Raw genomic sequence first — 72,089 nt, 5'->3', positions numbered from 1 at the left:
ACTATAACACATCCACACAAGACGATAGTACATAAATTGTGATTTAAAGTAGGCTTTTAATACTATTTTCTTTTTTGAAGGTCGAGATACTTTGCTAATCTTCTAAGAATGCTAAGTTTTTGATTCGTTTTTGCTCAGACTTGAGCAAGATGTTTATTAAAATTTAAATTGTTGTCTATAGTTAATCTAAGTAGTTTAACATCATTTTCTTCCCAAATTTGATTACTATCAATGAGCCCAAGTTGTAACATGCTTATGTTCCGCAACTATTAAATGAGATTTTTTAGGATTAAGTTTTAGACAGTTACATTTGAACCACTTTACAATCAGCTTAGCATTATTCTTAAGTTTATTGACTAGATCATGCACGTTCTTATCTATTACATAAGGTGTAGTGTCATCTGCAAAATTACAAAATTCGAAATTTTCATTAGAAACAACATATCATTAATATATATTAAAAAGTTGGGGTCCTAACACCGAGCTTTGCGGGACACCGTGTAATACTTTTGACCAAGAGTTATATAATACGTGTGTTTTGTTTTTTGGTATCAATAATCTAAATAGCTTTTAATAAGTTTTAAAGCAATTAAGTCAAAACCGTAAGCATTAAAAGGTTTTCAAACAAATCCTGTAAGATCGTTTGACTGTCTTGAAAACACCTACATCTAAAGGCTGTAAAATACTACTTGTATTGTACAAAGCTTCTAATATTTGTACTACAAATATTAGAAGCTTTGATCCTTTTTATTGGTTTTTTTCGGCGATAAATATCTTTTCAAACCATTTAATAAATTGGGGGAATTCCATCCGACCTGAAGGAGAACAGTTGTAACGTGTATTTTCCAGACCGCCATAGCACTAAGTGCTGTAAAGGTGAAAACCTTTATGAACAAAGTATGGTGATAAAAATTGACCGGTTCCAAAACAGCATACCTGAACTGTGAACATTGTTTTAGTTGAAGTACTGACTATTTTATGTGGATTCTTTAATCCGTGTTTGCAGAGAATTTTCTGCTTGCCTATGTCGGTTTGAAATGCTGATTTATCTACATTATACATATTTTGTGGCTTAATAGATGAATTTTCTCAATAACAACTGCTAGTTTTTGAAAAAAGTCATCAACTACGTTAACATTGCATCCATAAGTACGGTTAGCAGAAGAAGGTTGTCCAATCCGATGGGTAAGTTTGTTTTTCAATCTCTCCTCAAAACCACGCATCCAATCAATTCCAGGCTTGCCATTCTTAAATGTATTGGCTCTACTTATCAATCAATATCAACCAATATTTTTCGATAAAAGATCTAACAATTGAGGTCATTTACAAATAGTTAAAAACTAATTTTAAGTAAATAACATGAATTAGTATTGGTAATACAAATAATAATTATAGTTATAGATATGATAAATTAACAGTTATAAGAATTAGGGTTAGGGCTATTGTAATGAAAACAATAACAGTAACAATAATTGTTGTTATTGTATTAAATTAATTTAGAAACAATAATAATACTTGTGATTTATATAACTATTGTAATTCTGAAAAACAATAAAAATAAATATTGCATTGCAATTCATCTTTATAAAACAATAACAATATCTGAAAAAAGATGTATTGTAATAAACCCACTACAATAACAATAAATATTGTATTGTAGTTCGTCTTTGTAATACAATAACAATATACTGTTATTGTAATAAAAGACATTAACATTTTTATTTAAGAAGAATTATTTTGTTTAACTGTTTGTGTTACTAAAGTTAATTTTCATATATATTTTAAGTTCCTTTGCAGCATTAAGATCAAGAGGAAAAAATAAAAGGGCTGAATAAAATAATTTATGAATGCTATTTTTTTATAATAGTAAGGCTATCATCAGACAGGCAATATTTTGCAGCCATTTAGAGCTTAGAAATACATAACAAGATAGGTGATGCGAAATCTAAATATGCAAAAAATAAAATTTGCAATATATTGCAAATCCGGAAATAAAAAATAGCAAAAATAATAGTAAGTTCGTCAGAGATGAATATAAGTACCTTAAAATACGTTAGCCTTTCTACTTTATTGTAAAGTAATACACTGCAATAATTATTGTAATTGTTTTCATCAAAACCATACAATAGTTATTGCAATTTTATTTCATATATATAATTTTATTTCATATATGTAATTTTATTTCATATAGTTATTGTAATTTTATTTCAATACAATACAATAGTTCTCGAATTTTATTGTATTGTTAGAAGAAAAACAATACAATACTTATTGTAAATGTTTTTCATCACAGCAATACAATACCAAAATAATTTTTTTTTATTGTTTCTGTAATATTACAATACAATATTATTGCATTGTAATGTGTAAATCGTGTAATTTTTACAATTACAATTGCAATAGTCCTAACCCTACGTGAACCAACATGACAGCCGTAAATTGTTTTGCATAATTATCGTAAGTTAATGATGTAACTCGGAACAAATTTCGTTGAAGATTAATGAATGACAAAAACGTTGACATAAAAAAAAATTAAAATGTTATTTACGCAACATTTTCTTTTTATATTAATAAAAAGATTGACCTTTAATCAAATTAAAAAAAATTAGTTTATATCAAAAAATGTTTTTATAGTGTTTTTATGCAAACACCAATATACTATACTTAAAATTTTTAAGCGCAGGGTTAGGGTTAGGGTTAGGATTATACCTCTAGCTAAATGCTCTCCCGCGGTGCTCCGTGATAAGACCGTAAGGACTTCTGGGAGCATCTAAATAACCTAAAAAAAGTAAAAAATAAAAAAAAATCAAAAGTGCTCAAAACTGCAATTATTTTTAATTTTTTTGATTTAGTGGCTTATGTCAAAAACTATAAAACTTTGCGATTGCTTTACGAGAATAAAAACCTCGGCAAATTTGCTCAATTTTTGATTCACGTAAAGCTGAACAATTACTCCAAAAACGCCGAGAAAAAGCAATTGCTTTTTCTTCTTTACCCGAGTAAATAAAAAAAAAAAGTTCAGCAACAATAATAATAAAAATAATATAACAGGCTGGGTACCAAGCCTTATATATTTATATTTTGTTTTTTTTAAAGGGCTAAGCGATAAGACTGAGTTTGTTATTTTCTTTCTCCTAACGATGTATTATAATATTATAAATATAAATGGCTATATTATTTACTATATAAGTATAATGTTTATTGTTTTTGGTGACGTCATAAAACGATTTTTTTTGATTATCAGCTCCTTAAAGACTTGTCCACTCTGTAAAAAACGTATTTTTTAGGACAAATTAAGCTAAATTAACAAAACTAATTCAAAACAAAAATCTATGGCGTTGTCAAGCACTAAAAATCACAATCACTAAAAAACAGCAACAATAAAAATAATAATTAAGGATAATCTTAACATCGCCATAACAATTTTTATTGTTAAGGCAATACAAAAAGTTCTGTAGCACACCTATCCAAAAATGGTTCCAACCTAAACTTTGAGGATAAAAAAAAGGACCAATGGGGCATTATTCTGCAAGGTCTCAGGTATCACCAGATGTAAAATTTAAAATCTGATCTTTATAGCCTTTGTGTACAGGAAACTAAAGTATAGGGTATGGCACTAAAAGTCTCTTTAAAACGAGACAACGGATGCTTTACATTTTTATTCTAACCTTATTATCAACTATGGAAGTTTCAAAATTTAATAGAATGAAGCTTTGGCATGTTTCTTTCAGGAAAAAAAAAAGAAGCAAGATATCTTTTATCTGTGCAAAGGTTTAGCTCTTAAAGTAGGAATCTTGCCTTTGAAAAAACAGTCAAAATATGGCAGCTTTTTGTGGTTTTTATGCTTTTTAAAGATTCAAAGTTACATCAAATAACTAATTTAGTAATAATATCTTGTGACTAGCGGATATGGGATTCTATGGTTGCTAGACATCACATTTGTGTGTACTTTGTCTGCAAAACGAGTGCTTTTTTTTGTCTAAGTTTGTATAAAATATGGGGTAGAAAACACATAGTGTTTGAGGCATTTCTTCTAATTGTTCTGAATGTAAAACACATAAAAACCTCTTTATATTTTAGTTGTTAAACTCACAGGTTTGTTTTGTTGTTTTTGTTTATGATGATTGACCAAATATTGGATATAATAAAAACTTTTTATCATTTTGTAAAAAATACTTTAGAATTGTAAATTCAAAATTAATTGGCAATTTATAAAATAATTTTGAAATTAATGTTAGATTAAAGTATTTTTATATAAATCAAATATGCATAACCTGGTTGCGCTTTTTTTCTTGTATTGAAGTATCTCCTAAAATCTTTTATTGTTTTGACCAAGTTTTTCTACTATTTAAAAAAGTGAAAACAAATGTTTCTTTTTTTCCGGGAAAAGCTACAACATCAAAGTAATTACATTTTAGCAGTCAAAAGCCCAAACAACTCAAAAGATTTTTTACCAACACAAGCTTGTACAAAAGCTATTTTTCAAAGATCAGTTTTTTAACCACTGAAATGCCATATAAAAGAAAAACTCATCAAGATTGTTGGCAATCTGTATGCTTCTTTTGTTTTTCAAAATGTGACAGACATATTTCCCATTTCATCAAGGAAAGAATACTAGGTATTTTTTCTGGAAATTTCATTGATTTTAAGGATGATAGAGTTTCATTGGGCATATGCAATTCCTGCAGAGCAATGGTACAAAAGCATGGCAAAGGAGATAGAAACTTGCTTCTTCCCAAGGTATATGACTTAATCAAAGTGATTATTAGACCACAGACCAGAGGATTTGATTGTAATTGTTTAATTTGACAAGTTGGTCAACTAAAAGGACATTCTACAAAGCTCACTTTTTTAACCGATCAAGATTTAAAAGAACCATCAAGTAACTTTGATAAAATATGCTCAAACTGTCTCAGTTTAGTCAAAAGAGGAATAACACATGATTGTTAACAAGCCTCCAAGTTTGAAAATTTAAAAAAAATGATAGCAACTGATTCCGGAACTGCTGAAAATAATGCGTCCTCTGTAATAACTCAAAAGGTATCTTCTCCACAGGGTACAATTAGGTTGAGCTGAGAAAGTGGTAAAGCTTTAACTATTACTCCAAGTCCCTACAGAGCTCAGTGCATATCAAGAACTTCTCTAACTACTTTGAACATGGTTCAAGTTCAAATCAATACAGGTCTTTTGAATAAAAAGATGCAAGAACTGGCTATTACATTAAACAAGACTACAAATTCAAAAATTGTTGAAACAAAATATAGGGAAAATATTATAACGGCTAGTCGAAAGGTTGAAAGTTTGTTAAAAGTTTCCAAAATCTCACTTACAAGGCCATCAACAAAAACTGATTATTTGGTGAAGGTTCACTGCAAGAGTTTAAGGGACTTTTATAACTCAATTCTCAGAGTTAGAGCAATCACTTTACCGCCTCTCATAAAACTAGGTATTGATGGTGAAGGATCTTTCCTTAAGTTCAGCTTGAGTGTTATCTTTAATGGTGGATATCAAAGTGTAAAAACAAGTTCAGCCTCAAGTGACAAAAGCTTACTGACTGTATAACACGGCAAAGAAACAAGTGCCAAGCGTCAGCAACTTGTTGCTGTTGCTGAAAATGTTTCAGAAACTTATGAAAATGTCAAAAATATTTTAGGTTTTTTTGTGAAAATTGATGTGCCTTTCTTTATTGCATATGACATTAAGTTAGCGAATATCATCTGTGGCATTCAGTCTCACTCAAACAAACACCCTTGTTGTTGGTATGATGTTAAATCTAGTGACCTCAAAGAATAGGGAATTCAAAGAAACTTCAGATACATTAGGATGCAATTCAAAGCATTCAATGAGAAAGAAAATGGAAAAATATGCGCAAAAGATTTTCATAATGTTGTTCATAACCCATTTTGTTGACCAAGAAAGTGTCAAACAAGTTATTGAGTTTAGTCCCCCAATGGAACTTCATTTTCTCCTTGGAATTGTAAATCATCTTTACAAATCAATGCTTAAGATATGGCCTAAAGGCAAAGATTAATCATTATTTCTCAAGTTGAAATTACAACCTTATTAGGATGGAGAGTTTGTTGGGAATAATTGTCATAAACTTTTGAAGAATATGGATGATTTGCAAAGAGTCGTTGAAAGAGAAAAGGCAGACCTTATTCTTGGTTTTATAAAAGCATTCCAACATTTTAAGAGTGTTGTTAGCTCCTGTTTTATAAAAACATTAAATTCTGCATATGTTCAACATATCAAAGACTTTCAGAACTCATATCTTTAACTCCCAATTTCAGTTACCCCAAAAGTCCATGCAGTGTTCTACCATGTTCCTGAATTTATTGCTCTAAAAGGTACAGCATTGGGCATTTTTAGTGAGCAATCAACAGAAGCCTTGCACTCAATCTTCAGTACTCAATGGGCTAGGTACAAAAGAAATCCTGATCACCCTAGATATGGAGGCCATTTACTGAAATGTGTTATTGACTGTAACAGCAAGCATATTTGAATTTGTTTTTTCAAATAATTTTTTTTTTAAAACAGTTCAACAGTGATATCTAGAATTTCATTCTAGAAATACTTGATATAACATTTGTTGATAAAAAATATTCTTGTCTGAAATTTTCGTTTATATTATAAACTATGACAATTTATTTATAGTTTCATAAAATATCATAAGTTTATAAAAAACTAATCAGAAGTATTTATCTTATTTTGCAAGTGGTAAATAAAAAAATCTTAACAGCATTTTGAAGAAAAAGTAATAAACATGATAACACCACCATAAAACAATTTTTTTTTAAAGAAAATCATTTCATGTCTGTATGTATAAGTTTTTTCAATAAAAGATTAAGATTAAATGGGATTTTCTTTTGTTTGATATCTTGTTAAGACCTTTTTTAGTAAAGATGTATTGATTATTTAATTTTAAAAAAGTTATTATTATTGCGTGTATTTACAATATTTGGTCAATCATTTTAAACAAAAACAACAAAGCAAACCTGTGAGTTTAACAACTAAAATATAAAGAGGTTTTTATGTGTTTTACATTCAGAACAATTAGAAGAAATGCCTCAAACACTATGTGTTTTCTACCCCATATTTTATACAAACTTAGACAAGAAAAAGCACTCGTTTTGCAGACAAAGTACACACAAATGTGATGTCTAGCAACCATAGAATCCCATATCCACTAGTCACAAGATATTATTACTAAATTAGTTATTTGATGTAACTTTGAATCTTTAAAAAGCATAAAAACCACAAAAAGCTGCCATATTTTGACTGTTTTTCAAAGGCAAGAATCCTACTTTAGGAGCTAAACCTTTGCACAGATAAAAGATATCTTGCTTCTATTTTTTTTTCTTGAAAGATACATGCCAAAGCTTCATTCTATTAAATTTTGAAACTTCCATAGTTAATAATAAGTTTAGAATAAAAATGTAAAGCATCCGTTGTCTCGTTTTAAAGAGACTTTTAGTGCCATACACTATACTTTAGTTTCCTGTACACAAACCACAAGTGTTCAAGAGCTGGTTTTTTGTCAGGTTATAGCCAACACATATATGTAAAGAATTTTTGATATTTTTTAAAAACTCCATAGCCCAAAAGTGAAAAAAAACAACAAAATAGATTTTGAACGGGGCTCCAAGTGCGATCAGTAGCGCAAAGTGCTAAAACACTTTAAATGTGTTTTCTCCTTTGGCTATAAAGATCAGATTTTAATTTTTACATCTGGTGATACCTGAGACCTTGCAGAATAATGCCCCATTGGTCCTTTTTTTGGTCCTCAAAGTTGATTTTTAACCAAACATAATAATAAAAATATTCTTCCTTCACATTTATTTAGATTATTTTCTCAAAAAATTAGGTGATGTCAGTAAAGAACTAATTTGAGGTTGGGACTTTTTTTGGATAGGTGTGGTAGATTTTATCACCGAGTAGCGCAAACAAGCATTTGACCAGAAAGTTTTCACTTAGACCCATTTTTCTAGGTCACATAAGACTTAGAATAATTGTTTTGCTGTATTTGTTTTTTGCCGAGTAAGCTTACTCGGCCCAGGGCCCTCGAGCCAGCTTGAAGCGGTCCTGTTATGAAAATTAAAAACATCAAGTAAACAGAAAAAAATAAATAATGAAATACATTAGCGATTGTTAAATTAAGTATAATTAAACAATCTTTTTTTATTTAGTTTTCTTTTTTTATGTAGTTATTAAGGTGCTTCCAGAAGTCCTAACGGTCTTATTACAAAGCATTGTCAAGAGCCTAAATAATGCTAATATGCTATAAATTAAATAAAACTTTATAAGAGTAAACAAAAAGTTAGTAATAGTTATAATTAGAGATGTTATACTTCCTAAAATAGCTATACACTATATACACTGCCACCGGCAAATAATAAACTTTTTTTAGCAAGTTCTGTTAGGATAATGTTTTGCGTTTGCTGACCAACACTTGTAAGGGCTTGCTGTCCAATTTGACCTAACGTTTTCATATAAAAACATATCATTTGCAATTAGAATTGTTTTTTCTTACATCTTCACGAGTGGAAAATTTCCTAGAGATTAGTTAAATCTTTTTCATTTACATTTCTTTTTGTGATAAAGTAGAGCTAAATCATCACTAAAGCTACTAGTCACCGGTGAAGGTACATCGGTGTCAAGCAGCCTTTCACAGAAGGATTTAACAAATTGATTTGTCGCAACCGTATGATTAACATTCCCATTATAGTTCAACAATGTTTTAAATTCAGGTTGAAGTGAAAATCAATTTATATCAACTTCTGAAATTACCTCTGAAATGCAAATAACTGAGCAGGTTTTATTTTGTAATCTTTTTGAGTGGTTTGAAGAGTATGATACGTTTATACATAACTATAGTTAAATCAATTTGATGTAAAAGTCAACAAATAATGTGTGCTGTTACACAACCAAGTCAATAATTAACAAAAACGCCCAGAGCAGAGAGGTTTTTGGCCAGAATACCCACAACATATTGTGGGTATTCTGGCAAAAAACGTTAACTTAAAAATCCTTGTTAAAGAGATATCAATCGTTTAAGTTTTCTTCTAATTTGAAACTTTTATAATCTTAATAAATTGCATTTGGTGTTGGTATTTAAATACACCATGTTAAGTGTTTATTTAAGAAAGTATATATAGCTTTTATTTTTTTTAAATTAAAATTTTTGAGCCTAGATAAAGCATCCGTTTTATGACTTAACGTTAAATGGAATTTTATAACCGGAGAAATGCTTTTCTCTAGTTAAAAAATACATTTAAAAGTCTTTAAAGATGTTTCATTCGACTTGTATTTTGTCAGTTTGTAGAGTGTTGTAAACTTTACAATTCTGCGTCATTAAGTAAAAAGTGCCAATTTTTGACTTAACGTCCTTTGCCAGTATACCCACGATATACAATTCAATGAACCAGGTTGGAACACACAAAGTAGGAAAGTGTCACCGAATACTCAACAGCCGAATATTTAGTGCCTCGGCCGAGCGTCAAGCCGAATATTCGGTATTCGGCAAAACCACTATTGCTCTAATTATAATAGTACATATTTTTTTTAAACGAACAAACGAAAACAAAAGATTAGAAAGTTAAATCGAATGAAAAGATAAACGGATTTTAAGTAAGTTTACGCCTCCTTACTTACCAAAATTATAAAATTTGCCTAGAGTGGAGTTGAACAACGGATCTCTAATTTCTGAGACAAGCGCGCCAACCACTGCGCTACGGCAACTCAGGTAGATATTGACTTCAGCTATTTTGTCCAATTCGAGTAAGTTTTATTTGTAGCAAATAAAACTTACTTGAGTTATCTTATTATCTCAACAACTTTGTTGTTGAGATAATGAGATAATAAATAGAAAAAATCCATCAGCATTTGGGGGTAAAATTGTAACAGAACAGAGCTTAGACAATAAGTTGATAATTTAAATTTCAAAGACTATAGATAACATATGTGTGGTTATATATATTAGCGTGCAATGTGTATGTAACTTTATCTTGTCAGACTTTACCAACCATTAATTTAAAATCTTTATAATCTCCATCGGACTTTAAAAACTTATTTAGGAATCTAAATTCTAAGCTAACCTAAATGTTTAGAAAGCGAAACCTCCATCAAAATTCTTAACTGTAAATATTCATTCTTAAACTTAATTAAATATTAAATAATATTTGCGATCTGTACCTACATCAAAATATTACATCGCTATCCTATCATGTTAATCATCGTGATAGGATATTATAGGATTATTATATAAGACCATCTTCACAGTCTTATTATAGTAGGTATTTCTGAATCAAAGCTAAATAAAAAAGATTCCAATATACCTGATGTTAATATAAATGGTTTTACTATTGAGCATTGTTCTACTGAGGTCAAAAAAGAAAGTGCATTTCTATTTCTAAGCGATCTCATAATATATTCTCCTAAATACCTGGAAATATCTTTGGTGAATTTGTTCATTAATAGCCATTTTAATCTCTTACTTAAAAGGCTAGTTTCTGAAAATAAACACGTTGTCCTAATGGGTGATTTCAATATAGACTTCTATATAAATTATGATTCGAAAGCTATTTCAAGTTATCTTGATACATTATGCTCTTTTCTTTTCTCCTTCTTTAATTTAACCGATACTCATAGCTACTACATCTAAGACTCATTGATAATATCTTTTCAATCAGTTTAGGAGTTTCCAAACTCCTAATCTGATTTCAGGCAACTATTTCTTAGAATATCGATTTCTAATCATAAGCACATCTGCATTAATTATTCTATTCCTCTCATAATAACCAAAGTAATAGCTTTCAAACAAACCTTCCAAAATATTGATAAATAAAAATTCATTTCAATGCAGACTGGGAAAAAAAAATTAAAAGTTCAACTTCATAGAAAAGGCTCTTTAATGAACTATACAAGTTATCACTAAAAATTTCCTCTTTCAAACATAGATAAAATATTTGAAAAAGCTATGCATAATTGACTATATAACTTTCTACATAAATACCAATGTCTTTATAAACACCAATATGAGTTTCGCAGAAAGCATTCCACAACTCATGTACTTATTGTAATCATTAAGTTTATTAGAACAGCTATAACAGTTGTAACAATATGCACACTTTCATTGTAGAATCTTTAATTGTTATAATAATTCTTGCATTTGTTAGACTTCCTGCATTCTGTTAGAGTAAGAAAAAATTTCACATTTTTTAATAGCAGTAGAAACTTTTATATTTCTTTTTTTTGTCAAATTTATAATTTATAATTAATTTGTCAAATTAATAAATATAAATAAATAAAGTTAATACTATCAAATAAATAAAGTTGTTAATGAATAAATGAATAGCATGTGTGAAAACCCAAAGAAAACTACCATTTAATGTTTTATAACTAAATAACCAACTATACTTACAAACCTAAATAAAATTATTTTGCTTAAGAAAAAAAAAATTATTCAGGTTTGTAAATATATATTGTTTTATTTCCTATATTCTTTATATCCTATATATCAAATAATACTATTATATTCTATAAAAGTATTATACTATAATATAGTAAAATATTCGCTCCCATAGTGATTAAAAATTATTACTTTCTGTATGTTCATTAATTGTTTAAAATACAAAATGTTGCTACCCTGAATCTTTTGCTCCGCTATATATACATATACATATACAGTATATAGTTACAAACTTAAATAACTTTTTTTTTTCCTTAAGCAAAATAATTTTATTTAAGTTTGCAAATATATTAAGTCGGCTGTATAGTTATGACACTTAATGGCTACCTTAAAGCATATGGCGTGGAGATTCTTGCCAGGTGGCTTAAGCCAATCTTGATGTTTTTATGGTCTAGTTTTAATTTAAAATAATATTTGTAAAGATTTTATAACTATTTTACAATATATCTATAAATCAAAAAATAATTTTTACCAGATCTATTTCTTATTAATAATAGTTACAAATATTTTTCTTTTCATAGAAACGTAAAAAAAAAAAAGTATATGGTAATATGATTAACACAAACAATTCACGAGTGAAATTATTTACATTTTTGAGATAAAGAGATATATATTATTATTTTAAAAACTGAACACTTTTTATTTTCACAAATACAAAAAGGAACCAATATATCTAACCAATATATCGTTGAAGATGTTAATGTTTCCACGATTGTATCGTATAAATATTCTGAAAAAACAAAAAATTCTGGGTAGCGTCTGGTGTACCTTACACATTAGTGACACAAAGTGGCAAGGATTCTAAGGATGTTACTTTTGTCTTGAGATCAGGTTAATAGCAACCTGCAGTCACTGCTACAGTACCCACCTGATCAAACATTAACAATAACAACAAAAATCAAATGACATAGCATTACCTTTTAAACCATTTGTTCGCTAGAGTGAAGGGCAAAACCTTTCAACCTTAATTACCAATAGAAAACAAGAATAAAAAAATTAAAAAAATACAATTGTAATAATAATAACTTTCATAATACTAGCTATAATAATTACAAACATAACAATTTAATGACCGATAAAAATGGTGTAACTCATACAAATGTCTAAGCAAAGGGTCGGTCCTTTTTTTATTGAAACCATCTGGTTGTCTCAGACCTAGTTCAAAATCACATGCTGAAACAAAAAATGAACTACCTGAGTTGTCCGCTTTTATTTTAAATTTTTTATACTATGGTCTAATGCTTTGAAAATAAACATTGGAAACTACAACTTAAATGGTGTTGATATATTGTTTAATACTAAAATACAGAATCAAACATGGGGTCAGTTGTTTGAGTTTTTCTGAAACATAATTGTGCAAATGTTTGTTCTGAAATTGAATAATCATTTACAATATGAATCATTTGACTGTGGAGTCAAATGTATAATAAAAAACGCTTTTACAGAACAGAATTACAATAACGAATAAATATTTACACAATAATGTAGCATTTCAGATTTTAAATATTTCAAAAATAATCAAAAGAAAAAAATTTTGTTTCTCACTTTATAAATTTATAAACTTTTTTTTCAATGGGTGATAAACTTGTTAGCAATAAAAGTATTTTTTTGAAACAATGATAAGTGGATTTGAGTACTTTGCAATAACAACTGCTACATATAACAGCCTCAAAGAAAAAATTATAAACTTTCTAGTTTTACAATAATGAGCAGCCACGGAACAAAGCGGTTGCTTTAGAATTAAAAGGTTCGAGGTTAAAAGTCTGTTCTAGCCATATTTGTGATACCGTTAAGAAAGGCAGGTTGAACTATTAAGAAAAATACTCTACCATGATACTTTATGATAAAACTGTAATGTCTTGGGGCACTTAAATAACCAAAAAAAACGCATTAAAAAAACAAATATTATAAGTGAAATTTATTCATAAACATATCTACAAAAAGTTTTTTTAAACTCATCAGAGAAAAGGCATAAAAATTGCGTTCAATCTTAGACATTCATGCTAAACAAAGTTTATTAAAGATCATACTGCAGTAGCGTTCAGGAACAGTTTGTTGAAAACTAGAAAAACGCCACAAGGTTTATTTTATTATTGTACAATAAATACGAGAGAAAGTTAGTAAAAACAAAACTACATTTGCAATTAGACAAATATGGTGTTAGACTTTTTTATACTATATCAGAACATTATTTGTAAAGATTTGAGAATAATTTTTTTGTAAATTATAAAATATCATATTTTATAACTTACAAAAAAAAAAAAAAAAAATGATATTTTATAATTTACAAAAATAAGAATTATATAGAAGTTGCATGAGAATTATAGAGTTCTATCTATTTTAAATGTTAAGACAATTTAACTTTCGATATTTCATTATTAAAATATTTTACTGCAGTTATTCTTAACAATTATAAGCTATACGTCGTTCATGTTATGTTATATGGATTTTCCAGGTCAACTTTGGTAACTTTCCAGGGCATTTGCTTCATCATTAGTAAATTTATTAAAACAAATTTAAATGAATTTACTCATTATAACTAAATCATGTAAAAATAAGTTATGCCTTTAAAATTAAACAGCTCAGAGTTCAACATTGTTCCACCTTTTTCTTTTCTACTTTACACAAACTATTTTGTATAATATCCTTTTGTTTAATACGATCAAAGTTTGTTTTTTTAAGACTCTTTCAAAAAAGCTTCTTTGCTTTTCAGCATTTATGGTTCCCAAATCTGACTTGTCAATTCAAGACGTCATTTCAATTTGCATGATTGCACTTTGCTTTAACTGCTTTTTTCTCTTATCATCTAAGATTTTTTGTTCTGAATTCATACTATGACACTTTTTTTTTGTCTCCATGTGATTCTAAATATTCTTTATATCAATTCTAATATTCTTTATATCTTTATATAGAACATTACTTTGTTAGTATCAATATTTCTTGTTACTATCAAAGAGATTTAAAGGCAATTGTTCTTTAATAAAAGGGAGCACAATAAAAGGTTGTTTTTTTTTTAATTTTCTACAAGAAGTTGTTTATTAAGGCTAAAGTCACAATTAATGGAAGATTGCCCATGTAAAGATCAAAGTCATAGTGTAAAATATGAAAGTAAATCAGTGTAATATGAAGGTTAATCAGTGTAATATGAAAGATTAAATAGCGTAGATAATTCAAAAAAAAAGCAATTCAAAATATTGCAATATAGTCTTAGTGGGTTTACATAGAAACAAATTAGCAATGTCTCTATCTGGAAATATTTCAAAAATAATTTTCCAGATTCAGTTAAAGAATTCATTGAATATTTAGAAGAAACAAAATTAAGCACCCAACGAATTTCAGCTTCAAGTGTGGATGTGTTTATCAGCATTTTATCTATTGTTTTTTGGTGTCCTGCTTGATTTTAGCATTCTGACACATGCTCCAAAACAAAAACAGAGTAAGTGGGATCATCAATTTGATACTCTTGCTAAAAAGAGTCTTCTGTGTGTATTTTACCTATCATAAGTGATGTTAAAGCAGCTTCTCCCATAATAGCATTATTAATATTTTTAGAAAAATAAATGCAAGTCAAAATAGAGTCTGTATTTTTCTTAACCAATGTTAAAAGTGTTTTTTATGAAGCCATTTTACTTTAAAAAGTATAAACAGTTTAGAAGCCAAAATTTCTCTAATTTTTTATTATATATATGTAAAGTAAAATAAATATGCAAGAAATATAAAAAAACTTGATATAGAATTAATATAATAAGATGAGAAATATTAAAAACAGCAATAATAATAATCTGATTTAAACAAAAATAGTATAAAAAGAAATACAAAGCTATAAACAAAAAATAGTAAACATATAATAATTAAATATTTAAAAAAAAAAAGTTTTTAAAAAAGGTGGGAGATACTAAAAACAAACAATAATAAACTGACATATATCAAATTTAATTTTATTTATTTTTTTATTTTCCTTTTTTATATTATCAAAATGCTCCAAGAAGACATATTGGTCTTACCACAGAGCTCCACACAGGAGCATTTAAACAGGAAGTTCACACCTAATTCCTTACCAATGTTGCTTTATTGGGCTAGAACCGGCTTCAAACCATGAACCTTTTGGTTCTGAGCCAAAACTTTAACCACTGCGTCATGGCTGCTCTTTTTCAGGACTTTTCCAGGATTTTTCAAAATAAAGACAAAAATTTAGAACTTCCAAAGTCCTTTTAGGATTTCTTTCAAATTCAAGGATTTTCCAGGACTTGTAGGAACCTGAGTATAGTTGCTATTGATTGGATAAACATAACAACTGATGAGATAAAGCAATGCAAAGAACACAATAACTCAAGATATTTACTTTTGTAATATTAATTTTGATTTAAAATTTTTTTTTTCCCTTATAAGATGAATAAAAAATTAGATTTTAATTTTGGTCAAGATGAATTAAGCTAAAATAAAAGCAAAACCAGTCACAACACTACAGATTTATAATTTAAAAGTTAAAATCTTATAATCACAAGCTTTTTATAAATGGATAATGATGTATCAAATGTTTAGTATAAAAATCTTGTTTGATTTTTTCAATACTTATTATTAATAAATTTTTATAAACAGTTAAAACAGTTCAGAAAAGAGAGTACTCACAAAAACCTTACTAATTTATGACTTACTATGAACTTATTAATGTAAATAGAAATACTAAAATTAAATTACTAATGTTAGACAAAATTGAAATGAGTTTATAACTAGTGCATTCAACTTTGAAGTCATTTTAAGTGTTGGAACAATGTGAGATAATTTCGAATAGTTAGATAATGTTTCATTTATGAATGAAGTAATAAATCAGTAGTTGTCAACATAGGATGTATGCCCAACAGGGGGCATTTTGACTGTTTAGGGGGGGGGGAGGCAGTAATATGATTGTTTAGAGGCAATAAAAAAAATTCAGTTACTAAAAAAAAAACTTATTTAAATGAATTAACAAAAAATCTGAAAGAGTTAATATATTTTCAACGTAACTTTTGAAACAGTTTCCCAGTACATTTTTAAGTATTATCTTTTTTTTCAGCCAAGTAGTGCAAGCAAGAAAGAAATGCAGCAGTACTCGAAGTATGTAAAGCTTAGCTTCATGACTGCTGTCCATGATGAATGGTTACTGTTTTACCTACTTTGCCAATCTATCAATTTACCTCATATTTCAGTATGCAGTACAAAAAAGAAAAAGCAGAAATGCAAAATGACGAGTCAGTGAAAAAATTATTTAGTATAGAAAAATTCATGGCAGGGTTTTTTGAAGAAACTAAAATGAAATATCCAAGTAAAACAGAATGAGTAAAAAAACTATTATTGTTTCTGTCTTCATAATTAGCTAAATGCAGATTTAGTTTGATAACTGATTTATTGCTTTAAAAAAGAAATTGGTTAGATATTACAGAACAGAGAGATCTGAAACTGAAATTGGAACCTTACATAAAATCTCTTTGAAAATAGCATCATACTACATTTTATTTATTTTGTAATTGTAATAAACTTAAATACATTTTGTTTGTTTGAATTATTATTTCTAATGAATAACTTGATTGTGGTTTTTTCCTACTGTTTATTATTTAAACTAATTAGTGAATAATTAAAAATTATGCATTTGCTAATAAGAAGACATTTTGAATTTTTAGAAGCTGTGGTGGGGCATGTCATTAAAAAAGTTTATAAACAAATTGAATGGTTTAGAAAAAATACCAGTAGTAATAGAAAAATCAGAACTGAATTTTTAAATAATTTTATTTTTCAGATTTATCCAAAAGCGTTCAAGTATTTGAAAGGGAAGTGAGTGTTATAGAGAGCTAGTACATATGTAGGTTGAACCTCTTTTGTTGTTAATTTTTCCAAATACTTTATTTATTTTTTCTAAACTACTTTTCTTCTCTGATGATTAAAAATAAAAAAACATCAGATTATTAAAATGTTTTTGAAGGTTAATTTTGTGATGAATAATGTGTATGCATGCAAAGGGAGAGGGAGTTAATAGAAACATGCAGATGGTTATACCCATGGAGAGGGAGTGTAAAATAAACAGTTTTACTGCATACATATTTTATGGATTCCTCTTGTTGAAAAGACCTAATGATTTTCTTGGCTTAAACTTGCATATATAAAGTAAAACTGCACACAGTGTGCCTGAACAAGATCAAGACTTTTTAAATAGTATTTTTACTTAGTAGGTCTGAAAACCGTTAATTTTTTTTTATGTAGTCATAAATGTTTGGATATAATGGATCATTTTAAATATTAATAAAAAGAGCAATAAAAACATAAAAACTTCATAATAAATTTATTCATATGTTGAAAAAAAAGGAAAGATTACATAATGAAAACAATTTAAAAAAGTATTTTTCTTTACACTTTTTTTTATTTGTTTACCTTTCAGTTTATATGATTTACATTTTTTATGTTTACATGATTTTCATCTTTTCTGTAAAAAAAATATATAACATACAATTGTTGCATACAATTGTTATTGTTTCAACAATTACTGTAATAATTTGAGAATGTTTTGACACCATCTTTGCAAGTTTACAAAAGTTACAAAGTTTTGAAAAAACATCCTTCTGTAACTTTTTAAAAGATATTAGGAACTTGATTTATTTGGCACCATAAACAACCATGTGTCGAAAAAAAATCAATTTAAAAGATTAACATTTTTTTAAAAGTGAATTTGAACCATTGCTTTTAACTTGTGTTAATGTGCTTTCAATCCAAAAATTCTCTGTTAAGATTAATGAACTTTAAATAAGATGACATAAAAGTTAAACTTTTTTTTCTCAAACAACATTTCAAAGAGAACTTTTTCAATAATAACAAGTTAATTATATAGTTCTTAATGATTTTTCATAAGCATCTCCAATAAAAGAAGATGGAATAAAATTTGAAATCTTTGACTAAGTTTACATTTACCATCTATTTTTGTTGTTATTGATGCAAAGAACTGATTTTTAGTGCTATTGATGCAAAGAACTAATTTTATTTTATTTTCTTTTGGCAATAAAATCTCAGTTTCAAAGAGTGGTATTTAAACTTTATGACCATGAATAGTCTGAAAAACCTATAAAAAGTTTTCTAAGAAGTCACTTTATGCTTACATAAAGTTCATATATATGAGGTAAAATAGATAAAAAAAGAGTTTTTCTGCAACCCTTAATCATATTTGGTATCTTGTGGTTTATAGCCATAGATATAAGCTTATCTTATATCTAATTCACTGCAAATTAACTCAGGAACCTAGGTTAATTTGCAGTGAATCCTAGAAATCTTTTTTTTATAATATGAAAGAAAAGGTAAAAAAAAAAAGAAAAGAGAAATCTTTGTTTGTTAGATAAAAACTAATTAATGCAAATTAGAAAAGAATTAAAAAAACAAAACAGATTTAGCAATTAGTGACTCTTGCTGTTCTATAGTTTGTTGTAACAAAAGTTCACTAGGCCTAAGAAAACTTTTACCTACCTAAGAAACATAACTAACATCTTTTTATCACTAAATTAATTTTTTGAACGATTGAAATTGGTATACAAATTAATTAATTTAACCTTATGAATATTTTAAATTGTATACTAAATTTTTAACTAATATGAAGATAACTTTGCAGCATTTTTAACTAACTAACTAATTTCCTTATTTTAATCTTGATAAAATAGATCAAATACTTATTCAGTCAGCAAGTTAGGTTTAGTTAGTTTGACCATATGTTTAGTCTCATGTATAAGAGTAAAAGATACAAATATTTTTGAATAAAATATTTTTTATATGACATTTTATTTTTGATCAAAGTACAATTTATTTTCTAAATAGTCTATCATTAAACTAATTTAGTTTATTTTACAAACTTTTTTAAGTATGAATTTTTTTAATTAATTTATTTTACAAACTTTTTTACATATGAACTTCATCATCATCAAACATAATCATCAAGTATCAACTTTTTTAGGTATAAAATAATCAAATTTATAAGTTTAGGTGAGACAACCTGTAGTAATTTTAAAACATTTTTCTGTATGCTTTACTTCAGGGATACTACTGACCTTTTCCTTTAAAACAGTACATACTGCTGCTTTAAAGCAGTACATTCAGGTTGGTCTGATTTTCTGATGGTTTTTTACCAAATTTATTTTTAATTCTCTGCTAAATGGCATAAAAAATGACACTAAGACCAACCACTTTTTATTATCTTTACTGTTGATAGTTTTGTAACTAATAAAAAAAAAAATTGTATTTAGCTTTGGTGTTCAAATCTAAAAATTAAATCTTTATAAATAACTTAAATAACAGTATTTTATATGTTTGCCTACAAGGTTGTAAAAATGTGACATCCATACTATATGTTATAATTTGAGATCTTTCCTCTCTAGTCCTTTTCTGCATTAAAGGCACAATATTTAAGACAGATTGGTATTTTCCCAGATTATAATCTTTTCAGCAATCATTTTTTTTTTACAAAATTTTTATAATTTTTACTCAAATCAGGCTTGGTGGATAAAGGTTTTGTATGTATAGTACAAAAAGATAGAGCATAGTACAGATAATCTGAAGATGTGAAGTTCAAATCCTACAAAAGTTTGTCAATCACACTCAGAACTTCTTGCTTATGAGGCAAGCGCTCTACCACTACACCACTACAGCATTTGATGTAGACTTAAATAGAAAATAATACATCTAAACTTTGTTCTATTTGTGTTAATAAGCTAACTAAAAAGTAAATTTAAATATTTTGTCTCAGAGGTAATCCACTGCTGCAGGGAGTTAGCTTTTGAATTGGTGAAACAATCATTATGACAATTATGACAGTTACAATAAAAATACAAAATAAAAATAAAATTTGTTTAAAGAAAACCAAAAAAAAAAGAATTAAAGAGAAGATAAAATTAGAGTAAAGTCTTTAGAAATTGAAAATCTAGCATTGAAAGCAAAAGTTTGAAAGTTGAGACAGCTAAACCATCACATGAAAGTTAATCAACCTCATAAATCCATCACCTTAATAAATTTTGAAGTAAGTTGCTGCAAATAAAACCAAAATGAAATATGCCTGATTTGAATGCTAGAGAATCACCCAATGTAGAAACACTTAAAATAAAAAGTAAAGAAAAAAATGTGATTTTAAGAATAGACAAACAGTTCAAAAATGTTTTTATTAATCTTGATTTAATCTTGAAATAAATTATATGATCAATTAAAAAAAAAGGCATCAGTGATTATATAAATTATGAGATTCAGGACAATAAAATTGTTAGAATCTCAATTAAGCATGTACAGTAATATCAATTCAAACAGTGATTACTAGACATTAATATAATGCTTTGTCAATCAGAAATGATATCAAAAGGGTTACAGAACCTGTATATGGTTTTGATAGCCATAATATAGAACTATACACTTTAAATATATAAATTATGGTCACGTTAAACAAGATTATTATTAATAGATAAACAACACACTAGCACTCCTAGTCTTAAAGTGTTGTCAACTAATCTGTCGTCACTTATTACCAAAATCAATGAAGTCAGAGCACAACTTGCAACATATAAGCCAAACATTTTTTTTCTTTCTGAGACTTGGTTTAAACAAATGCCAGATTTAAATATAACAAAATATCATTTTTATAGGCATGATTGTGATAAAAAAGTGGGAGATGAAGTTTTTATTTATATTAAAAACTCAATTGATATTTCTGAAGTTAGTATTGACCAAATCAATTCTAAGAATATTGAATTAGTATGGGTACGCTTCTAAATTGGAGAAGAAGAATTGGTAAAAAATATTATTATTTTAGAACATTTATAATCCTTCAGACGAAACCAAGAAACTTAATTATAGCTTCAATGTATAGTATAGCTTCAATGTATAGCTTCAATGTATAGCTTCAATGTATAGCTTCAATGTATAGTATAGCTTCAATGTATAGCTTCAATGTATAGCTTCAATGTATAGCTTCAATGTATAGCTTCAATGTATAGCTTCAATGTATAGTGCAAAAAATGTATACTAAGTAGTATATTTAAGTGCCAAAAATTGAGAATTATTTTTTGGCTTTCAGGCAAATTAAATTTTGACAAGATTATAAGGAGTAATGAAAATGCATACTCGTTTGGTGATAATGAATATCAATCTAATAAGTTTTTAAATTGTTCAGAAAACTACTTTTTTAAACAAATGGTGCAAGAACCAAATTTTCAAAAATCTTTGAACAAAATGACTAAAATTCTAGATTTAGTAATTGACAATGATAACAACAGAGTTTCAGACATGACTCATTTACCACCACTTGAGTAGGTGTGACCACCACTTAGAGTTATAAAGAATGCTCACCATCTGTTAAGATGGTGAGCATTCTATTTAATTTCAGTTTAGCAAACAAAATAATTTTTAAACAATTATATGATAGGTGACTATTTAAAAATTAATCCATAAATGCTAAACATTGATTAGAATGAATCTTTTGCTGAAAAACCTATCAACAGTTGTTATAAAATCTTTTTAAGTTGTTAGTTTGTAAGTCATAAATATTAAAAGCTTATGGACAAAAAAATCCCTGGTTAAACTGTGAGTTGAAGCAAGCAATAAAAAGCAAAAATAATATTTATTTATGAGTTAAGAAGCTTAACTTGTATAATAATGACTTGAAGAATGAGAGTAATAATAATAAAAAAAAAGTATGCAAATAAAAAGTAATTTAAAGTCAATGATAAAAACAAAAAGAAATATAAAAAGCATTGTATAAATATATAAGCAGTAAATCAACACTTATATAGTTAGACATTAAAGTAGTTGAAAATAAAGATGGTATTGTTGTCATTAATAAAGCACAAACAGTATGCACCTTGAATGACTATTTTAATTGTATATACATACCAATGTCGAAGTTTGTTCAAACCAAAAATAAATGTAAAAACACAGCCGCAACCAACAGTTATAGTTGAATTTGAAAATAACAAGCACGCAACCAAGTAATTGCAGCTGCCAAATACCTTTGTTAAGGTATATATAAAAACATCCATATTTGATCTGAAAGAACTATGGCTGAGTTTGTTAAGTTATTCAAAGAAAGATAGGAGGCTAACCAAGATTTACGTAAAAATGATATTCTTGATCAGCCCTTTAGATTTGTCATCTGCAGTGATTGGGTCTGCTGCGTTGATGTCACAGATGTCACAGACTGCATTGATGTCACAGACCCATTTATTTAATGGAAAAGAAAAATACCCATTCATCAATACCAAAAAGCAGCTGGTGCTCAAAAACCTCAACAAATAAAAAGCTTTTGGCATCAATAGCAAAACATCAATAGCAAACAATAAAAAAAAGCATTTTATAAATTTTATAAATATAAACAATAACTTTTCAAATGGGTATCACTATCTCAAGCTTAAATGTCTTTATACATCTTTAAACAAAGAAAAATTCCTTGAACTATTTGATATTGCTCTTTTCACATCTATAGACATATTTATACCAAAAACATGGTTTTGTGAACTATCATCTCCAAATATAAAAAATTATGATTTTTTCAGACATGAAATGGTCATGGTCATGGAGGAGTTGCTGTTTATTCAAGTTCAATAGGAGAATGGTCAAATTCAATAATGGTAATTCAGTAGGAATATGAATATGAATAATGAAGGATATATGGAGTGATGAAGTAATGTAGTAATGAAGTAACGTAAGAAAGTAATGAAGTAATGTAATGTAATGAATAAAGAGGAATGTAATGAGTATGAGGAATGTAATGAGTATGAGGAATGTAATGAGTATGAGGAATGAGGAATAATGAGGAATGGATGAGGAATGGATGGATGAGGAATGGAATGGATGAGGAATGAATGAGGAATGGATGAGGAATGAGGAATAATGAGGAATGTAATGAGTATGAGGAATGTAATGAGGAATGTAATGAGGAATGTAATGAGGAATGTAATGAGTAATGAGTAATGAGGAAGTAATGTAATGAGTAATGAGTAATGAGGAAGTAATGTAATGAGTAATGAGTAATGAAGTAATGTAAGAAAGTAATGAGTAATGAAGTAATGAAGTAATGAAGTATGGAGTAATGGATATATGGAATAACGAAGGATATATGAAGGATAATGAATAGGAATAATTCAATAGGAAATGGTAAATCAATAGGAGAATGGTCAAATTCAATAGGAGAATGGTCATGGAGGAGTTGCTATTTATTCAAGAACTTGCCTAAATGTAATTGAATTAAGTTTTTCTCAAATTCATTCTTGTTTTACTTTTAAACATTCTGAACAACTGTGGCTTTCATTTCCAATCAGTAACAAGTTGCTGATTGGTTGTATATACCGGCAACCAAAAATGATGGAAAAAACTGCCAATGAAATTTAAAATTGTATAACTTTGGCTAAGAAATCTATCAATAGTAACCATTTTTCAGGACTATTACTCACAGGCAATTTTAACTATCCTAACATTATTTGGAATGATGACTATTTAACAAACTTCAAAGGACCAAGCAAACCAATAGAAGCAAATTTTATTGGCACACTCAATAACTCGTTTTTGTATCAATGTATACATTCATCAACATTTTTACATATTTAAAAAAGATAATTGCATTAACAAATAAGATATTTTATAACAGATTCTCCAGAAAAAATAAGTAAAACAACCTTTAATCTGCCTCTTGAATGTGCAACACAAGGTCATTTACTAATTAAATTAAATCTCACCATTGAAAAATCAAATTCAAAGAAAGAAACATTTTATTAAGCTAAATCTGATTAAAATTTGTCAAATCTTTAAACATTTTTAAATATTAAATTTCAAAAGTTTTGATTTATTTAGATTAAGAGGACGATTGATGGATACACTAGGCACAAAGAGCTGAGGAAGAAAGTTGAAACAGATCGGTTGGTTCTTATTGATCCAGGATGAACAAACAATAAAGTTCAGGACTATATTAGTAAAGAAGATAAACCACCTTTTAAAAAATGTAAAAGAAAAATTTTAGATATAATGTTTTTTAAGATCTTTTAAAAGTATTCCAATATTTTTTAATTAACACCCCTCTCTCTCTCTCTCTCTCTTAGCAATAAACCAACTTTGGCTGATAAACCTGATAGATCTAAATTAAAATACAGATCTGGTCCCTCAGCCTTAGAAGTAAACAAGGAGATCACTAGAGAGGTTTGAATGCTGCAACCACACCAACATGTATGAGAACTGGTATCAGTTTAAGAGATCAAACTCTCTTCGTCTTTAGCATTGTAAATTATTTTGAAGGAGATCACAGAATTAAGGATAAGTAGAGAGTTGATCAGAGGAGGCAGGTACAAACTAATTCATTCTGAAGATAAAATGATACTGTTTTAATATTTTAGTTTTTATACTGAAATAATAAAATAATCTGTTTTAGACTGCTTATTAATGAAGTTATTAAATTTAAAGATAAAAATCTGTTCAGGCTATAAAATCATAATGAGTAAATGGAAACAATGAAGAACAAGTCATTTGTACTTCAATTTAATAGAAAAATTCTAAAGCACATAGAAGAATCGAGGAAAAGAGTTCTTATTGATAGACTAGCAGTATCAGTTACAAGTCCTGAATTTTCATCAAACAATGATTTTCTTTTTGGGTTTGTTTCCTGTGGACAGTAGAAAAACAAATGGTATGGCTATTGTACTCCAGAATCTGGTATAATACAGGAAAAAAATCATGAGCAATTGTAACTCTAGTCAGAGTTTTGGGACAACAAGTTCTCTGACTCTTGTGTTAGCAACATATTGCAGAGATCCATATTAAATGGAACATCAAAGCTATTTTTAAAGAACAAACTGTGGGACCTTCTAAACAGATGTATAGAAATTTAAATCACACTTGGATGAATAGTTATTACCCAATAGTTAGTTAAGAAGGAGTTGAGAAGAAATCATAAAGTTTCCTGAAAGTGAGCTGGTTATTGAAAGTGATCTTCATGGTTTATATCTCAAGTCTAGGAAATTCATTGCTTATTCCCTTGAGCAAAATGTTTTTCCTAGAAAATTACAATCACTTGGTGGAACACCTTGCATTCTATGTCAATTCTCTCAAGCTTGAAAATTTTCGTTTGTACTAACCAGGTGCTAACCATAAGGCCATCTTTATGTGTGACAGCATCTAATTGGGTCTTCTGGATATTACGTCTCCTTTTATTAACATCCTGAGTGATGATCAGAAGATTATAGTCTTTAAGGCTAACTTTATTGTTGTCCCATATTCGCTTCTTCATTTTTCAAATCTAGCAAAACTGAACATGCAGTAGTAAAAGACCTGGAGGCATACAAAGCTGCTAAAATCATCCAAAAGGAGTGGGATGATGATGATGATGATGGTAGTGCTTTATTAAAAAGTCTTTGAAACCATATTTGGTATTTTTCCCCAAAGTGTGCTACTATTGCATTGGCTGATCTGGATCTTGACAGGTCTACCAAAATGTCTGTCATAGGGAAGCTGCATTTCCTGTACCTGACAGGAAAGACTTAAGCTTAGAGGATCCTGGGAGGATACCCATTTTAGAATCTACTAAACTTGAAGACTTAATTTCGGAGGAGAGTTGGCTTCTGTTTATTATTACCAATACCACTAGTGTTATCAGGGAGTGATATCAGACTGAGGTAGACACCTCAGGAACTTGCATCTTATAAAGACTTTTGTAGCTTTGCAAGTGGGTTATGAGTCACTAATGATTGTGCAGAAAGAAAAATCGATCTTATCCAAGAATATGTTGATACATACCACAATGAATATCAACACCAGAATATATTGTTGGTTGACAAGAGCACAGAAAGATTGTCTCTAAAAAAATGCCACAGTCTAAAAAAATCGAAATAAATTGCAATGATTTTCTTTTAAACCAGTTTATTAACCAGTTTAGTTCTTTAAGAACTTTGTTAAAGATAATAAACTGATTTTTTAAAAAAATCATTACATTTATTTTTTTAAAAAACTATTAGTTTTATTTCTATTTTGTTAAGACTGGCATTTTTTAAGTTTTTTTTTTAAAAAATAATAAATTTTTTTTAGAAAATTAATTTTCATGAAAATTTATTTTTGGATTTAAAACTCCACTATGGCGTGTAATAGATAGGAAACTTTAAAACTATGTTTAAAGTAAAAAATTTTATTTTATCTTTCATTTTTACCCCTATTAAATAAGGATGATTATAAATCATTTTAAAGAAATGTTTAGCAACAATTCCTAACTATTCAAATAGCTATTTCATGAAATATTTAGGGAAGTTTACACTTTTGTATCTGCAAATTTAAAAGTATTTCATTTGAATAACCATTTAATTAAATTGTTATGATTTAACTATCATATTCTTTTTTCAATACTAAAAACGAAATCTTGGTGAACAAGATTGAAAGCAGAAAGCTCAATACTACAAGAGACAAAATTTAACTATTTTACTTTCAATGTTTTATTCATTTATACATTTGTCTGTTATTTTGTTAAATGTTAAGTGTTTAGGTTACCTTGCTGAGCCATGTAAGAATAGAACATATGCTGCCATTATATCCTTTCTTTACATAGTTATCTGTTTTCCAATTATCATCTTGTACCATCCACTGTAAAACATACAAAAAAATTTATCTCAATGTGTTTTTTATACAAAACATAGAGAATCAATTTAAATTTAAACATTTTAAAATCACTAAAACATAAACAGATAAGATTAAAAACAATATATAAACTATACCTAAATACAAATTATTCAAACTTTAATAAATAAAACTCCTAATGGCTTACATCCAATTTTTCTTGGCATTTTGGGTAGTTATTATTGATAGGTATAGAACATGGACAAACTCTTTCAACCTAGACACAAAAAAAAGTATAATAAATCTTATAACTCAGCAATGTCAAATGAAAAAGAAAACTCTTACTTTACTAAGATAATTCAATATTGAACATTTGCTACCATCAACTCCTTTTAACTTGTAAAATGGGTTAGTTTTCCAATATGCTTGCATCCACTTTTTAAAGTAAAATAAATAGTAAAGCTTAGATAAAGTTTATATAATAAAACTAATAATTCTTGAAATTTTTACTACATAACTAAAAAGTTATTATTCAATAATTTTGTTGATTCCACAAATTATGATCTTTACTTATTTATTAAAATAAAAATAAATGTTTAAACACAATTTTATTGCTATATAATGCATATTCAATGTAACCATTATGTAATTTTTGCATGACCTCCCTGGTAGTACTGCCCTCAACTTGTTTCTCCATGCAGTGGCCTTGTTCGTAGAGGTTTGTGTTTTGGAGTTATAGAGTTGAGAGAGGGTTATAACCACAAAAAGTAGCCTTTGCGACTGCAGTGGCCTTGTCAGCCTTGCCAAGGTGAGTAATTAAGAAAAAAAAGAAGAACAAAACAGGTGTTCTTTGTACCTGTAATTTATTTGATCATACATTAGTTGATCAAATAAATTACAGGTACGTTTGACTTTATCATGTTTAAGCCTGGTTGAAAAAATGTCAAAATCTGTAGTTTGATAAGAAAAGAAATATACCCTTTAGATATATTTTAAGAGTATACCTTTTACAAAGAGTTTCTACGAATAATTTTTTTTTTAAATGCATTTTTCTTAAAATATATAATAAGCATCTTTAAGAGTTTTGAAAAACAGCTGCAGTTCTGTTTGGGTCATGAAAATATTTTCTGTTATGCCATTTCTTCAATTTATTTAAACTATGCACATCATATTCCTTTTTTACAATTACTTGGTGGATTGTAACGAGGTAATACCATATTTAAACCCTGGTCAAGGATCATTTAGCAGTGTTGCTGAGATTAAGTGATTTTTGATGGGTTGACCACTATTACAAAACTGTATCATTGTAATTAAATTGATTCATAAGGCATCATCTGGAAATATACTATTGCCAAAACTTTGCTCTCTTTGCATAGCAATTGTTAAACCCTTGCAAAAAAAAGCTGTTATTTCTACTTAACAAATTACTTACAGCTTTAGTCTTCTGTCACTTAAGTGATCAGAACTTGGCTAGTTTTTTACATACTAAGTTAGGCTTGCTCCAATGAATGTGTTTACAAACACTGTGCATCCCTTGTAACTTGCATTTACAAAGTAAGTAGGTTTTAAAGAAAAGTAATGGCCACTGAATAAAGGAATGATGTTTAATATGTCACTCTTATAATTTCATCACAACAACAGCAAAGCTAAAACAAGAAGAATGGTTATAACTTCATTCTTATATTCATTCTTATAACTTCATCACAATTCATATTTTTATAATTTTGTGAAAATGATTAGCTTTGTAATCACTGATACACCATTGAAACAACGCCATTAGCTCTGACCACTTTATTTCTTTTGTAAAGCATGTTAGATATGCATGTAAAAAAATGTGTTGATCTTAAAAAGAGACTTCTCATGAATTATCTCTTCTAAATCTCTAAATCATATTCAGTAATAGAAAATTCAAAATTTATCTCTTAACTTTGCCTGGTGTTTTTTTGAATGCTCTAAATGACAAGAGACAATGTTACAAAGAGCAATACTTTTTAATAAAAGAATAAAAGCAGTAAAATTCCTAATAACAATACTCTAATTAATAACTATGTTATCAAAAACTCTGCTCTCAATAGTTTCATATCTCTGATAACTATGATTATTAATAGTTTAAAAGATAACTCAGTTATCAATAGTCTAATATCTGACTTACTAACTAATGTGACTTCCTAACTATGGCTGACTTGCTAACTAATGTGACTGAAACATTCTATTGTGCATTAGATGGAGGCTGCAAGGCAAGAGTTATTGTTTTTGACATATATAAAGTTTCTATAAAGTTTAGCATGCTGGTCTTCTCCACAAACTTGCTTGATATGATGTATCTATGAAAGTTTTGAGATTATCAAATCATTTCTTTCTAACAGATTTACTAAAGTCATCTTGGAAGACCAGCATTCTTTTCCATTTCCAGTAACTTCTGGGGTACCTCAAGGTTCTAGCTTCAGCCCTGCTATGTTTTTTACATAAACTAATGATTTTCCTGAATACCTTACACCTAAAGTGGCTCTATTTGCTGACAACTCAACCTTATATTAGAACAGGTAGCCTGAATACTCAAATTTGATCTCGCTTTTGTAACAGAATGAGGCTTGCAGTAACTTGTTAGTTTTAACTCCAACAAATTTCAGCTATTTACTGCAAACAACTATCATAATATTGTGGACATTCCTATATTAATAAACATTAGCCCTCTCACTGATTCCTCTACTTTATGTTTTCTTGGATTATTGTTCACTACTGACCTCTCATGGAAACCATACATTCAAAGTATGTATGGTTTGCATATAATTTCAAAGTTGTTGTTTTGTAAGGTTGCTTCTCTTCAAAACCCCTACAAATCTTTCCTCTAAACCCCTACAAATCATCCCTCTAAACCCCTACAAATCTTTAATTTTTTTCATGTATGGAGTATTTTCATATTTGAGATGATTCTTCAAATGCTCTTTCTCATTTAGACAGGTCCAAAAATGCATTGTAAACATAGTTGGACTTCATCTCCCAAGCTTGCGCTTCTCTCTATCTTTCTTACTTTTTTTACAAATAAATATCTATTTCTTAATTTTTTTTACAAATACTACCACGATCACTGCTCAAACAAACTCCCTCTGGTTCTATCAACTATATATATACATATATATATATATATATATATATATATATATATATATATATATATATATATATATATATATATATATATATATATATATATATATATATATATATATATATATATATATATATATACATACAGTATTCAAAAAAAGAAATCGTACACTTAAAAAAGAAATCATAATTTTAAAGATTGCATCAAAAAAATGAGTTGTCTGTTATATATTTAAAAGTTTTTTTTAAATATCTTATCAAGTATTGTTTTAAGAATTTATTTGTGTATTGGTGAATTAATTGCTTTTCAAACCTTTTGCATTTTACACAATGGATGCATAAAATTGACTGCAAAAAAAATATTCGTACAGTTTAAAAATAATGTCAAATTGATCAAACTCCATGAAAATTAGTATCAAGTGGGGCCTTTTTTAGCATTGATGGGCTCATCTAGATGATTTGGCATTGAATTTATCAAATTTTGGGTCTCTTCTGTTGTTTTATTATCCCATGCCGTTATTATAGCTTCTTTCAAGTTGTCTTTGCATCAAAATGCTCAGTCACAAATTTCTCTATCCAAAATATACCACCAATTTTAATCCCAAATGAGATTTCATTCACAGTAAAAATGAGATTACAAATGAGATTTCATTCACAGTAAGGGATAACTTTTTTTTATCCATCACAAGTTCACTATAAAAAAAACAACATTAACAGACTAAAAGTAAAAAACTTCTTTAAAAAAAAAAAATTATTATTATTATTATTATTATTATTATTATTATTATTATTATGTTATAATATATATTATTCAAATCAAAATAAAATTTCAATAGCCATGATATAAGCAGATTAAAGCGGAACATATTCTAAAATCTAAATACTTATTTTAAAATAACCTTCCAAAACAACCCTTAATCGTAATATATACATAATATATATAATAATAACAACCCTTAATCGTAATATGTAATATAACCCTTAACCGTAATATAATAAAAACATATATACATATATTCTTATAGTTTGATATTTAAACAAATCAACTAGATGAGGCCATCAATGCTAAGAAAGACCCCACTCAATACTAATTTCCATGGAATTTGATCAATTTGACATTATTTTTAAACTGTACGATTATTTTTTTTTGCAGTCAATTTTATGCATCCATTGTGTAAAATGCAAAAGGTTTGAAAAGCAATTAATTCACCAATACACAAATAAATTCTTAAAACAATACTTGATAAGATATCTAAAAAAAACTTTTAAATATTTTAACGGACAACTTATTTTTTTGATGCAATCTTTAAAATTATGATTTCTTTTTTAAGTGTACGATTATTTTTTTTGCATTCTGTATGTATATATATATATATATATATATATATATATATATATATATATATATATATATATATATATATATATATATATATATATATATATTATTTGTATTTGTATTTAGTCAATTATTTTTACTTTTGTAGTAACAAATATATACTACTATATATATATATATATATATATATATATATATATATATATATATATATATATATATATATATATATATATATATATTATATATATATATATATATATATATATATATATATATATCACCATAATATAAGCATAATGGTTCCACAAATGCAAGTTTTTAAAAATAGTTTTTGCATACAGTGAAATAGAAAATGAAGGAAAATAACAATATGGGGAGCTTTAATAAGTTACAAACCTTATTAGTTTTAGGTAGGAAAAAAAACAACAAATTTTTAAACATTTTAAAATACAAACTGCACTGAATTGTACATTTGATACTAATATCGGTTGTGAATCCTGAGAATTTAGCTCCTTATAAAACTTTTGAATCAAAAATTTTATAAATTTTTCATTTTTTTTTTTAGGTTATTTAAAAAGTCCTTACAGACTTATAACAGAGCACCACATAAGAGCATTTAAAAGGAAGTTCGCACTTCCTTATTGTTGATATAAAACTTGCCCAGAGGTGGCGCTGAACCACGGATCTCTAGCTTCTGAGGCAAGCGCCCTAACCACTGTGATACGACTGCTAATTAAAGTTACTAAAAACGTTTAAATGATATTTAAAAGAAATTACTTAAAAATAACTAGAAATATTTAATGTTTCAAACATTTTACAAAATTGAAATAAAAAAGTAAATGATTGTTTTTTATAGCACATGAATCAACTTACATTACTTTTGCTAATTATGTATTAATTATTATGTTTATTATTTGCCCAATATAAAATCATTACAAAAATAAAATTTTATACCAAAAACCTGTTTTTGCATTGTGGAAAGACGCTGCTGTTTGGAATCTTACAGTTTTCTTTCGGGCATTTGTTTTCTACCTAGTTATTAAGATAATTATAATCATTATTGAAAAAAAGTTAAAAAAAACTATTGTTAACACTTAATGTAATAGAAACAGAGGTTACAACCTGACTTAGATAATAAAGAACTGAACAAATAGACCCTTCAACTCCATATTCTTTATACACTGAGTACTTTGCCAGCCCTTCATCAATCATCCACTACGCAAGAAGAGAACTTTATACAATATGACATAACTTTTACATTAATTCTACATATATAAACCAAACACTAAAATAACAATAATAAAAATTGAAAGTGTTATTTCATTTTTTATTAACAAAAAATATAAATATATTAAAATTTAAAAAAATGCAAATATGGTGTTCAAGATTACTGTTAAATAAAAAACAGTGACCTATTTTAACTCATTATTAAACTTTTTGAATATTGAATAATACTTGATTTAATATTAATTTTTATACTAATGAAATGAGAAAAGTGTAATTCTACTTTTAACTTATAATCTCAAGTCGAAGTAAAAGCTGACTCATCAAAATACATATGGTGAACAACTTTATTGTTGACAGAACCAAGATGCATTAAGACATCAAATATATTTTGCAGCGTACAATAACATTAAAAAAAATTTTAAACCACATGTTTTAACATTGTATCCCTATGTTAAACTTTTTAACAAGGTAATACATATATTTACACACATTAAAATTGTTTAATGCAAACACTTTGATTGATTTTTTGTTTTTGTTTCTTAACAGAATCAAGCTATTAAAGAAAATGAACATGCTGGCCTACACGCTACTAATGTGACTCAAAAGGCCGTTTATATTTGGGTTTTTAAGGGTTTTTTGTCAAATTTTTTTATTGTTTTTGAAGGTTTATTGTTTTTGAAGGTTTTTAGATTAAGCTTACTTTAGGAAAAATAATTAAGATATAAAGTTCAACTGAATTAAATGTTTTGTATGTAACACTGTAACCTTAGTATTATGATACATCAAAAAAAATATATATATATATATATTTATATTTATATATATATATACATATATATATATATCCTATAAAATATATAAATATATATATATATATACATATATATATATGTATATATATATATATATATATGTATATATATATATATACATATATATATACTATAAAATATATAAATATATATATATATATACATACATATATATATATATATATATATACATATATACATATATATATATATATATATATATATATATATATATATATATATATATATATACATATACATAAATATATATATATATATATATATATATATATATATATATATATATATATATATATATATATATATATAAATATATATATATATTAGGGTAATGACTTTTATAAAACCTTGTTTCCCTGTATCATAGTTTGATGAGCTTTCATTTAAGATTAAACAAAATGTTACATTCAAGCACAAAATGATGTTAAGAATTTTATTTATTAGCTCTTTGGCCAAATTTTTGAAGTCACTGTAAGCAAATACAAATTAAACACAAGCTGTAGTGTCACATGCATACAACATTATATATGATTATCAAATGCACAAGGAAGTCAAATAATCACGATAATGTCATTAGAGAGAATGAATCTCAGTGGGAGATTGACCTTATTGCAACAGGAGTTGTGCAATACTTGCATAACTTTGATGGCACACTCGCAGCACTGGTTGCTTCAATTTAGTTCATCTGTTTTCCAGTGGGTTTTCAAGCAATTGAAAGCTTTTGGGTAGTCATTCAGAGCTTCAGATAGTTCTTCAAAATCGTTAACACAGAACAATTGACTGCTGAATCAATGGTCAGCCCATGAGTAAGAAATGAATGAACATATTTAACGCAACTTAATCTGGCTTTCTGGCCTCAGAATAAACGCAAGAAGGGCTGGAATAGCACGAGAGTTCCAGTGTGCATTGCTGATGTTTGGGATCTGTTCAAAACTCACGAAGAGGATCTCATTCCTCTCAGTTAAGTGACACGAGTGAGGTGGTAGAGAAACTTCATTTTATCTCACCAGCCGCCTGTTTCCTTAATCTCAGTTTTACCTTTGCTAAAGGCTGTTTCAATTTATCATAATTGCTCATCAAATCCTGCACAAAGAAATACTCGATGTTTGGTGATTTAGATGACCCATGGAGCTCATCATCAATGACAACGCGAAGAATGCAGTCTAGCACATGGTGCTGGCAACTGATGAATTTGGGATTGAGGTGACCTTTCTCTTCGAACATTTGCTGCAGCCAAACAACAATGCCTGTCTTTTTGCCAGTATTTACATTTCAGGCCTTGTTAAGAAGCGTTAAGCAGCTCGCATTTTGTCTGCGAAAAGACAATATGCCTTTACGTAAAGCAGTTTTGCGCAAACAAAAACTTTTATCTCTTAGAATATTTAAATTATCTTTTGATGTTGTTGACGTGACGTTTATTAAGAAGAAATAAAGTCGTAAGTAAAAGCATTTAACCGCAATTGTAAACTAATAGATTTTTGTTAAAGAAACATTTAGTTTAATAATATTTTTTGGTAATGTTAAAAATTAGTTAAAAAAATAAAGTGTTTTAAGTTTTATCTTAAGGAAATAAATATATAAATTCCTTTTAAATATAATAATTATTTTTTGTCATAATAGTTTAACAAATACACAATTTATTTTGATGTAAATATTTTATTTATAAGATAATTTGTTTATTGTTAATTCAATAACGTAAAGTTTTAATGACGTTCGTTTAATTTATGAAAATAAATTATGATTACAAAAATGTTATCAGTTATTGATAAATAATAAAAAAAACTCTTTATTGTTTAAAAACATTATTAAAAATAGTTCACAAAATAAATAAGAAAAAATTATTAACAGTTAATAAAATAACCATAAACCAACTGTAAAATTATAAGAAAATAAACAAATATTATTTTACGTTTTATAAAAACAATATTTTTTTCAAATTAAAATTTAGTTCATATTTGAAAAAAATAATAAAAATGATTTTTCAAAGAGGAACTTAGATTTTATTTGTAACTTTTGTTATTGTGAGAAAAAAAAAACTGTTTGTATGATTTTTAACGTTTTAATAAAATAACTTGAATTACAATGCGGTACTTGAAAAGACGCTAGGACGCAATATAACTTCTAACAATACAAAGTATATTTGCTGAGTTGAGTTACTTAGAAATGCATTATGCATTTTCATTACCCAGCGAAATCTCGTAACAAGGCCTGCATTTGTTGTGTTGGCAACAGTCATCACAACTGATCCCCACAGGCTGAACTTCTCTAACACATCCTGGAGTCCTTCTGTGATTGTTTGAGCTTTCCCGTCTTTCAATTTTAGCAATTTCATTCTTGAGGATCACAGCCTGATATTCAAAGCCCTTAATGTGTTTGTCATCAAAGTGTATGCTCCACTTCTCCAGATGAAGTGAGCTCACCAAGTGTTTCTTCACCTGAGCAGCTCTTGTGTAGATAGCCTTGTTGATTGCTGATTGACATGGGGTTGGGATTTCAATGCCCTCACCAGAAAGCTAAAGGCACACCACTGCTGCTCCGTGGGACAATAGCTTGGAGCATGTAACAAGACATCTTGCAATGCCTATTGGGCTATGCTTCCTTTTACTCATTGATGCTGCGTTGTCATTCTCCCAAGTACTGTCTGTACTGTTCTTGGATGAGTCCGTGCTACTTTCAGAACAATCAGGTAGCGCTAAGCTGGTAAGTGTGGACACAGTTGCTTCCATTGCCCACTTCCGCTTGGATGGGTGGATGGTATTGGCACTAGCAGGTTTGCCAGTCGAATAACCAACGTGACCTTTGCTCTCAATTTGCAGTTTGTAGAGGTTCTCATCCTCTTTGCACAATCATTTGTCTTTTATCTTGGCCATGTCAAACAGTTCATTCAATGAGTAAAAATTTGTTTTTTTTCTGCAGCGCTTGTAGTCTTTCAGAATTTTTTCTATTGTTCCCAAATGGCTTGATCAGATACATGCGGGAAGTTCAATGTTTTGCTCCATAGGTCTTTAAGCTTTATAGCAATTAAACTGATCCTCTCTCTCCTGTCTTTGACAGTGGATTCAAGAAATTTGAAGCGCCCAATGATGTAGTTTTTCAGGGGCATGCGACTCTGTTTGCTCAAGGGTGCTTCATAAATTGCCACGTTGCCTCTTCTTGATGGGGCTTGGAGCTGTACTAAGTTCTTTGTCCAGGTTTCCTTGTTCTTCTCCGTGTTAGAAGAGCTCTTCTTAAACGACATGCTGTCTTCTATTCAGCAACTGAAATAGGAAAGGCCTTTACATCAATATTAATTACATAACAAATTAAAGAAACTGTTATTAAGTTTTCAATTGAACTGTTATGGTCAATACATTTTATTTTAATAGAAGAAAATAACGATTATAGAAAATGAAAAAGCAGACACTAATAAAATATTATATGCTCAATTATAATTTGCGAAAGAGTTAAATGTAACTTACCAACTAATACAAAGATCTCTTTATACTTGAACTATAGAGAATTCACAATAATTAAAATTAGGCAATAATAATGTTGACACCAAATTAAGATAATTAAAACTCAACTATCCGCTTTGAAAAACTTGCTTTTATAACAGTTTATAGCAGACTGCAAAACAGCTGAAGAAAATTTTAGAACTCTACAGAAACTTCCCAAACAATTACATCACCATGATGTCACTGTCCTGGCTGACAGTGCACAGCGTTACATGATATTCTGGAAAGTTTGATACATATCTCTGCTACATAAATTATTACACAAGTTGGTTTCATGACTTATGCTATATACAGTATACATAAGCATTTTATGTAATTGTATTAACAATACAATTACATAAAATGCTTATCTATACTATATATAGTTTTTATGCAATTGTATTTACAATATATATATATATACATATATATATATGTATATATATATATATATATATATATATATATATATATATATATATATATATATATATATATATATATATATATATATATATATATATATACACACATATATATATATATATGTAAATATATATATGTAAATATATATATGTATATATATATATATATATATATATATATATATATATATATATATATATATATATATATATATATATATATATATATATATATATATATATATTGTTAATACAATTACATAAAATGCTAAAATGCCTACATAAATAACATTTCAAGGTGATTTGTGCGTGACTTTTTTCAATATTTTAATGGAATAAACGTCTTTTAAGTCATTAATAGAAAAAAGTTCATTCATTTGTGCTACAGGATATGTTTGAGAGAAAAAATCAAAACGTCATTACCCTAATATATATATATATATATATATATATATATATATATATATATATATATATATATATATATATATATATATATATATATATATATAGAAAGATATTGATATATACATATATATAAATATATATATATGTATATATATATATATGTATATATATATATATATATATATATATATATATATATATATATATATATATATATGTATATATATATATATATATATATATATATATATATATATATATATATATATATATATATATATATATAAAATATATCTATACTATTTCTGAAATCTATAAAAAAATTTTAAAAAGTATTGCATGGACTTTTTAAAACAAGCCCACTGCTGTTAAAGCATTAGGAACTCATTGTAACTTTACCTATCATTTACTTACCTTTACAGCATCTTGACATGCTTTTGATGCATTATTAGGTATGGAGCATGGGCAAATTTTTTCAACCTTTAAAATAAATAAAAACTTAAATAATATAGACAATTTAGGCATTTAAGAAATGCAGAGAAAAACAAACTAAGCAACAGAGAAATTAATAAAAAAAAATCTTAACTAAAAAAGGAAAAATCTTTTTTTTATACATATATTCTTGAACCCTTAAATGTGTTCTATATAATAAAATAATAATGGATTTAAAAAAATTACGTAAAAAAATAACTACAAAGGGTGCACCGAGACCCTTAAACACCAGACAGGTCTTTAATATTATCAAAAAAAAACTTTTTTAAGGTATTTCATGTTGAGTCACAAGCGAAGCAAAATTATATTAAAAAAAATCAAAAACATGGTTCATTTTATATAAAAACATCAAGAAAAAAATCATAATGGAAATTTTGTTAGATATACTATTTTTATTAGTAAATATAATATATATATATATATATATATATATATATATATATATATATATATATATATATACATATATATATATATATGTATGTATATAAAGTATATGTATAAAGTATATATAAAGTATAAATAAACTATATGTATAAAGCATATATATATACATACATATATAAATCTATATAAAGATATACAGAAAAACATCCACATTCGACCTGAAGGAACTATAGCTGAACAAGCTAAGTTTGTTAAGTTATTCAAAGAAAGACAGATGGCTAATGAAGATCTATGCAAAAATAGTATTCTTGATCAGCCCTTTAGATTTTTCATTTGCGGTGAACGGGTCCACTGCGTTGATGTCTCACAGACCCGTTTATTTAACAGAAAAGAAAAACATCCATTCATTGATACCAAAACAGCAGCTAATGCTTGAAAACCTCAACAACTACAAAACTTTCAGCAAATATTCTACAGTAAGCAATAAAAAACGACCTTTTTTAAATTCGAATAATAATAATAATAACTACTCAAATGATAATCACATGCTCAAGCTTAAATGTCTTTATACAAATTCTGCATCTTTAAACAAAGAAAAGTTACTTAAACTATCTGATATTGCTCTCTCAACATCTATAGACATTATATTTATTACCGACACATGGTTTAATGAAATATCATCTCTGAGTATAAAAAATTATGATTAATTTTCAGACATGACAGAAATGATCATGGAGGAGGAGTTGCTATTTTAATTAAGAACTTGCCTAAACCTAATTAAATTAAGTTTTTCTCAAATTTATTCTTGCTTTACTTTTAAACATTCTGGACAACTATGGCTTTCACACCCAATCAGTAAAAGTAACATATTGCTGATTGTTTGTATATACCGAAAATGATAGAGAAAACTACTAAAAAAGTTAACAATTGTATATAGCTTTAGCTAAAAAATCTAATAATAGTAACTGTTTTTCAGGACTATTACTCACAGGCAATTTTAATTATCCTAACATTGTTTGGAATGATGACTATTCGACAAACCTCAAAGGACCAAGCAAACCAATTGAAGCAAATTTTATTGACAAACTCAATGATTTGTTTTTGTATCAATGTATACACTCACCAACATTTATATTTAAGAAAGATAAATGCATTCTTTTTTTTTAAACATCTTCGCTTCCAACAAGGCTGCAAGCAGCCACTAATTAAAGTTGGAAGTTAATGAAAGAGAAAAAATGAAGATTGTAGAGCAAGATAACGATTAACAGACAACTTAAAAGATTGCAAATTATATGAGTCAGAAAAACAAGATTAAGAAAGCAAATTCCAAAGAGCTGATGTGCGAGGAAAAAAACTAGACGTTAGTAATAGTGCTAATAAGCGTTTTTATAGCACTTAGGAACAGTCACAGAAAAAGGATGACACTTAATTGAATGACGAGTAACACAAGAATGAATTATAGTAGATGGCACAAGAGATGCTAGCTCTTTAGAGCAGTGCCCATTACAGTATTTGTAGAAAAGAGAAAGAGAAGCAACACTACGACAATGTGATAATGGTTGGAGGTTGGCTGCAAGAGCAGGTCCAACTATGTTTACAACGCGTTTTTGCACCTTGTCTAAAAGAGAAAGGGCATCATTAGAAGATCCACCCCAGATATGGCAACAATATTCCATACAAGGCCGGATTTGAGATTTATAGAGATAGAGAATAGAATCCGAAGTAAGAAAAGGACGAGCTCGATAAAGAGATGCAACCTTAGCAGATGCTAATTTTGCAACTGATTTGATATATGGTTTCCAAGAAAGATTGGAAGTGAAAGTTAATCCTAGAAGATTAAGAGTAGGTGACTCATCGAGTACATCACCGTTCAAAAATATAGGAAGATCTAAATTATTGCAATAACGATTAACAGAAAAAAGTTGAGTTTTATCTGAATTAAAGTTCACCAGCCACTGTGAGCCCCATGCTGTAGCAGAAGTAAGATCCTTTTCAAGCTCAAATGCCCCCTCCAAGCAATCAGAGGGTGTTGGTTTCTTACCATGACAAGAATAAATGGTAGTGTCATCAGCAAACAATGCCACGTTAGATGTGAGAATATCTGGAAGATCGTTAATGTAAATTAAAAAGAGTATAGGGCCAAGGACAGAACCTTGAGGAACCCCTGAAGTTACAGAATAAGAAGAAGAGTGTTGTCCATCAAGGATTCAATGATCTTAAAGATGTTGCCGGATACACCATAAGAAGAAAGCTTATCGAGAAGACCAGCATGCCAAACTTTATCAAAAGCTTTTGAAACGTCAAGAGCGATGGCCTTTACCTCTCCACTTTTATCTAATGCACAATAAAGCCTGTCAGTTATTACTGTTAACAAATCAGCTGTAGAACGAAAAGATCGAAATCCATATTGATGGTCAGAAAGTAAGTTATTAGATTCAAGATGAGAAATTAAGAGCTTGTTAACTAAAGATTCAAAAACCTTGCTTATGATAGGAAGAAGACTTATGGGACGGTAGTTAGACGAATCAGATCGCTCTCCAGAATTTTTGAAGATAGGGATAACAGATGCCGCTTTCCAGCAGGCTGGAAATCAAGACTCTGATAAGCACTTGTTGAATAGTTTTGAGAGTATAGACGACAGCTCCGGAGAATACTTCTGCAAGACAATAGCAGCTATGTTGTCCGGGCCACAAGCTGTAGAAGAGTTTAGGCAAGAAATCACTTTAGATACAGATGCTGGAGTGATATGAATGTCAAGCAATGGATCAACCTGTTTGTTGGCAAAATCAGGTAGAAAGCAACTAGTGGAATCAAGAGATTATATTGATGAAAAGTTTTTAGCAAACAATTTACCTTTGTCTTTAGGTGAGGTGACAAAGTCTGAACCATTCAAGAGAGGTGGAATTATAGATTTGCCCTTATTATTGATATTATTAAAGATTCTCCAGAAGTCACGAGAGCCTAATTTTTGAGATGAGATACGAGATTTCATGACCTGAGAATAGCAGGTTTTGGCGTTAGACAAAACATTTTTACAATTGTTTCTAGCAGTAATAAACAGACGCCTGTTTTCTGGAGAATTGTTTTGCTGATAAATATGGAAATAACGGTTTCGATTGGCAATCGCAGCAGCATAGTGTGAAGAAAATCATGGAGGAGAGTGAGGCTTGACCTGAAATCGTTGAGAGGGAACAAAAGATTCCATGCCAGCCTGAATCCACGAAGTTATGAAAGAAGCACATTTGTCGAAAGGAAGACGAAAGACTTCTACCCAAGGGCCATTACGAAGAAAATCACGGAAAGAATCCCAGTCAGCTTTACTGTAGTTGTAAGAGGTTTGATAATAGGGGGATTCAGGTGATGAAGAAGAATGAGATAATAGTTTTAGATTGATCAAACTGTGATCAGAAGCACCTAAGGGTGAATGTAGAGAAACTGAGCATTGACTAGGATCAGAAACAAGACATAAGTCGAGTAGAGAAGGTAAGTGATTCGGGTTGTCTGGAAAGCGAGTTGGAAAGTTGACTATTTGAGTTAGGGATTGAGAAAGGCAAAATTTGTTGGCTTTAATGCCTGCCGAATCACTGACACTAGAGCCAAGCCATTCAGAGTGGTGAGCATTAAAGTCACCGACAACAACTATATTAGCCAATGGATAAAGTGTGTATATATATATATATATATATATATGTATATATATATATATATATATATATATATATATATATATATATATATATATATATATATATATATATATATATATATATATATATATTTATATATATATATATATATTTATATATATATATATATATATATATATATATATATATATAAGTATAAGTTGTTATATATATATATATATATATATATATATAACAACATATAAGTATATATATATATATATATATATATATATATATATATATATATATATATATATATATATATATATATATATATATATATATATATATATATATATGTATATAACCCTAACTAGTTGTCAGAAAGTTTTTCCGTATTTTGTTGAAAAAAAGTAAAAACTAAAATGCAAGACCGGAATTTTTTTTTTATTACTTGATAGACTGCCTGCCCTAACCAAACCCTCAGTCGATGTAGCAGCACTCTCTTGCAAGTCAGGCTATAAGATAATCAATGTAGCAACACTCTGTTGTGAGTCAGGCTATTTGTCAGTTGATGTAGCAGAACTTTGTTGCGAGTCAGGCTATAAGAGTCAATGTAGCAACACTCCGTGCATGATTTACAGTAAAAAAAATAAAATTAAAACATTTTATTAAAAAAAATAAAAATAAAAACATTGTTTATATTATTAAAAACATTCAGAATGTTTTAAAAATACTCAGAATGTTTTTAAAAACATTCTGGTCAATTAAATTTGCATTTTTGCGGTTTTTTTAAAAAACAATTAATTTGTAATTAAATTAATGATTTTAACTTTCTGACAACACAGAAATGTTGGACGAAAGTCAAAACTAATTAAAAGTGACGTATTTGTTGGCATTTTTACTTCCAAATGCAACAATTCATATAACTATATATATACATATATATATATACATATATACATACATATATATACATACATACATAGGTATATATATATATATATATATATACATATTTATATTATATAAAAGAAATTTACATAACATATTATATACATTACCATATATATATTATATTATATAAATATTAGGGTGGTCCAAAAAAATGAAGTTTGGAAATTCTGTTCTCAAGAAGGCTTATCTTGTTTCATATAATATTAGAGATTTTCTGTAATAATTTGAATCAAATCAGAGAATATTTAGGGGTCAATAATAATTTTGATTTTTCATTTATACGGTCTATACGGTCAAAAGAGTAAAAACTTCATTTGATATTTTCATATTTTAATATTTAAAATTTTAAATAAAAATTGTTATAATACTGATTTCAAAAGTATGATATGTAAGTAATGCCCCATCAAATGTCATCTACTGCAAGGATGGGTAAATCTGGCAATGTTGCTTGACAAAACGAAGCAGAAACTGTTTTTAGTCTTCATCTTTGGTGAGGGTTTCATTATATTTCTGGATATAAGAAATGACATGCTCTGCGCTATTATTGACAACCTTCATCTTGTCAACTTGATCCTGAAAATTTTGGTAGCAAGCACCCAATTACCATGCTTCTGGATCCACCCAATTACCATGCTTCTGGATCTTTCAACAGGAAACTCTTGGCCTTCTCCTTTCCAGTGATACTAAGTACTTTGAAGAGACAAAATATTCTTTGGGTCACAAACTTTTCAAGATAATTGAAGTCTGCGCCACATGTGCTTATTCTCTTCAGAGCTGACTGAGTCTTTGGAAGCTGGAGGTTGGCTATCACGGCTCTTTTAACATATAGAGGGACTTGGTTGTCAAAAAAAGCTAAGCCCCTGAGTTGCTCTGAGAAGAACTACAGATGTCGAGTAAATGCAGTGTAAGCTGCATCAGCAATGAAACGGTTTGGATATTTCTTGAGAAGCTTAATCATCATTGCATCATTCAGGAAGCGTATAAAGCCAGTGGAGCCTTGTGCCAGAAATGTCCGTAAATGAGAGAAATGAAGAGGCCAGCTCCTTCAGAACTTGCTTTTTTTTAGTTGTCAATTCCAACTGGCCCTCAAATAGCACCATTTTTAGAGATTAGATGGCCTTTGACATCCATCGAGCATGGTGCAATGCTCCTGGAGTTCGGAACTGGAACTCCATCTTAAAATTCCTTCCACTGAGGAAGACAAGATATAGCCAAAGGAGCTCGAGGTAATTCTCCCAAGGCTGCTAATGTTCTATGGCTTTGGTGTAATAGATAACCATCTCCGTCCGAAGAGTTTTGATATCCTCATTAAAGATTTCGTCTCTACCTGGCAAATACTCTGTTTGCCTGATGTATGGCCATTTATTCTGAAACCTCTTAAAAAGACTAACTTCTGGTCCAATCGTCCCACCAAAAACAGCTGTGAAGACACTGCTCAGAACGACTTTCAGGACATGATGACGGCATCCAATGTTTACAAGTTCTTGGCCAATGGATATCAATAAGAACGCATGCCCCTCAATGGATGCCTGTGTTGGAGGAAGTTAAATCAAATACCTTGAACTTTTTCTTGTAGATTCCAGTCATCTAGTACTTTTAAGCATGTAGCAGCCTGTGTTCCCCAGTTCCTCTTACTATTTTGGGACTGCCAACAACTTCTCGATAAGTGATGATTACAGCAATTCGGTCGAAAGTTTCTTTTGCACCAGCAATGTCCCGAAGCAGTTTCCAATCCCAATGGAGAAGAAGAGGAAATTCAGTTGAAAAAGAACTCTTTTCTGCTTCAGCTACTTTTTTCGGGGAGCCATCCGTGACCTTTTGATGGTGCTTGTAGACAGTGTCAGGTCATCAAGAAGATGGCCTAAAGCCATTGCTACTGATGCAACAATATACCTAGCTCCACAATCAATAAGATTTACTCTATTTGAAGCCCCTGCCACTTCTATAGTTGCTATCACGCTTTTCAGCTGTTTAGGCTTTGAAGAAGGAGTTTGAGCAGATGATGATGATGGAACTCTGAACTCTTCATCGTTGACGGCGCCCTCGTCTTTAGACTTAGAAGAAGTACTGATATCTAAAGCAGGACCAGATGTTTCTATTTGCTGAAACTTTTCTGTCTCTTTCAGTCTTTGATTTTTTCATTAGCTTCTATACAAGCTCTTTTCTTTGTCTCTTTCTCTGTTAGATTGCGATCCACTTCAGCCATGCTTAAACTAATGACATCTTCTCTCTGCATCAATAGGAACTGTCTGTCTTTATTGTTCCTCATGATGTCCAAAGCATTCTATGTGGCCAAGTCAAAAAGTTCCACCAGGTCATCTTTGAACATTTGGTCTTTAAATCTGCAGCTTTCATATGCTTTCGTCCTATTCACCTTCAACAGTTGATATTCACCATACAACTTCTTCAGTTTTCTTTTACCAGAATCAATTCTCTGAGTCAGAATTCTAGTTTTGTTCCAAATCATATTGATATCTTTAGTTGTGCAATTAATACTGTCCTTCACAGTGAGGTGTTCTTCAAGGTGTTATAAGAGGAGGCAGCGGATGGCATCACGGTTCGTAGCCAATCTTGCTGAAGAGAATTGGTTGGTGCCTTGCCAACAAGTCAAACTTCAGCAGAACTTCTTGTTACAGCTGCCATTATGTAATTAAGTACCTGCCTGGGGATATAAAAAAATACTAAATAGTAAATATTTTCATACTGTTCATGAATATTATGTTTTAAATGTTCAATGTTCATTTTATTTTAAAAACAACAACAATTGTTTTAAGACCGCAATATGTGACTGATAAATTGATAATATTACACTAATTCATTGAATAAACAATAGATTAATAATTAAATATACATCGTAACTAATTAATTGTAATTATGTAATATGTGCATAAAGCAGCTGATGCAAATTACTAACCTTTTAAGCTTTTCTTCTATAGTCAGAATAAAAATTCAAAAATTCTATATATTTGAAAAAATTTCAATTTTTAAAAATTATTTGCTGACGGCAAGATGTCTGCTGTTTACAAATTGCACAAAGAACTAGAACAATTACTTTTTATGGTGTTTCAGAAGGGCTGTTCGAATAAACAAAACTGAAAATTATATATAAACACTCAACAACGTGATTTCTGCTACAAACATGCCGTAAAATTAGGTATTTGCCCAAAATGTTGAAATCCTATTGAGCTCTAAAATTGCTCAAAGTGGTCCAATTTTTTGCATGGTTATTCCTTATATATAGTAGAACAAAGTTAGAATTGTGGAGAGTGGTTAGGAACACTTTTAATTTTTACTATGTAATTCTGGACAACCCTAATACATATATGTATATATATATAAATATGTAAGTTGTGTCTAACCTCACTCAAGTAATTTATTATTGAACATCGTGTCCCATCAACACCATTGACTTCATATAAAGGATTTGTTTTCCAGTTATCTTGCATCCACTAATGTTAATTAAAAATTTTTTAATTCTAAACTTAAAAAAAAATAATAAAAAAAACATTTGTAACTTTTATAAGAATTATTAGCAATAATCTAAGATTTTAGAACTCTTATTAAATAAAATTGAAAGCATTTTTTCTAAAAACACAATGGAAACTACATATGTTGTTTTAGGTTATTACACATATGTTGTTTAAAAATTATTATCCTTTTTTTTATTTTATTGATATTTTTTTATTTATTATGTTATTCTTTTTTTCTTCTTTTTTTTTTGTTTTTGTTTTTTATTCAATGATATCATTACTTAAGTTCATAATTAAAAACAATTCAACTTATTCAAAAAAATGTAATCAAACAAATAAAAAGATAAAACATTTCTAATCAGAATTTAATCAATACTATAATAGTATGACCTAATAAAATATAGTAAAAATTATACAATAGTATGATACATTAAAAATTTCCAACTGTTATTGATTTGAGGTTGCTGAAAAAAATTTTGTAATAGTTAGAAACTCTCTGAAAGGAAATACTACTTATTTGTAAAAAAATTCTTTTATTTTGTAAAATTTTTTTGCAAAATCATTTAGAGAAATAAGTTCGATATATAATATTCTTTTCACACAGCTGTGAAAGCATAGCTTTCTTATCTATTCTTTTCACAGTGTTGCGATAAGTCCAGCAATTAAAATTTGAAAAATAAAACAAAACTTTAAAAAGTTGTTAAAAGTTTTTTTTTGACTCCTAAATGCAAAAGAGGTCACTATAGTAGAGAAGGCTACTAAAACAGTTTTTTTAAACAGTAAAAAAAAAAAGGTTTTAAAGATTTAAACAGTTTAGTTAAATTTTTCAAAAAAAATTGTCTATCCAGTTTTTAACCATTTTGAACTTTTGTTTTAAACCATTAAAAAAAGCTGCATCACTGTTTTCAAGATTTCAATTGTAAAATAATTATAACTGTTTACCAACAACATCTAAAATTTCAGACAGAATAGCCTAAAATTTCCTCATTAGGTCAAGCTTCTAGTACATTTGGGCATTTGTAGGATTTTTAAACTTTGATACTTGTCTTTTTTAAATACATAAATCAATTACGTCATTTGCATAATGAGAATTATCAAGTCAAAAAAATTATTCTCCGTTAGTCAGTAATCTGCATAGAACTAAGAGTACTAGATGTGAGTGCAATGAACCAAGGGTACTAGATGATGAGTGCAGAGAAATTTTATGTATACTATGTTCTTTATTATTAGCCTAGCCTCTTTTTATTATGAATGAATAAGAATCACTTTGGGGAGATACAATTACGGAAATGAACATCTTTAACTCAAATTTCTCTTTCATTCAGAACTAATGCAAACTAGCTATATATACAATATGAAATCATTTTTTTGTGAAACTGAATGTTAGTCTGTTAAGGAATGTTTTCAGCTGATTCATGTGCTATTTGTGTATTTTTTTAGACCCATGCTACTTCCTATTTTTAATTAAGCGCCTTGATTATCAACAATTCACTCAAGACCACAATATATGGCAGATGGAAGAATAAATATCAACTTATTCTTCTCTAAAATGTTAAACTGTACACATTTTATATTATCCAAGTGCATATTTTTGAATCAACAAATGAATTTTCAGAGTTTGTTAAAGATTTTTATTCAAAAGTTAATTTAAAAGCTAAAAAAAAATGTGATTTTAATAGGGTAAAATTTATTAGGAACTTTTGATAATAGGAAAAATAATATAGATTTAACTATTTAAGATATCAAATTAATTAAATTTTCACTTGTTAAAGTTAAAAATTTGTATAAAAATTACCACAGTAACATTTAAACGAGCTGGCTGTATAAGTCAAATAATATAGATTGATGATATAAGTAATACTTTTTGTAAATGCAATGCATTTTAGTGAACCTGCACCAAGCAGTGAACATCTTAGAGATAAATAATAAGTTAAAAAGAGTTTAGCAGAGTAAAAGATAAAAGTACAAAAGGACAGATACCCAGTGGAAAACACAGAGCCTTAAAGTAGAAAAATACTAAAAACTGATCTAAGTAAAATGTAGTAAAAATAAACAAGAACAATAAACAATAGTCAAGGAAAGTAAGAGTCATTAATTGTTGATCTGCTAAACTGTTGTTAGTGTTGAGGGTAAATGTGATGTATAGGCAGTATCAGTGATGGAGCATATTAGTTTTTTTTATAATATAATACTCTATTATAATACTAACTTTTATATTGAGAATTCTTATTATTAAAAGATATGTTTAAACTGAGCACAAAATAAAACATACCAATATTTTATTTCTACACTCTGGATAATTAATATCTTCTGGTATTATGCAATCATTGGAATCTCTCTTATATATGGAATGGACTAGATGAAAAAGAAAAGCTATTAGAGATAAAAATGGAAATTTTTCTGCAAAGTTTTTATGTTTTTAATTTAATCACAAATTTATAAAAAAATTTAAATATTACATAATAAATAAATTATATAATGAATAATAAATTTTACATAATAAAAGTGGTTGATTTTATTTTTAAAATTTAAATTTTATTTCTAACATAATTCTAAAAATAATTAACATTAAAAAACTTGAACCTTGAAATGACACCTAACATTATTTAACACATTTTTATTGCTATCAAATTTATAACATAAACAATTTTTTCTTTATTCAAAACTTATTAGAAAATTTATTTTAAAGTAAAATCCCTTATATATATATATATATATATATATATATATATATATATATATATATATATATATATATATATATATATATATATATATATATATATATATATATATATATATATATATATATATATATATATATATATATATATATATATATATATATATATATATATATATATATATATATTCTAACCTAATTTTTTTATTAAATTTATTCATATTATTTAGTTTTTATTATACTATTTTCATTCCTAGTAGTGTTCAAGGTGCATGTTTTTTTGTTTATTATTAACAAATATTAATCAATCAGTTGGGTGTATTTCAATTGATTCTTGTAACAAGAAGAATTATAGTTTGAAAAAATAATCAGAAAGATTTATGGTTAATAATTCTTTACATTAATAAACTTTAAATCCTAATGATTAAAAAAAGCAAAAAATGAACATGTCAACTAGGAATAAAAGTAAAAAGTGTCAACTCGTGTAAATTGAAACAAATTTCACATAAATTTGTATGCATGTAAACATAAACTTGTATGTATGTATGTTACATACATACATACAAATTTATGTGTACATACATGCATACAAATTTATGTGTACATACATACATACAAATTCATGTGTACATACATACAAATTTATGTGTACATAATGTACACATAAATTTGAACTAAATAAAATCTTATTATAGTCTTACTAGTTTTATTAACTCTATGTAACATAATTTTTTTTTTTGAAACACTAATGTAAACAATTGTAAAACTATTAAGAGCATATACATATATAAAAGTTTGAAATTATACAAAGTTTTATCATGTGGTCACTTTTAAGAAGGTTTGCAGATGGGAAATTCGCATTTATGTTATCTTAAAATAATAAAAAAACTGTTAAACCAAAAATAAGCAACAGCAAACATTTATTATTTCAAAATAATATATAATTTATCCAGATTTACAGTTTGTAATATAACTATTTTCAGACTTTATATATCTGACATGATTGATACAATAGAATCAATTTTAACTAACTTATCATATACAATAGAACCAAATTCAACTCATGTCACAATTTGACTTGTAATTTGACTTTAAGACTCATATCAGTAGTTCAAGCTCCAAATAAAAAAATTGTAGAAAGATTTATAGTAAACATTTTTTGCAATGTGAAGCTTAATTTGCTTTTGTCCTATAATAGCTTCCAGCATGTGCTGTGCATTATTTACAAAACTACATTATTTATTGGAGACTATTCAACTGCTCAACTATTCTGTTCAACTATTTAAAAAAAATAATGTTAAGCATAAGTATTTGTTTAAATTTTTAATGAAAAGCGACATTTTTAAAGTTAAATTAATTTTTTCATGTTTTAAGTAAAATTATGATTTACTAAATACTATTATGAATTTCTGAATAAACTAATTAAGGGTTCACTGTAAAAAGAAATTTTTTAGGGTACAATCCAAAAAATGAAGTGCAACATAAAAATCATGTTTAAAAAAAAAAGAAGATTCAACACTAACTGCTTCACAAAAAACAGTTGTGGAGTAACAGTATCAGTTTTAGTAAAAAAATATATAGGGGAGAATGGGGCTAGTTGGCTCGGTTTTTACTCTATGAGCTCTGTAGCCCTAACAGTACATTTTTTTGAAAATAATAAAGCGTAGTCTTAAAGAGTATGAATTAGGGGTAAGTTGGCGCAAACTATAAAAATGATTATTAATGCACTATTAAGTGCAAAATTAATAGAAATTTTTTTACTATTAATTTTTGCAATTATTTCATCCCAAAATTTAATATTACTTTTAGCTGGTATCAAATATTAGTCCGTATAAAAGACAAAACAGTAGCCCACTTTTTATCTCTGAAAAAAAAAACTAAATAAATTTTTTTTTAATTTTTTTATAAGAATAAATTTTTTCAATATTGTTAAAAATCAAAAAAAAAAATTTTTATAAAAATATGTATTTTTTTCCATAGTAAATGCTATGAGCCAACTTACCCCGTGAAAATTTTGCTAACTTACCCTGAAACTTTTTTTTCAATAAACAGTCTATAGATCCTGAAAAATGGCAACTTTGAAAAAAAAGTCTCACTGGATATAGTAAAGCAATTGTGACTGGAACTTTTACAATAATTTTTTTTTCATACGACTAATTATTTTCTTTGTAAAGTAAAAAGGAAGCCATATTCTAAAAGTTACATTTTTGTCCAAAAAACGCATAAATCTCAATCACCCATGCACATGGGCGAATCCTGACAATACTACAGTGAATTATGAAATGGTCAATAAAGAAGTTTCTGTGTAATTTTTGTCACTCTCTGATGAAAGGCTCTGAAGATAAACGCAGTTCGTCAACTTACCCCTGCGGCCAACTAGCCCCGGTCTCCCCTAATATTAAAGTTATATAGCATTAATTTTTAATGCACTTAATATTTTTTTACAGATATAAACAGTGCAATCCAAACAAAATGTATGAAAAACGTAACAGTCTGACTCTTGCTTTTTCTGATACATTTTTTATATTATCAAACTATTTTGTATACTCAAGTATATTATACTTAATGGAAAACTGTGTCAGACTTTTTAGCAATAACCACTTAAACCTAAAAGCCATCGCCAGTGCAATTCAATTCAATCCAAGGGATTCTCTAGCTTTTGAAGAGTAATAATGATAAAGAAACATAAACCATTTTTTTTATTTTTAAATCAAAGATCAACTGATTCAATTTTGAATAAATATAAAGAAAAAACATTTTTCTGCTGCCTTGAGTAACTTTCTGAGTCTTGACAGTGCCTCTATTGATTCAAGGTGTCTTCAGCCTTGTTAATATAATATTACAATCTTATCATGTTTTAATGACTTACAAATATATAGCAATTTTTTGTAATTATTATGGAATATAGGAATTATTAAAATAAAATATATAAAGAATTTGATTTTTTGAAAATGTAGGAAACATCAAAATAAAAATTTAAAAAAATATTTGGAAATATGAAATGAGATTTTAATTTAAAGAATAATTGGGATTAATTTGAAATAAAAATACATTGTTTACTACTTAAATCATGGGTTAAACATTTGAGACTTCTTTGTTTTTGTTATACTTTCAACTTGAGAATTGAATTAAGGTTATATAAAAAGTTGACACTAATTTGTAAAATTATGACTTGGCCCCAGATTTCATTTATGAAATTTGATTACAATCACTTTAAATATTTTAAATAAGATTGCATGAATAGAAATAGTAGAGACAACAAAACAAACAAGTTTTTTTGCAATGATTAAAACGCTATTAAAATGACAAAGTAATTCTTAAGCCAAAATATAAAACTAATTCTAAATTACTTTGAATAACAGTTGTATTTGTAAAAAACATCAGCTTTTTTTTTTTGGTCAATTTATAATTATTTTAATGGATTAAAATAAAGTTTAGTAAGCTGAACATGGCATACTGTTAGTATTTCAGCTGCAAAGTAGGTAATCACAACAAGAGCTGGGCTACACATTATTTTTGTGCATACTGTTATATTTCTCACACAATGGCCTAATAGGGAAAACAAACCAACTCATATGTCATATGGCATGAACAGAAAAATTAAATTTGTCATTTGTTGAACTCATATGTCATATGGCGTGAACAGAAAAATTAAACAGATGACTAGTTTTGTTGCACAAATGGCTCTATTAGTAATGATAGTGAGTCTGACTAGATCAATGTTTAGATATCTAACCTTAGCAACCAACTATCATTAGCCTTAACATTTCATAATTATACTGTTATAAAAAAGTAGGTATTTGTATTCGTGACAAACAAGACTATTAGCAAAAAATATTTGAACTTTTAGTAGATGGGAATATGCATAAACCCTTACAGTATAACCCTACTAAAAGTATATGTAGATCTATTAATAATCTAATTGAATACATGGTGGTCCACAATATTATTGATAAAAAAAAACTACTAAAAAAGTAAAACCCAAAATAATGCCACAACTTAACCTTAACCTTTTCAGGCTGATCTCAATGATCAAGTACAAAAATTATACTTGTCAAAAGTACATCCTGACCTTCTTACATTACATTTGAAACAATAGAGGTTACATTCACCTGGCATATATGTATCTCTCTAAAGAAATTGACTACTAAAATGCTTTCTATTCAATAAGCAATCCTAATTTTTACTGCAAAGGTGTTCGGTGAGCTTAGGATTCAATAGAACTACTTTCTGTTTGTAATTCTAATTAAAAACAAATTTAGAATTATTTTTGATTTAACTTAAAAATTTAAATTTATTTTTTATCTTCTATCTATCATTCTCTGATTCTCTGAATAACCTTTTGCTAATAGTAGGGACAAATGTTTAAAAAAACCATTTTTAATTAAAATTAAAAACAATTAATGCAGCTTATGATTTTGCTTCTTGCACACAAGGTCTTTAATGCCAGGCTTAGTTATAGATAATGTAACTCATAAGTTGCATTACTGTTTAAACTTACTGTTTCGAAGTTTTATGCAAAACTCGTAAAGCAATATCGAGTGTAGATAAACTATTTTTATCTTTATACATAGTTGCTAATCAACTAAAAGGTTTAATACTGTTGGAACAGAGTAACAATCAATGCAATGTTCCCACAATGCAATGCTGTGAGACTTATTCTAGTATTAACATCCATTTTAATGGTAAACATTTTTTTGAGTTAAAATTAAGAATGGTGAGAGAGATTATTCCAAGTCCCGGAATAAATAAACATAAATTTCAGGTTGACAAAAAAACTCCAGATAGATTTTTATATAAAAGAGTGAAAAAAAAATGCCATTTCTAATTTCTACCAGTTTTCTTGCTCTAACTAATACAGATTAAAAAAAAATCCTGTAAATTATACCAATTGTACAAATTTCTCAGATGTAAAACCTGGTGTTTTTCTAGAAAAATTGGTTTTCATAAAACTTATAGTTCTTACAATTAAAGACTATCCAGCACAGCTTAAAAATTTCATAGATCCTTCTACGTAAGCTATAGATCAGCACAGCTTAAAAATTACATAGACCCTTTTACGCAAGCTATAGATCTGTATAATAGACAACAAGTTAAAATAGTTTATTTGTAAATGAATTTTTAAAGTCATCAAAAAAAAAAAGGAAGCATAAATGAGTATACTCAAAAGTTCCTCATTTGTTTGTCTTGAAAAGCAGCTAAAATTAGTTTTATAATGAGATCAATATTTTATAAGAAATAAAACCACTTAACTTAGTTTAAAACTACTTAACTTAAAGACTTTTGGACCATTTATAGCTAAAATGTCCCACTTTGCTATAGCTATGAGGAACATTAAAGAAACTAATGGTAAGAAGTCTGCAGACATACGAAATGAGTGGGTGTATCCACCATCAAAATCTAAACCTTATGGTATAAGCATTGAAAGATGAATTGAACTCAAAAAATCTAATAGCCTTAGTTGCCATACGTTGCTATATGAAAATAAGACATGTTTTATGAGTGAGAGAAGTATCTTGGAAAAAAAAAGTTAAAAAAAAGTGCAAATAAAAAACTTTTAAAAAACAGTTAAAAACTAATAGGTGTTCTGAACAAACAATATTTCAAAATAATTTGTAAAAGATTTGTAAAAAGTTTGTAAAAGAATTAACAATTAAAAAAGCAGCTTAAAGAAAACCTGAAACCAAAGAAATGTATGATACTAATAGATTTTGCTAAAAAATTTTATTTGCTATTCAAGATAAAGTCATCATACTTTTCCAAAAATCATTTCTAGAAAACCAATGTTTTTGTGTTATATCTAATTTGTTGAAAAAAATTTGTGAAAGAAAATTGTATAGAAAATGATTTGTTCAAAAAAGGATTTATTTGATTTATAATAAAATTGATTATTAAATTATTTTCTATTTCTGAAACTAAAACAGCTGCAGTTACACATGAAGTACTAGCTAAACAACTTTAGAGTATTATTACTATTAAAGGATCCAACCTCATTCAGTATTTCTCACCTTATTTATGCTGTTTAAAACCTTAAACTACATCAATAAGCAATAATTTTGACACTTTTTAAATGCTAGAAGATACTTGTGTGAATAAACAAAAATCATTGACATTAATATTACTGATTGGGTACTAGAACATTATGTTGGTGAATTTTTTCTTGGTAAGATAACAGAACTTAAAAGTGACTTTGTTTATGTCAGCTGTTTAAAATTAGTTCTAGTATCCAATAACACTGGTATTATATGGTCAGAGACCCATTGGTATCCAGTTGTGTAATTATTGTCACATACATTAGCCCGAGCTCAAAAACACTTAAGGGTTTTTAATTTATCTCAAAAAAACACTTAAGGGTTTTTAATTTATCTTAAAAAAAAGTTGAATTGATTTATAATAATATTAATTGTTTTCAACTATCAACAAAGCTATAATAGTTATCAATTATTAAGCAAAGTTCAAATCTAATAGTAAAAGTTGTTTGTAAAAATTATTGATTTTGTCTTTAATAATCTTTTCTTTATTATAGAATTTTTTAATGAGCAACATAAATTATGGAAGTCTTTAAAAAAGTTTAAAATTGTTAAAGTTTGGAAAATTTTAAACATTTTTGACTTAGAGATGTATGAATTGTGTAAATTATGTTCAGCATATTACAATTAAATAATAATGCTAGGCTCTAATTAGTTACTGCTCCTTTGATTCTGCACCTAACCAGTATAAAGACCAGATCAGGAAGAAGGAAAAAAACTATACCTTTTTTTTTTTAAAAAAAAAAGTAACTTATAATTAGTTGCACCCAACATATAGACTAGTAGATAGGTTGGTGTTGCACTGGTTTCCAATAATGTATACAACCTTTGATAATTGAAAAACAGAATTAATTTAAAATGCTTCCACTTTTTTGTAAAAAAATTAGTTAAAAATGCTTTCATTTTTAGATATTTGATTCTAATGGTCTTATGAGCTTTTAGTCATAAATAGATTAAGACAAAGTATCAGAAAAATTTACAAATATCTCAAATTGCCAAAAAAATGGAATTTTTAGACAATTATTTTTAGACATATTTTTTAGATATATTTGAGTTCTAAACTGCAACTAGATGCTTATACTTAACTTATTTACATAACTGCAGCTTATTAGCTACAACTGTCTATTTGATAAACAAAAAAAACTACATTTGTTCATTTTATAACTTTTTAGCATTTTTTTAGATTTATTCTAAAGTTGAGGACTTAGTAAATTTTTACTTATATGATTTAATTTAATAAAAAGTACTACTTTTATGACAGAACTATCCAAGTACAGTTTTAAAATAAACTCAAAACTTGTTGAAAATTAGGAGAAAGTTATAATACTTTAAAGTTGTATATTTTTACCATTTATAAATTGATTAAGAGAGGTAGAACACTGAATTGTGCTTATAAATCTATAATTTCTGATTTTTTGCACTTATAAGTCTGAAATTTGAAATTTAAACTACCAAAACAATGCAGATAAATATATGTAAAAATTAGGGCTGTTGGTTGAAATATAACGAACTGATCCTACTACTACAATTAGCAATTAAAAATTGAATAAATTTTATCAAGATTAGAGTATTTATTTCATCAGCATAAAAGCTATGACTTCTCAAAATATGCTCCAGTCAAATATAATCTAGCCTTGATAAAAAGACACTACTTTTGATTGCTAGAATACTGGGAAGATTGCTAGAATGTAGTTGAAAACAGAAAAGATTGCTCGAGTGTAGTTAAAAACAGGAAAGATTGCTAGAATGTAGTTAAAAATTCTAACTTCTAACATTCTAATAGAATGTATTGCTAGAATACAGGAAAAATTGCTAGAATGTAGGAAAGTTATCTGTCCTCTAAGACACTTATGAGTTTGTTGTGATTTAATCTAAACAAATGTTTGTTTGGCTTAAAATTTAAAATAACTTGAAAAGCTGTTTAATTAGCATTAAACAGCTTTTGTTTTCAAGTTATTTGAAAACAAAAGCTGTTTAATGCTAATCATTTCAGTAATAACCCTTATACTCCAAAATAATGATTAGGGTGTAACTTTCACCTCCAGGGTTGCTAAATATCTGGTTTTAACGTAGGAAAGCGCTGTGAAAATTTTTGTTTTAGTAGGTTTGGCACTGTGCTCATTTATATTAAAACCGGACATCTCGCAATTTTAATCACCACCCCGACCCAATTAAATATTCATCCAACATAGGAAACCCAACTTGTATTAAGAGGAAAAAATTTAAATTAAAACCTTAAATTTTGTTAAAACATATACTTTTTCATAAAGAAAATCACATTTTATAATACATCGGAGGGTAGAGTCTTTTTAATCAAATCAAAAAACTTTTTTAATACTTCAGAGGGTTTCTAATATTATTAATAAATATCTATAAGCAATAACTACCTACATTTTCCAGTTGCAATACTTATATAAGCAAGCAAAATAAAAACGCTCATTTTTATAAATGCTTTATTTGAGTTGCGTAAAATATTTTTTATCATTTAAAATAAATGCATTTTGATTTTTTATTCATGACGTTTTTTCAATAATAACTATAACATTTTTCAGACGCAAATTGTAAACAACAATTACTTGCTTGCAACTTTTTTATCTAATTACGCAATAATTAATTACGAAATACGTTATAAATTGTTTAAAATTGCTAAAAAAAAATCTCAAAAATGTTTTTATGGTTGGATTATAAAATGCTTTTAACGGCCAATTGTTAAAATTTCATATTTGCTACTTCTTATTATTGTTGTTTTGTTTAAATTTATTTGGAGATGATATACTTAAAATCGTGATAATTTGTCATCAACACCGTTTACATTGTCATATTGATAGTTAATAAACAATAATAAAAATATTTGATTAAATTAATAAATAAAATTAAAATAATAAACAGTAGTATAAATAATAAACATTTTAAACATGATTAATTACTCGTGTTGAAATACTTTTCATACTTTATTCAGTACTCGGTGTAGTTAAGGCGATTTACAAATTATTTGAACTTTTTTATTTGAAATTAGCATGATTTTATAAGCGTATTCTGTCTAAACAAAAGCTTTAGATGTTATAATTTTTTGGTTTTTTTAATATTTGAAGAAACTTTTGTCTTTTTTATATAATTTTAAAACCTTTTTACTACTCCTAATAGTGAATATAAAGAACACCATTTTGGAGTCTCAAGATCACTTTCGCTCACCGGCGTTAACATGAATTTAGTTAAAATATTTTGAAAAAATGCTTTAATTTACTATAGATCCCAGGTCTAATCGGTTCTGACGTATATTAACTATATAAAGTTGTCAAAATACAATATTTCTATCAATTTTTACAAAAAATACAAGAATTCTGATCAAGAAAGAGACTATAATTAAGGAAAATTGCCAATAAACGATCAGAACAGATTATATTATTTTAAACTATGATGTTCATTTTACCTAAAAAACAAATTTATTTAAAATCGTATTCAAATTTGGACTAGAGTGTGGGAATTTAAGAAGATTTTTTTGTAAAAAAAAAAAAAAAAAACATTCAGTCTGTGTTTTTTCGCTATAAACATTTATTTTTTATGATACCGAAAAATTTATCATTTAATTTTTTTCGTCTTTTCATAATTCACAGACCTGATCATTTAAAGGAAATATGTCGTAGCCAACAAAATACCATACAGACGCTAAATTCTTAAATTGCCTTAACTACACCGAGTAATCAAATTTTACAGGAACGTGATAAAGTTTAACGAAGCTCGGCGCCTGGCCTCATTACACTAACTAGTTTGATCCGTACAGTTGCATCAACCGTGACTTGAAAAATATTCACAGATTTCAAATTGATGGTTTTGCTAGAAAATGCATTCTATGGGTATTGTAGTTTATCCTTCTCCGGCTAATTGGCATATAAAGGCGATATACTTGGGCAAACAAAGACAAGTTCAGCTCACTAAAGAGCATTATTGCCCGCTTCACTGACCAAGAGGAAGTGAGTTTAGGAAAACGAAGAAAGTTTACGCGCATTTCATGGTGCACAAATGTAATTCTGAAAAAGTTGAGTCTCTCTACACTGCTCATGACTCGTTGTGGTTGATGTCAATACTTGTGATTCCGTTTTTTTGGAATTTGATTTTGAATTTTGGAGTTTTAAGTTTGATTCGAAAAAGACATAACATTGTGGTACATATAAATCAACTTGTTCAGGGCTTTTAGTGATTTTAAATTATTCTATAAGATCTTTTCCTCCTTTCTTTTAGCGTTGTCGGTCCTAGTGCTTCTATTCTTTTTCATAAGTATGGTGTCTCAGAGTTTATTAATTTTGTTACACGATGTTGAATTTGGTCTAACTTGTTGATATTGCTACTAAGGTGCGGTGACCTGGCGTGGATTGCAAACTCTATTTAAGGTCAAACGAGAGTATAAAATTTCCCAGAGAAATATACCGCATTGTCTGAATGCTTTTTAGAGACATTTAATTTCCAGTTTGCTTTTGCTGCTGCTGCATCTGCTTGTAATCTTAATTTCAAGTCATTAGACACAAAAAAGTCATACTCAACTGTGATACATTCTAATGAATGGCGAAATCTATCTTGGTCTAGCATTGTGTAATTAGGCATTAATTAATTTTTTTTTTGAGACCAACATGCATAACCTTACACTAATCGAAGTTAAAAAACATGCATCAGTTTCTAGTCCAGCAATATCAATATCGTTTTGCAAAGATAGCGCATCAGACGGTCTTTTTCTAGTATATGTCAATAACCTCCTTAAAACATCTAGCCTGAGGACAGTAGTGTTTCCGATCAAAAATTTCACTACAAAAACAACAACTAAAAAATCAATCAAAAAAATAGTTGTTAGTGCAAATTTTTTTTGTTTTATTAATTTTATTTTTAAGTTTATTCGTTAATTTATTCTTATATCTATTGCAATACTAGTGTTTAAAAGTCTAGTTAAGCTTGTTAATTTATTGCAAATTTAACACAAAATATCCTATGTTTTTATGCAAATAAAAAATTGAATCCTCATATCTGAAACAACTAACAAAAAAGAGAAAAATCTTATTTTTCTCTTTTTTGTTAGTTGTTTCAGATTATATTTTATATTTTGTTTGGGACAGGGGCGCATCCAGCATTTTTTAGTCTTTAAGATAGCTAACCAGACATAGAGCAAACTCTTTGAGATGTTTACAAATTTTATATAGTCATAATTTTTGAACGCTGAGAGATTATACAATGAAACTTAAAATTTATCGATGAATTATCGATGAATTATCGATGAATTTAAGTCTAGTTGAGAATTGTAATAAAAATATTTTATCAACTTGTTGCTCTCACATTTTGGGCAGGAAGGCAAAAATTTTAGGGTTTTTTTGTTTCCAGGCTCCAATCATTGTATTTTTTTTTTGCAAAGCATCATTATTTGATATAAGAATAAAAATATAAATGTTTGGAGTTTGCTTTATGTCTGGAAGTTAGCTGTCTCAATTACTAAAATATGCTGAATCTGCCCCGTGCTTGGGACCGTAGCCATTTTTTTAATTTTTCAAGATTATAAAATCTTACTGCACTTGCGTAAAATAACTTTCCACTTTTTACTAAACGACCTTGTTATTATTTTGTGTTTTAATTTAATATAATTCATCTAATTTCTTGTAGAAGTCCTGCAGTATTTAGTAACGTAATAATTATTATTCAAATTTATAAAATAAAAAAATTGACGCTGAAAAAAGACGTATGACTGTTTGGTTAAGAATTTTTTAAAGAACAATGTTTTCATGGCAAAGATTTGAGCACTATTTTGAAAGAATCCAACATTTTCTTTGTAAGTAGTCTTGTAAATAACACAACTTCGAGAAGTAATTTAAATGCTTCAGCTTCATAAAAGAAATTTACTATAGTAAATCAACAAACAACAACAACTTCAACAAAACTAACTCCATATTCCAATAACGAATTGAACTTTTCACACTGTTACATCATGATTGATAGCTTTGTTTTGAAAAATATTATAGATCGAATTGCTAGGTGTTCTCAATGTTAATCAAGAGGTATTGAACTTCTTTCAGATTCATTAAGAAAGAAAGTACTGTCTGTTTTAAAAGAGTTTACATGTACAGCTTCTGTCTGCCCCAGGAATAAAAAGGTTTACTCCATCAAAAGAACTGATGATAAATCTGATGGGCAGTACCAATTGAATGTTATTATGAGATCCATCATTGCTACGAGAGAAATAAGAAAGGACTTGCTTCTCTAACAGCCTTTTGGGAATTTATGAATTCACCTCCACATTTCATGATATTCAAAAAAACATATTAAGAATAAAGCAGGTACTAAGATAAAACAAGGTCTTGGTGATATTAAGACAGATATTACTGTTTCATATGATGGTACCTGGCAAAAGCGATGTTTTTCTTCTTTGAATTAAGTCTTAACTATAATTTCTAGCGATACTGGATAATGTCATGACTACCGCATCAAATCTAAAGTAAGCTACCAATTTAATCAGTGGGAAACAAAAAAAGGCGCAGATGAATACAATGAGTTTCTAAATACACAAACGTAGCATTAGCTATAATGGCTCATCAGTTGCAATGAAGGCAGCTGAAGTTATTGAATGTTTTATACCATTTGAGTCAGACAGAAACTTACGTTTTGCTTATTATAGTTGAAGTTGTTAAAAGTAATCAATTCCAAAATCTTATTGTCCAAAAGTTAGAATATGTTGGGCACATATAAAAAAGAGTTGGTAGCAGACTTCGGAAATTTAAAACCACCTAGAAAACTACAATCGTCTGATGAAAAACCCCTTTATGGAAAAAATTGTATAACCGCAAATATAAATTTTAAATTATTTTGGAAATGCAGTACTTCAATGTAATAGTGGGACAGTTTACCAGTTAAAAAGAGCAATTGGAGCAGTACCCCAACACTGCTCAAATGCACTTACATTGGATAATCGCAATCAAATGTATCCAAGTACCCCTGACAGTTGGTGTAAATACAAAGCTGATAAAAGAAATGGTACAGTCATGTAAAAAGAAAAACAAGGATTACCCATTGCTGTAATAGATATAATCAAACTAATTTTTCTTAGTTTAAGATGATTTACTAAGAAAGTGTTTGCATTGGAAAACACAAAACATTAGCGTATCATTAAATGGAATTATTTGTAAAAAATGTCCACAGGATATTCTGGTTGAAGACTCTTTAGAAATCGGTGTCTCATCTGCAATCATAAATATTACGCGGTGGTTTAATATTAAAAAATCACGGCATTCTATAATGCGCATGCGCAACTTTTATTAAAAAAAGATGTCGTTTTTTCGCTTTTAATTAGTAATTTTTTTTAACCATATCCTAAAAAAGTAGCTTATAACTTTGTTATAAAGATGTATAATTGATATCCCATTATTTAAATTGATTTAAATATGGCCATGGAAAATTTAATTTTTTAAATTTTTAAATTTTAGTATCTCTAAATACGCGGGAAACTCAGACTTGATTTTATGGCTATGTATACTACTAAAACTCGATAATTAGGCGGTTAATTAAATTTTTAGGCTTTAAAACCTAATATATCTTGAAACTAAAAGAATTTATCTTTGTATTAAAAAAATTAGACTTGGCTTACTATTTTAAGTTTAAAAACAGTGAACATCAAATCCTGTTATTTGGCTGTAAATAAATATAAAAATAACTGAGTCTCATATGACAAAACTAAGAAAATTATGTCGAATATGTGGAGAAAATCTTGGAAATCGTAGTGTTCTTTTAACAAACTATGTAATTAGAATAGAAATGCATTTTTTTATACGAATCAACAAGAAAGACCCAAAGATGGACTCACAGAAGATGTGTTACGGATGCTATTCAATTATGAGAACATAGAAAAACGTTCAAATACTAATCTTAAATTAAGAACCTGGATTAGCAATAGCAAGAAATGTGAATGTGTTTGTTTCAAAGTAAATAAAGGAAGGAAACCAAAAAAAAAACTGTAAAAGGAAGGCCCTTAAGTATTGCCAATGAAAAAATTTGGACTCGATAAGTAATAAATAACATACAAGCTAAACTTTTATCTCTACCAACTTTGAATCTGAAACTGCAAGACATTAACCAAAACTTTAACCTATATGTTGTAATGGTATTATGTATAAACCAGTTATTTTAAAAAACTGTCTGCATTCGTTTTGTGCACCATGTATATTACCACTTATCATTAATAAACTATTATCTAAAAGAAAATGCTCTAAATGCTCCTTTTCAATTTTAATTGATGGATCCTTTAGCAATGTAATTGAAATGATAAGAAACTATTGAAATTTGTCAGAACTTTGATAAGTTTAGGATTTGCCACAAGCTTATTAACTTCTGCAAGCATTTCAACAAACTAAACATTCAAAATCTTGGTATGACATGTATTACACTGATAAACAAATAAAATTTTATTGTGCATATCTTGTTAACTAGGTGGTTTTTTAAAACAAATTAAATATGCTGATTTCAAATATGCAAACCATTTTTCACCATCACGTCAAGTTGTATAGATATTTGGGTTGAAATCTTTAGTGTTTAAGGTAAAGTCCCTAATATTGTCGAAAAAAAAGTTATTCAAAAGTATGTCAACCTGGGTCTCAAAAGAAGCGTATTTTCATAGAGATCTTAAAAATGGTATTTGTTTGTAATAAAAATAAGTACTTTTTGTATTATTGCTGAGAAACATTTGTTAAAATTTTTTTTAAAGTCTTTAGCATTTTTTCACATAATTTTTGAAGTCAATAAATTTAAAGTAAAAATATTTATCTTTTCTAAAATCTCTATGAAAATACGCTTCTTTTGAGACCCAGGTTGACATACTTTTAAATAACTTTTTTTTCGACAGTATTAGGGACTTTACCTTAAATACTAAAGATTTGAACCCAAATTTCTTTACAACTTGACGTGATGGTGAAAAATGGTTTGCATATTTGAAATCAGCATATTTAATTTGTTTTAAAAAACCACCTAGTTAACAAGATATGCACAATAAAATTTTATTTGTTTATCAGTGTTATTATTATTATATATACATTATTATTATTATATATTCACAGAAAATTAAATTGATGATTTTATGAAATACTTCCGTGATAATTGGCCAAATGATTCAATTACACCTAAACTTCATATGCTTGAATATCATGCATCTTTGATTAGGAAATGGGGAGTAAGACTTGGTACTTGTGAAGAACAGGGTGCAGAGAGTATTCATGCTGAATTCAAAAGCATAAAGAGTACCTACTGGCACATGAAAGGAACACGTAAACTCAAAAATATAATGGATAAGCACTTCATTAAAAACCATCCAACTGTAAAAAAACATCAACAATAAGCTCTACCTAAGAAGAGAAAAATTGCAGATACTTAAAATAATTTTATGAAACATTGCAAAAGGGTTTTCATACATTGCAAATGGATTTTCAGAATATAAATGACAGTGTTATGGCGTAAATATTACTTCTAAATATTACTGTCAGTATTTGTGCAGTGTTATGGCGTGCAGTATTTGTGCAGTGGTATGGGCAGTGTTATGGCATAAATATTACTGTCAGTATTTATAAACCTTTAAATAAAAAGAAAACTTATCAATTTTTAAAAGCATTAAATTATAATAAAAAAAAGTAACCTGGTTATAATTTTAGTTTTAAATGATTCATACACTATTATATTAAAAAAAAAAAGCTAAAGCTAGTGACTAAAAAACTTTACAACTTTAAAAAATAGACCATACAGGTTAAACTTTCGTAGAAAAACAACAAAGTTTAACTTTAGTTCCACATCTTTTCTCCTCATAAAATTATTTAAATGAAACTTTGATAAAACCTACCATACCAAAAATATTTTTTTGACATAATTTCTTAGAGATAATTTAGCATTATCCACAAATAATTAAAGTTTGAAGTGTATACAACTTTAGTAAGAAATCCCTTTTTAACCGCGATCGTTTCTGTTTTTCATATTTGAGCAAAATATGACGCATGCGCGTGTTAAAAGTCCATTACTAAACCACCGTGGTTAACGAGGGATTAAATGGAGTATTTAATTTATTTAACATGCAAAATATATATAATAGAAAATTTACGCAAGAGTTTTGCTCAAATAAAGATTGCGCAAGAGTCGCTCATATGAATTACAAGTCTACTCCGAAAATCAAGCTTAACCAAAAAAAAAAGCTAAGCGAAGGTTTTGCATATGCTAATAAAGAAATCGATGGAGTAATATAGCTGATCTTTTTTGAATTTTTTTTTCAGTTATTTTTTACATTATATCTAGTGTTTGACAAATTATATTATTTATATATTTAGATATTTGGTTTGGGTATTTTTATTCTTTATATTATTTTTTTTTTTTTTACTTATTTGTCGTAATAAAAAACATTTTTGAAGCCAATATATAGCTAAAACATTTTTTTTTAATTTTTTTACAAAAATTAATACTTTTAATTGCAGTTTGTGAATGATTGGCTTAAGTTAGACTGAAACAATTGGTTTTTCTTTTTCTTTTCTGCATTTCTTAAAATGTGGTCTTTGGAAACGGTGCGATAAATAACATGTTTTAAATAAATGAAGCACCTGAAATTCGGTACATTGATTCTATTATATATAATCTATTGGCTGAATTAACATTTTTATTTTTACTATTTTGGTTCTATAGTTATTTGGGCTCAAAATATGTATTTTGGGTTACAGTTGCCATTTTGCTATTTTGAATTATCTTTTATACAAAATCTTTTCAATAATTTTATTTAATTCAGTCAATTCAACCTTCTTATTCAATTATGTAAAAAACAAAAAATAAAATCTCTAAATCCTAATTTTTAAACCGCTCTTGAGTTTATCGCAGCGCTAATTGAGTTATTTATCGCAGCGCAAATTAAGTTATTTATCGAAGCGCAAATTAAGTTGTTTATCGCAGTGCAAACTGAGTTATTTATCGCAGCGCAAATGCCTCTTTTACGATTCCACGGACCAAAAAACAGTATTTCAAAACCAAATTTAAAAATTGAAATAAAAATTTCATAGTTTTATAAGGTTTTTTAAATTGAAGCTAAATATTGAGTTTTTTAATAAAGAATTCTAGAATTTAGCACTAAGGGTAGACTACCACTTTAAATCTGTTCGTTGGCTCTTTTTCTTTCTTTCTTTTCTTTTTTTTCCTATTTTTTGTATTGTTGATAATGTATTTATTGGTTATCGTACAATTTATATTTATAACTATGTTTATTTTTGAAGGATAAGTGTCGTTTGACTTAAATTAGCCAATTATAGAGCTATCAATGTAACAACCATATGTGTCAGCTATAAATAAATTACAAATAAGTAAATAAATAAATTGGATCGCCATTCCAAGATGCTTGCTGTTGAATCTAACTCGAAAAATTACTTTTATTACAGATATAATAAAGCCTTCAACTTAAATTGTTGATTAAAAAACTGAAATAAATTTTTTTTTCGTTGCATTTACCGAACGCCTAGTTAGTTATTTTAGATTTTTAATGAGATTTATTTCTTTTGTATTGCGTAACTCATTACTTTTTTGACTACTACTAATGGATCGCAGTTAATTCTAGTTGTAAAAAATTGCAATTAAAAAAATTTTTTTACCAGGCATTTCTGATTTTCAAAACATTACTTTTCACTACAGAAACAAGTACTTGATAGTTAAGACCGTGATATTTTTAAAACGTTTCAACATTTGTTAAAAATATGAAAATATAAATTTATGAAATTTCAAACTTAAGGAAAGCTTTCAATAACCGTCTTTTTCATGTTTATTAAAAATTTTCTTTAAAAAAAAAAGTTTTTAATTTAATTTTATTGATATAAATTTATGAAATTTTGAAATTATAGAAAGTTAAAAAAATATATAAAATAATAATATAAAAGTTAATTTTCTGAAATTTTAAAATTATAATTTTAATTATAATTGCGAAATTTTAGAAATAGTCTTAAGTTTATTAATGATATTTTGTAACTATTTACCATTAAACTGTTTGGAAATTGTAAAATGTAATAATCAATTAAACTTTGTTGTTTCGTTTGACGGGTATAGTCAAACGAAAGATATATTTAACTGCTGGTTAACTGTGTAACACATTCTTAAACTCTAAAAAGCAGTAATTAATATACAACTAATAAATAATAAATGCAATATTAAATGGTTAGCGCGCTTACATTTGTACACCGTAAATATGCTACGAATATTTACGTATATTCAGTGGTTTCTTTTTTTCCAGAAGTTAACAAATACTTGTGTTGATATTGTTTTTCGCAAAGATATGTCACATAGCAAAAGCAACTCGTAAAAAGCATTAAAAAAAACGAAATAACACAAATTATTAATGGAGGTCCTATAATTTCTACATAGTCTTCTTTATCAGTAGTTGTTTCGTTCCATCCCATTTTTTCCCACCGAAAAGATTCTTCAACGAAATCAAAACTAAACTCATACCAATATAGCGCCAATGAAACTCCAGTAAAGCATGCGCTCGTGAAACAAGTAATTGCGGACGCAATCCACTTGCTCGTTATGTTTTCTTTTTTAAAAGATTGTTCATAAAACATAAGTAAAAATGTTAATATTAAAATAACAGAAGCTATAACAAGTGACCATCGCCAACATTCAAACCATATTTCAAACGGTTGTTCAGCATAGTACGTTTTGTAGCATCGGTTAAAATGTAACTCTCTGCTGCTTGTTAAAGCATATCGACATATTGTCCACAGGCTAATTTCCATGTACTCATTTAAATAACCTTCCACTTTCCATCCTTTAAGAGCTATAGATATATTTAATAATATCAACGACACTATAATAAACATAAACGAAACAACGCGAACGACAACGATTGCAACGTCGCCAGATAAAGACCTAAATGGGTTAATAACAAGCAAACAGCAACTTTTCATGATATTTAAATGTATATGTATGTTTATGTATATATATAACAACGTTCACAATTTAAATTTGTATATATTAAAGAATTTGTAAATTAGTAGCTTTTTTTCATTACAATTTCTTAACGTTATTCGTAAATATCAAAAAATTTGTGAATTGGTAGCTTCTTTTCATTGCAATTTCTTTACTTTATTTATTATTAATTATTGTTTAACTTGATAGCTTTTTTAAATATTCATTTTGATCTTTTGCTTTTTAAAAAATTCATTTTCGTTGTGTTTTTAATAAAATAATAATATTGATATACATTTTTGTAAAAAAAATAATGTTGATGTAATATAGATATTACTAATAACAAAAATATTTAAAATTAATTATTTTGTTATAATTATACTAGGTTTAATTCTTTTATAATATGTTTTAATATAAACGAACAATAAAAGCCTTGTTGATTTGAATGCAACTTAATTTTTTTCTGAAAATTTTAAACTCGATCTAATAAAATATTAAAAAAATGAATATTATGTCAAAAAAATGTAGCATCAAGAGTAAAAGAAATTTATTTCAGAATTACCAACATCTTATGCTTTTTTTAATTTTAAACACGTGTTATCAAAGGTGCCGATTGCAAGCTCATACATGTTTAAAACATATTTGGTGATAATAATAAAAAAATATTTCGAGTGTTAAAATGAAGTGTTTAATTCAATTGGAAGCAAAAGTTGAAATGTTTTGAACTGTGAATAAAATTAAATATTTAGTTGTATTAGACACCCGCAATCAGTATTGTCTATCGCTGAGTTTATAAAACTAAAAGAAATTAATTTTAAGTTCAAACCACTTTAAATAAAAAATAACTATTATTTAAGTTCTAGGTTTTTTTTTTCCGATTATAATCGTACACTAATGATATTGGACACTTATAATTTATTAATTTCAAGAATCACTTACCTACTAATCAATAAAAATTGAATGAAGAGGTTTACTGGTTTAATTAAAAAAAAAAAATATTTTAATAGACTGAAGCATATAATTAAATATTGCATATAATTATTAGGCGATCAAAACAGGAAGAGTTATTTTATGAGCTACAATTTCATTTTTATTTAGTTTAACTTTTTCACATCCAGTGTAATGTTTATTCGTTTTCTCTATGCATGGAGAGCATAGGCGTAGAGTTTTAGTTTTCCCGGATTGGACATTAAATCTTGAAATCATTAAATCTTATTATAGATTTTCGTTGAAAATCTATAATAAGAAATAAAGAGTTTTTTCAATGGGCATGAAAACGTAATTTATTTTCTCAAGTAAAATGTTCATGCATATGGAGGCACGCATTATAAACTCATCGATCAATTGATCAAGATCAAGAGTGTAGGTAATATCGCGATGGCAATTTAAAATAGCGAGATGATTCAATCGCTCCTGAGACATTATAGAACGCAAATAAGTCTTTAGCCTACGATGACAAGAAAAAGAGCGCTCACACGTACATGAGTTGACAGGCATACTTAGTAGAATCTTTACCAGCTTCACAAACTTGAGAGTCAATGGTATTAATTAAGAAAAGACACCATCATGGTCTACAAGCTCATTTAAAACTGATTCAAAATCAATTAGTTGAATATTCTTGAATTTTGCATGATCCACAAATATATCACGATGGAGTTGCAGCCTTCTATAATCTTCAAAGTCATCTTTGTAAAAAGCACAAGTTCCGCGTTGCATATTTCTTTTGTTTTTACTCACAACATTTTGTAAGTTTAGTGTATTTGTTTTGTTTTTGTGTTTAACACAGTACATTTTTTTATATATAGTAAATAAAAAAATGGATATTATAGATTTATCATGAAATGTAAACAACAATAAGAGAGATCATAACAAGTTGTTACCTAAAAGTATGAGAGGAATTATTGTTGGAAAATCAGGTTGCTGAAAAACTACTTTATTATTGAATTTACTTTTAAGACCTGGTTGGTAAGACTATAATAATTTACAAGTTTTTGGAAAATCTCTTTTCCAACCAGAATACAAAATATTAAAACAATCTTTTGAATAAAAATTAAAAAAAGAAATTGTTCTTGAACTATTTCAGCTACAAGGCAAAATAGAAAAATTAAACGCAAACCCTGAGCTTATAATTGAAGACATTTCAAAAAATTTAAATGAGAAAAACAGATATGGAGTGCAAGTTTTTTGAAACAGCAGAAGATGTACCTGATCCTGAAGATATTCATAACAATAATTTTATGATATTTGATGATTTACAATTAACAAAACAAAATAAGTGTGAAAAATATTATATAAGAGGAAGGCATAGTAATGTAGATTGTTTTTATCTTGCACAAAATTATTTTATGTTACCAAGCCAATCTACACGAGAAAATACAAATTTTATTTGCTTATTTCCACAAGATTCAAAGAATTTTAATCATATTTATAAAGATCATGTTTCAAGTGATATTAAAAAAGACGAGTTTATAAGATTTTGTAAAGATGCTTGGTCGGAGCCTCATAGATTTGTTATCATAAATCTATCTTCTAAAAGAGATTATGGAAAATATAGAAGTAGATTAGATAATTTTTATATACCAACTTGCGAATTTTAAAAATCTTTATATATAAAAAACAAAAATGAGTTGTTATATATCAGTGAGTGGAAATAGCAGTATATTAAAAACTAAGTTTACCTTTATTATTCCTCTTAGAGAAGATAGAGAATATGAAATGGCTCTAGTTAGTTTAGAGACATATTACAGTTTTCCTAATATTAATTCTTCAAACAACAATTTAAGAAATAGCGCAAATAATGGAGCAACTCGGAACGAAATAAACATTCCAGACGGATGTTATGAAATTAATGATGTAAATGAATATATTCAATTGATTATAACAGGAAACGGTGATGCAAGTGGAGGAGTTGCAAATATTACAATTGAAGGAAATAATAATACATTAAGATCAGCTTTAATCATTGCAACTAGTTATAAAGTTGATTTTACAACTTCAAATTTAATTAGAGCTGTTTTTTGTTTGGACAGTGGAATATATTCAGCAGGCTACAATATATGAACTAATATCGTAAACATATTAAGTGTTAATAGTATACGTGTTGCAAGTGATATAATACAATCATCGTATATAAATGGAGGAACTGATAAAGTTATATATTTATTTTTCCCAACGGTAGGTCCTGGATATAAAATTGTTCTAGAGCCGTATAACTTAATTTATTTAACATAAACACTTAAAACAATAACAAAAATGGAAAATAAATTGCTTGGTCAAGATAGAAATCTTTTGAATTTACGAGGAGAAAAAGTTTCATTTTATATAAAAGAAGTAAAATAATTTTTTTATATTGTATATACAAAATGATTAAATATACTAATATTAAGATAAATGTTTCTCAAGGGCATTTAAAAAACTTAAAAAAGCAATTGAAGATGGTTATTAAGCTAATATTAAATTATCACATTCAGATCTTAATGGTGATCATATAATAGCTGTAACAAATGCACAACTGAATAGAGTTAGAAGAGCATATGAAAAAATTCTCAAATAGAGGGAGGATTTATTAGAGTTCCTTGAGGATATATTACCGTTCCTTGGTACAGCTGGAAGATTTTTATTATCAAGCGTTGCTCCAGCACCTGCAACAGGCC

General features: G+C 27.6%; 1 protein-coding gene across 2 annotated transcripts; it reads right to left on the bottom strand.

Annotated features, from left to right (window-relative positions):
• Positions 1-11,929: 11,929 nt before the first annotated feature.
• On the bottom strand, positions 11,930-58,058 carry LOC101237025 (uncharacterized). Of its 2 annotated transcripts, XM_065804179.1 has the most exons (11): positions 57,895-58,057; positions 49,064-49,146; positions 46,681-46,770; positions 38,271-38,336; positions 32,613-32,705; positions 32,445-32,522; positions 27,386-27,475; positions 27,249-27,317; positions 26,975-27,067; positions 12,385-12,430; positions 11,930-12,197 (listed from the first exon to the last, which is right to left on the bottom strand). In XM_065804179.1, exons 1-10 carry the CDS (start codon positions 57,986-57,988, stop codon positions 12,404-12,406), a joined length of 783 nt encoding a protein of 260 aa, XP_065660251.1. In that variant the 5' UTR covers positions 57,989-58,057; the 3' UTR covers positions 11,930-12,197; positions 12,385-12,403. The 2 variants fall into 2 exon arrangements, with proteins under 2 accessions (XP_065660251.1, XP_065660252.1); XM_065804180.1 differs by lacking the exon at positions 46,681-46,770 and having other exon boundaries at positions 12,081-12,197; positions 57,895-58,058.
• Positions 58,059-72,089: the final 14,031 nt, after the last annotated feature.

This window comes from Hydra vulgaris, chromosome 08, assembly GCF_038396675.1.
Source record: "Hydra vulgaris chromosome 08, alternate assembly HydraT2T_AEP".
Taxonomy (NCBI): Eukaryota; Metazoa; Cnidaria; class Hydrozoa; order Anthoathecata; family Hydridae; genus Hydra; species Hydra vulgaris.
Note: the sequence above shows the minus strand (reverse complement) of the source record. Positions and strands in the feature narration are given on the sequence as shown.

Coding starts and splice junctions, on each gene's coding strand:
- LOC101237025 (XM_065804179.1), bottom strand. CDS start 57,988: ATGATAAAAAATATTTTACGCAACTCAAATAAAGCATTTATAAAAATG. Junction 49,147..57,894: donor AAGTATTGCAACTGGAAAAT/GTAGGTAGTTAT, acceptor TTTTTCATCTAG/TCCATTCCATATATAAGAGA. Junction 27,318..27,385: donor TATTGAATTATCTTAGTAAA/GTAAGAGTTTTC, acceptor TTTTGTGTCTAG/GTTGAAAGAGTTTGTCCATG.